This window comes from Dama dama, chromosome 12 (genome assembly GCF_033118175.1).
Source record: "Dama dama isolate Ldn47 chromosome 12, ASM3311817v1, whole genome shotgun sequence".
Classification (NCBI taxonomy): domain Eukaryota; kingdom Metazoa; phylum Chordata; class Mammalia; order Artiodactyla; family Cervidae; genus Dama; species Dama dama.
The window spans coordinates 74650617-74722705 of NC_083692.1; the positions used below are offsets into that span (position 1 = coordinate 74650617).

The following is a 72089-nucleotide window of genomic DNA, read 5'->3' on the forward strand; positions in this document are numbered from 1 at the left end:
AATTGATATTTCTCATAAGTACAAATGAACTTCCAGAATAAAGTAAATAGGTCTGCAAAATTTAACACAAATCACAATTTACAACCCTGTTTATTTATAAATATGGATATATGCATACTTAAGTATAAATATATAAGCATATTTGAGAAGATATGGAAAATAATTCTAAAGAAATATCACAAAGTATAAACTGAAGAAGCTTTTGCATTTTACTTCAGTGATACAGTCATATGAAATATGTTTTGGATCACGAATGGACCTTTATATCTAGGATATAGTTCATTTCCTATCCCGAGGTCAATGCTCTTTAGAGCTCCAAGTTCTTACTCATTAATAATTGTATAAAATATCTGTGGCATCTTTTTCATATTTTTTCTTCTGAAATATTTATGTTAAATCCCATGATAACTGAGACAAGTTTTAATGTTCTTTGCATTTCTCTATTTTTCCAATTTTCATATACATTCACAATCCAGAGGAGTGGTACATACATAGTAAATATTCAATGATGGATTTCTGAAAGTCATATATTCAGTCAGGCATAAGCCACAAAAGATATGCAGCAAAAAGTAGAATTACCTTTACTTGCTAATATGTTACTACAGCTGAAATAATTCCCTAAAACCTTTCTCTATATTTTTGCAATTTTTCTTCTTTTTGTTATCTTCTTTAGGACCCAGCTAAATCATAAGAAAAATTGTATTTTGTTTGCAAATGTTTAAAAAGACTAACTGCTTCCAAATAAGACCTTGAGAACCAGGGGAAAAAGGCACATTTGATAAATAAAAGTGAGCTGATTGAAGTTTTTTATTATCAAACAAAACTTCAGCTTTGCAGAAAAGTTGCAATAATAGTAAAGTACAAAATGTCTGTATATATGCCCTTCATTCGGATTTGAAATTATTAAAATTTTACCACAATTTCTTACAGTCTGTCTGTGTCCTTTTACATCTATTACCCTCTTTCTGTCCATATATCTGACTGTCTTTCTCTATATATATACCTATTAAGTGTAAGCTGAAAACAACTTACCTAAATGATTTAGTGTGTATTTTCTAAAAATAAAAAATATTTTCTCACATAACCTCACATAATTATCAAAGCTAAGAAATCTATACTGCTATAATACTATTATGCAATATAAAGACCTTATTCTGTAATTTCCCAAATTATACTGCTCATATCTTTCATAGCAAAAGGTGAAGATTTTTTTTGTTCTGGCCCATGATCCAATCAAGTTTAGATATTGATCATTTTTAAAATCTAACGAGTCTTTTTATGTTAGTAAATTGGTGAAAACCTCAAAGTTCTAAAACAGACTTTTAAAAGCAAAGTCAATTCTTGGAAACAAAATTTTATTCAAAATTAAATTTTCTTATTTGAAACTGTAAGTAACTGTTTTGCAGTGTAAATAAATAGAAATAAGAACTATTGAATTCTAAATGATAAATGCTTATCAGATTCAACGCAAGATTTCTAAAGATTTTTTTCTACAGAAAAAAGCCATGATGGTCTGGGGAAAAGAGTGATTGCACAGCTTCGTTACCCCCTAAAACCAGTCTTCTCTGTCTGATAGCAAGACAAGCATCTGTCTCCAGCACCCACAATTGACAACAACTTATCAGAAGACCAAAAAACAAACTCCAGCAAGATGAACACCTTGGTTTGGGTTTTGTTTGACAGAATTTCCCCTGATCATATGAGAGGTATTTTGAACAGATTTGGTGAGTGACTAATGAACATGTCAATTGAATCTCTGGCCATCTCTAAGAGACTAAAACTAAGGAAAAGATATTACTTCCTCCATCACTGGGGAAAACAAAAGCAACAATGAAGGCACACAGCTGTCTCCAGAGGAGACAGGGAGTGAACAAGGGAATAACTCGCACAGACCTGTCTCCTGGCACAATCCTCCTTCTAGCGGCAGTAAATGATGCCTCAAGGAGAACAAGACAAGCTGTGCTTATAATCCATGGATCCTAAAGCACATACATTCACTGGTCCCCATCCAACCTACTTTTTACACCTTCTCTCCCAGCTGGTTACTACAAAGACAACTGCTTCTACTCAGAAAAGTCTGCAAAAAATTGAGAAGCTTCAGTTGAGAATCCCTTTCTTATTTCAGGAAAGAAGGTAATTCAGTTCTTAGAGGAGAAAAATAGTAAAATATAGCTGGAGAATCTACATGTCTGGGGGGAAAAGTCTTCTGTTAAGTCTGCCACAGTTTTACCCAAAACATCTAATATTTACCATATGTCAGATATTGAGAAGTTGCTTCCACCTTGTCAAGTTATTATTTCATTCAATAGTTTTCATAACAACCTTCTGGGGAAGGTGTTAACATCTCCATCTGACATTTGAGGAAACTAAGAGTCAAAAAATAACTGGCTTATGGAACTTGCCACAACAATGCAAAGTTTAAGTGTTGGAATTCAAATCCTGGGCTCTTGTATCCAAATTCAGTACTATTTCTAGCATAACATAATTGCCTGCCACTTATCAGCAGTGGATAATTACACTTTGCTTTCGGGCTTTTGAAAAAGTTTAAACAATAGGAGATATATATATATATGTATATTATATATATATGTATATTGTATATGTATATGTGTATGTATATACATATATATATATACCCTATATATATTGCTAGGCATTTTAAAACTATTCTTTCTATAATCTTCAAAATGCCCTCTGTAGTTATATTCACTTCACCTAACAGAAAAGGACACCAAAGCATAGACAGGTTAATACTTGGTCTATCATCCATGACTATAATGTGGTGGAGGCAGGATTCAGGCTCAGATGGTCCACTTCTGGAAGTAGTGCTTCTGTATGGAGTAGCCTGTCCAGGCCAGCAAGGCAAAGGACTATGCTCACAGGGGAATCATCCAGGCTGGCTGCCGAGAGAAGTTAGTGAGGATACCAGGATTCCAATCCACTGTGGAAAACAAAACTCTATTGTTTTCAGGCTTGGAATATATTTCTTACAAAACATTATCTATGTATAGATATTGTTAAGTAAGCTTTTATTCTCTTCATTATAAAGCATAAATTTTTCCAAATTTCAATAATAACCAAATTTTATAATCAGAAAAATAATTTTGAAAAAGAGAACAGTTAAAAAAAGTTTATTAAAACTATTTTGTGCCACAATTTTAATAAAACAATGAACCCAACAGACAAGGTTCTTGCCCTCATTTGGCTGGCAAAGATACACAAGTAAGTAAAGAAACAAAATAATTTCAGACTTTGATAAGTATGAGAAAGAAAATAAATAGGAATTTATGAACAAAAGAATGACAGATATACTTACATAGGGTGTTCAGGAGAAGAGGATAATTAGGCTGGAAAGTGAAAAATGGGCTCCAGATACATTTCCAGGCAAAGAGAACATTTAAAGCAAAGAACCCAGTCTGTAAAGAAGTTGGCGTATTCCAGGATACAAAGAAGGCCCGTGTAAATGAAGGAGGGGGAATAGGAAAAGACAGATCAGAAAAGGGAACAGGGAAGAAAATGGTAAAATAGGTGGAAGCCAGATCTTTCAGGGGCCCATGTATCATAACAGGGAGCTTGGATTTTATTCTAGGTTGGGGAAGTTATGGAATGTTTTTGCATAAGAAAATTGCATGATCTTATTTACACTTTTAAAGGTCAGTCTGTCTGCTGTGTAGAGAATTGTTTGTAGAGAAGCAAAGGCAGGAAGCAGAGAAATCATTTGGGAGACCTTTGCAGTAATTTAGAGAAATAATGTGGGTGACTTGAACTAGGAGGGTGCAGGGGAAAGAGAGAGAAGCAGATGCATCAGGGCTCAAGGCATATTTTAGAAATAAACAGAACTGCAGCTGAACTGTGTACGAAGGATAGTAGAAAGAGAGATGTGCTATTAAAACATAATGAAAGTTTTAATTCAGCATTCACTTCAGCAAAGTGAATCAGCTGTACATATAGATATGTCCCCGTTTTTGGATTTCGTTCCCATTTAGGTCACCACAGAGCACTGAGTGGAGTTCCTTATGCTATATAGTAGGTTCTCGTTAGTTATCTAGTTTATTCATAGTAGTGTATACATGTCAAGCCTAATCTCTCAGTTCATCCCAACTCCTCCTTCCCACCCTTGGTATCCATACATTTGTTCTCTATGTCTGTATCTCTATTTCTGCAATGTAAATAAGTTCATTGGTATCGTTTTTCTAGATTCCACATAAAATTGATATAATATTTGTTTTTCTCTTTCTGATTTACTTCACTCTGCAAGTCTCTAGATCCATCCATGTGTCTGCAAATGGTACAATTTTTCCTTTTTATGGCTGAGTAATACTCCATTGTACCACATCTTCTTTATCCATTCACCCATCAATGGACATTTAGGTTGCTTCCATGTCCTGGCTATTGCAAACAGTGTGGCAATGAACACTGAGGTGCAATGTATCTTTTTGAATTATGGTTTTCTCCTGGCATTTGGCCAAGAGAGGGATTGCTGGGTCATACGGTAGCTCTAATTTTAGTTTTTTAAGGAACTTCCCTACTGTTCTTGATAGTGACTGTATCAATTTACATTCCCACCAACAGTGTATGGGGGTTCCCTTTTCTCCACACCTTCTCCAGCATTTATTGTTTGTAGATTATTTTGATGATGATCATTCTGACTAGTGTAAGGGGATACCTCATTATAGTTTTGATTTGCATTTCTGTAATAGTGAGCAATGTTGAGCATTTTTCATGTGTTGGTTGGCCATATGCATGTCCTCTTTGGATAGATTTCTGTTTAAGTCTTCTGCCCATGTTTTGATTGGGTTGTATGTTTTTTGAAATTGAGCTGCATGAGCTGACAGATAAATTTACAAGCTGAGCAAAAGCATATAGAAGATGGAACTCACAATTCAGTCATCTTCTCCCCCTCCCAATCTCACTCTACCTGAAGCCAGCAAGGCACTGTGGTAATGCACATTAAGACAGAAATGCACAGAATCATGCGAGTTCTTATTGAATACATGAGTACCCTTTGACCTGAGAATCAAGTAACATTGATTCTGACACAGAAGAACAGGTTCCAAAGTGCTGTGTTCCCCAGCACGGTACTGCATTCTTATCACAGAGAATAGACAGAACTATTTCAACATGGTCATATTATTGATATATTAATTTTTATCATTCAAGAAATGTATCCAGATGGCCTCTTTCTTGGAGCTATTTTTTCAGAAGCTTTCCCCATCAAAGTTGATTGATTTACTTATGAAATTGTCAGATAATGGTACTAGAGAGAATGAATCACCAAGTTAGGTTGGAAGATAGTCAAATGTCAATTTTTAAATGGCATCAAAAGTCACACATGTTTTCCTGCTTCAAAATCATATTATCCAACAAGGTACCTGCCTACAAGCAGCTGCATTAGGTGACAACTCAAGGAGTACATAGGAAATGCAGTTTTCCACTCATTATAAGGAAATTATAGAAACCTTTCTAAATGCAAGATCATCTACATCCCCAGTCATCACCATGACAGTACTGTTTGACATAGCAATAACTTCAGCCTACCCTTAAAAAGGTGTTTGCCAAGAAGAACAATAACTCGATATATTTAGTTCAAAAAGGAGAATTACAGATTGCATTCTCCTACTGGGATAAGCTACATGAGGTATGGGTTTTAATCTCATGTGTTCATTGCTGTATCCCCAGTATCCAAAAGTAAACACTCAATTACAATGAATTAATAGCAAGTAAATAAATCTCAGTTTCTTGTTTGGACAAAGAAAATGAAGCTCCTCTGCTGTTCCAGGGATAATCAGTAATTATGACCTTTCACAGCTCACAGACCCATGAAAATCTCCAATACCTTCAACACCTCCAGCGCCATCACTGGCTTCATCCTCCTGGGCTTCCCTTGCCCCAGGGAGGAGCAGATTCTCCTCTTTGTGCTCTTCTCTGCTGTCTACCTCCTGACCCTCGTGGGCAACGGTTCTATCATCTGTGCTGTGTGCTGGGATCAGAGACTCCACACCCCCATGTACATCCTGCTTGCCAACTTCTCCTTCCTGGAGATCTGGTATGTCACCTCCACTGTCCCCAACATGTTGGCCAACTTCCTCTCTGACAACAAGCTCATCTCCTTCTCTGGGTGCTTTCTCCAGTTCTACTTTTTCTTCTCCTTGGGTTCTACAGAATGCTTTTTCTTGGCTATTATGGCATTTGATAGATACCTTGCCATCTGCTGGCCTCTACACTACCCCACTCTCATGACTGGACGTCTCTGCACCAATCTGGTGATCAGCTGCTGGGTACTTGGTTTCCTCTGGTTCCCAGTCCCCATCATCATCATTTCCCAAATGTCCTTCTGTGGATCCAGGATTATTGACCATTTCCTGTGTGACCCAGGTCCTCTTCTAGCACTCACCTGTGCTAGAACCTCAGTAATGGAATTTTTTTGGGCAATCATAAGTTCTCTCCTCTTATTTATTCCTTTCCTCTGCATCATGGGGTCCTATGCTCTGGTCTTGAGAGCTGTATTGAAAGTCCCTTCAGCAGCTGGACAAAGGAAAGCTTTCTCCACCTGTGGGTCTCATCTGGCTGTGGTCTCACTCTTCTATGGTTCAGTGATGGTCATGTATCTGAGCCCAACATCTGAGCATGATGCTGGAATACAGAAGCTTGTGACTCTGTTTTATTCTGTGGGAACCCCACTCATTAATCCTGTGATCTACAGTCTGAGGAACAAAGATATAAAATATGCCCTGCAGAAATTTCTGGAAATACAAAAATAAGAAACTTGGTCCAAAAAAAAAGAAAGAAATCTTTGGGCAATTGGGCTATCTTTATACTTTTCCAGGTTAAAAAATCTTAAGTAAATAACTAGTACCAACTCAACGGACGTGAGTCTGAGTAAACTCTGGGAGTTGGTGATGGACAGGGAGGCCTGATGTGCTGCAGTCTATGGGGTCACAAAGAGTCAGACATGACTGAGTGACTGAACTGAACTGAACTGAACACGTCAAGAATTCTTCATCCTATTGTTGAACTTATTCATTATGGCTATTCTTACTTTGCCCAAAATCTTTAGGAGAAAGGACTCAGAGACTTTATCTAACTCCCTCATTCTGCAGATTAAGAAGCTGAAGAATGGAAAATTTGAGTGATTTGCTCTGGTAATAACTTTAAAATGCTTAGAAAAATCTTCTTTATGCTTCTCATTCTACTCATAAAGAGAGAAATGCATAATAAACTATAAGAAAGTATTGGGGGTTTGGCATTCTGGCATACAGCCGTCAAATATTCTTTCATCTAAGAGGGGAAAATATATATTACTGATAAAAGTCTAAACTGGTGCAATTTCTACTTAAGACCTTGCAAACAATTTCAGAAAGTTTAAAATTTACATATCCATTATCCCAGCAATTGTACTCACTCCTAGATACACATATAATCATACATATGTGAAAAGTGCATTTTTAGAAGCCACTTAAATGCCTATTTATTGAGACATATTTCAATATGTATGACATATTCATGCAATGGAATTTGATGTAGCATTTCTTAAATGAGAGAATTTTAGATATACAGATATGGACCTCCAACTTATATTTGTTATTAAGTGAATAAATGATGCATAGTATGTAAGTTGTCATTTATTGATGAGATTATAAATTTGTCCTCGTGGTTTAAAAAAAGGAATATCTTTCAAAGGATAAATAAGAAACCTAACCATGGTTGCATTTGGGAAGAGGATATCTTGAATTCAAGAGAAGGAAAAAAGACTTATTTTAACTCTCTGGTATCTTTGAAACAAAATTTTATAGATAATAATGATAGCTCTACTGGTAAGTTTTCTGAGAACTGGAGCCTAAGAAACAGTCCCCCACAATTCCTGGGTTTCTTGGGGAATCTATGCCAAGGCACAGGCTGTCTCCAATGCAAACAAAGGAGCCAGGATCCAAAAACCCACAAACATCATTTCATTCAGACTTCTCGGTTCTGGAGGGAAAATATGGGAAATTATTTTGTTCTCTGAAGATGTTTTCCAATTTCAAAATTGGGAAAGGAGTATGTCAAGGCTGTATATTGTCACCCTGCTTATTTAACTTACATGCAGAGTACATCATGCAAAATGCCAGGCTGGATGAAGCACAAGCTGGAATCAAGATTGCTGGGAGATTTATCAATAACCTCAGATATGCAGATGACACCACCCTTATGGCAGAAAGCAAAGAAGGACTAAAGAACCTCTTGATGAAAGTGAAAGACAAGAGTGAAAAAGATGGCTTAAAACTCAACATTCAAAAAACGAAGATCATGGCATCTGTTCCCATCACTTCATGGCAAATAGATGGGAAACAATGGAAACAGGGAAAGACTTTATTTTCTTGGGCTCCAAAATCACTGCAGCTGGTGACTGCAGCCATGAAATTAAAAGACACTTGCTCCTTGGAAGAAAAGCCATGACAAACGTAGACAGCATATTAGAAAGCAGAGACATTACTTTGCCAGTAAAGGTCCATCTAGTCAAAGCTATGGTTTTCCCAATTGTCATGTATGGAAGTGAAAGCTGGACCATAGGGAAGGCTGAGTGAAAAAGAATTGATTCTTTTGAACTGTGCTGTTGTAGAAGACTCTTGAGAGTTCCTTGGACTGCAAGGAGATCAAACCATTCAATTCGAAAGGAAATCAACCCTGAATATTCATTGGAAGGACTGATGCTGCAGCTGAAGCTCCAATACTTTGGCCACATGATGTGAAGAACTGACTCATTGGAAAAGACTCTGATGTTGAGAAAGATAGAGGGCAGGAGAAGAAGGGGACAACAGAGGACAAGATGGTTGGATGACATCACTGATTCAACGGACATGAGTCTGAGCAAGTTCCGAGAGATGGTGATGGATAGGGAAGCCGCGCATGTTGCAGTCCATGGGGTCGCAGTCGGACAAAACTGAGCAACTGAACAACAACAACAACAACTGAAGATGTGTGGGAGGAAATAGTCTGTTAAAGTGTTATTTGGGGCTTCCACCAGGTGGCACTAGTGGTAGAGAGCCGGCCTGCCAATGTAGGAGACCTTGGAGACCTGGGTTCAATCCTTGGGTCTGGAAGATCCTCTGGAGGAGGGCATGGCAACTCACTCCAGTATTCTTGCCTGGAGAATCCCATGGACAGAAGAGCCTGTCCCTGGTGGGTACAGTCTACAGGTCACAAAGAGTCTGACACAACTGAAACAACTTAGCATGCATGCAAAGTGTTAATTAGTCTAGTTTCAGGTCTATTATATTTATATTTCTTACTGTTCACTAATTCATTAAAAACATTTAGTGAATACCTGTAATATGTCAAGTATATATTTAGGAAAGGAGTCAGATAAGTCAGTAAGTCACATTTCAGTCCCTCATGAAGTTGACAGTCTAGGATGAGAAAAAATTAAACTGTGAGATGTGCTATGACCAAGAGAGAGACTAGTTGTTACAGGAGTCAACTGGGGAACAGTATATGCAAACAATGGAGAGGTAAGTGGTGAGAGAGCAAGAGAATGTTATCTGAGTATCTGAGTATTTCACACAGATAACTATAGCTCATGGACTACAGGGTCACATCAAGGTAAAGATCAGGAGTGTCCCTGATAGACATTCATAGAAAGGATCTCTCAGGCTCTTAAGAAAACCTGTCTAATGGTTTACAGTTTACTACTACTACAAGCAAAAGAAATCTGATTGTATTATATGATAAAATAATGGTTTTATATGATTTTATGATTTTATATGATTTTTATGATTTTATATGATTTATATGATTTTATCATATAAAATATGATATAATAATAGTGTATTATATGATTTCCCTGAGGGTAGGAAGAAAGAAAGCTGGAAATTGCTTCAGCTTTTTGCACAGCAGCTTACATTCAGCATTTTATCTCAAATGCATTTGTAACATAGTAATTGTTTGATAATATTTTAATTTTTCTTCCTTATTTATATAATACTTGTTCATTTTAAACATTTATCTTTTTAATTTATTTTTTATTGAAGGATAATTTCTTTACAGAATTTTGCTGTTTTCTGTCAAACCTCAACATGAATCACCATAGGTATACATATATCCCCTCCCTTTGGACCCTCCCTCCCATCTCCCTCCCCATCCCACCCCTCTAGATTGATACAGAGCCCCTGTTTGTGTTTCCTGAGCCATACAGCAAATTCCTGTTGGCTGTCTATTTTACATATGGTGTGTGAGTTTCCATGTTATACTCTTTCTATACATCTCACCCTCTCCTCCCCTCTCCCCATGTTCATAGGCCTATATTCTCTATGTCTGATTCTCCACTGCTGTCCTGTAAATAAATTCTTCAGTACCATTTTTCTAGATTCTGTATATATGTGTTAGAATACAATATTTATCTTCCTCTTTCTGACTCACTTTACTCTGTATAATAGGTTCTAGGTTCATCCACCTCATCAGAACTGACTCAAATGTGTTCCTTTTTATGGCTGAGTAATATTCCATTGTGTATATGTACCACAACTTTTTTATCCATTCATCTGTCAATGGACATCTAGGTTGTTTCCAGGTTCTAGCTATTGAAAATAGTGCTGCACTGTTTATAATAGCCAGGACATGGAAGCAACCTAGACGCCCATCAGCAGATGAATGGATAAGGAAGCTGTGGTACATATACACCATGGAATATTACTCAGCCATGAAAAAGAATTCATTTGAACCAGTCCTAATGAGATGGATGAAGCTGGAGCCCATTATACAGAGTGAAGTAAGCCAGAAAGATAAAGAACATTACAGCATACTGACACATGTATATGGAATTTAGAAAGGTGATAACGATAACCCTATATGCAGAACAGAAAAAGAGACACAGAAATACAGAACAGACTTTTGAACTTTGTGGGAGAATGTGAGGGTGGGATATTTCAAAAGAACAGCATGTATACTATCTATGGTGAAACAGATCACCAGCCCAGGTGGGATGCACGAGACAAGTGCTCCGGCCTGGTGCACTGGGAAGACCCAGAGGAATCGGGTGGAGAGGGAGGTGGGAGGGGGGATCGGGATTGGGAATACATGTAAATCCATGGCTGATTCATATCAATGTATGACAAAACCCACTGGAAAAAAATAATAATAATAATTTTAAAAAAAGGAAAAAAATAAAAATAAAAAAAAAAAGAAAATAGTGCTGCAATGAACAATGGGACATGTATCTTTTTCAATTTTGGTTTCCTTAGGGTACATGCCTAGGAGTGGGATTGCTGGGTATATGGTGGTTTTACTTCTAGTTTTTTTAAGGAATCTCCATACCGTCTTTCACAGTGGCTGTATCAATTTACATTCCCACCAACAATGCAAGAGCATTCCCTTTTCTCCACATCCTCTCCAGCATTTATTGCATTTTAAACATTTTTTAAACAGTAAAGTATAAACATATTTCAGTCACCTAAATTCCACTGTCCAGGGTTCCATATCATTAAGTTTTAGTTATTCACCTTTTCAGATGTGTTTATGTGCATATGTATATTATATAGAGAGTATATAATTTATATTAATGCATATAATTTATATACATATGATTGTATACATGCACACATATAATTTTTCATACATGGTCACAACAGACAAGCTGTCTCTCTGCAAGCTGTCTTCTTTTTTTTTTTCTTTTCCTCTTGTTACCTTTATTCTTTCCCCACTTCTCTCCACAATTACTTCACACTTTAGTTAAATAAGCAATATGAATAATCTAATGTGTATCCTTCCACATTATTCTTAATGCACATGTAATTGTATGATTATACACACATTCACATAACCCTTTGTGACCCCATGGACTGCGGCCCACCTGGCCCCTCTGTCCACGGGGTTCACCAGGCAAGAATACTGGAGTGGGTCACTGTGCCCTCCTCCAGGATATCTTCCCAATCCAGGGATCCAACCCAGGTCTGCCACGTTGCAGGCAGTTTCTTTACCATCTGAGCCACCAGGAGGCCCTTATTCTAAACTACTTATACCTTTATTTTTATAAGATAGATTTCTAGGAATCTATTGATATTTTTGGATCAAAGATCAGTACACATAATATTTGGATATTGTTAGATTGCTTTGACTCAAGGCTATACACAATCACATTTCCACTGTTAGTATAAGTACCCATTCACCCTTAGGAGCTAATAGAATTACTTTAAATTTTGCCACTTTGGTGGGTTAAAAGAGGCAATCCACTTCTACTAGTGATAGTTGAGCATTATTTTTTCCTTATGACTTTGGTTTTTTTTCCTTATGACATTGGATTTTCTCTATTTGCTTGTTAACATCCTTATCCATTTTTAATTGTTCATATTTTGCTCAAGGAAAAATTTTATTTATTTTAGATATTAACCCTTTAGCTGTCAAATGTATTGCAAATATTTTTCTCTACCATTTCATTTTATGCTTATAGTATCTTTACTAAAATTTGATTACACATGCTGAATACTTTTTCCTTGTACTAATAGCTAGAGATTTATAAAGAATAAAAATAAGTCAATTTAGATTGTCAAAAGAGATTATTCTTCCATACACCAGAAAAAGGCAGTGTTAGCTACAGGGCTATCCAAAGACAATTCATGAGCTCTGATTAATTCTCATTCCACAAAGATCTGTAAGATCCAGATTATTGTCAAGTAGGTTGGAGATTACAGGGTTTGAGATTGATTTCACTGCAGACTATACTAATATCATGGTGTGATTATTGTCTGCATTTAACTGAACTCCTAGATGTAGAATTCAAGGAATATATTTATGTAATCTATGACTGGAATGAGGGTACAGGACAGGGCATCATTGGGTCCATGTCAGAAAGAAAGTGATAAATAATGTTAGGGAGAAATGAGAATTAAGCACATAAGGACATGAGTGAGCAAACACAAATGAGCAAACACAAGAACACTGGAATACCCAGAGCCACCCATGCTGGGATAGTGCAGCAGATGTTCAGGTACCAATCATTAGCAAAGAAAGAGAGAGCCAGTACTATTCAGTTGTATGCAGGGAAATGAAGCAGAAGTGAGAAAAGAAGCCAGAGAAGGATAGGGTGTTTGACTGAATATTAATAAATACGCTGTGAACTGTGCAGGCAACACACAAGAATGCAGTCATTGCCCCAACAACTCATCGACACAGACTCAAAGAGCAATAGATCCAAACACCCATGACCTAGGTTTGAATTCTAGTTTTGTCATCTCCATGGACAGAGGAGCCTGGCGAGCTACAGCCAATGGGGTCGCAGAGTCGGACACGACTGAGCAACTGAGCACACAGCATGGAAAGTGAGAGAGAAAGTGGCTCAGTCGTGTCCGACTCTTTGCAACCTCACGGACCATACAGTCCATGGAATTCTCCAGGCCAGAGTACTGGAATGGGTAGCCTTTCCCTGCTCCAGGGGATCTTCCCAACCCAGGGATCGAACCCAGGTCTCCCGCATTGCGGGGAGATTCTTTACTGTTAGAGCCACGAGGGAAGCCCAAGAAGACTGGGGTGGGTAGCTTATCCCTTCTCCAGGGGATCTTGCCAATCCAGGAATGGAACCGGGGTTTTCTGCATTGCAGGCGGATTCTGTACCAGTTGAGCCACCAGGGAAGCCCACAGACCATGGAAGACCATGAAAAGAGGGGAGAAAGTGAGGCGGTGAGGAAAGAGAGGAAGAGGGACAGGGAGGGAGGAAGACAACAAGAGGGGGAAGGAGGGAAACAGAGAAAGGGAAAGGGGAGGAGAAGGGAGAAAAAGGAATGAAGGAAAGGAGGAAAAGATTTACTCAAACCAACCATGTGTGTGTGTGTGCTCAGTAGTGTCCAACTCTTTGCAACCCCATGGACTATAGCCCGCCAGGCTCCTCTGACCAACCATAATGGGACTTAAAACCAGAAAATGATGATGGGTAACCTGACACTGGACAGAAGTATGAAAAAAAAATAGTGGATCATTCTGTAATTGTTTATAGTATTGAATTAACCAGTGGTACAGACATTCTAGGGAAAAGGTCTGTAACAAAATGACTTGAAAGCTCTTCAGAAACCAGCTGGCTTGGCTACAGAATGAAGTGATCTCTACTGCACATGCTCTACAAGAAAATGGTTCTATACTTCAGACATCTGCCACTGAGTCACACAGCAATCTTTTGGGCTCTCTAAGAGAAGAGGCAACAGCATTTGTTCACAAGTGGTGTGTTAATCAAGCTGTGTCCTCAGTGGAATATTATCTTTTGAAATTTCTCTTATAAGAAAGCTTATTACTAATAACCAATTAAGAGAAAACTATCAGTGACCTGTCACATGAATTCATTATTCCTTTACCTGGAAAATCTTCATGCATGCTCCATCTTCCACAGTAAAAAGGCCTGACTGCAGATAGGTGGTGTTTTGATGATAGTACTCTTTTTTTTTTTTTTAGATTAAATTTAGGATTTAATTTTTTTAATTGAGGCAAAATTCATATAACATACAATCAGCCGTCTTAAAGTATACAACTTAGTGGTATTTAGTGCATTCACGGTGTGGTGCAGCCACACTGTAATTTCCAAACTTGTTCATCACCCCAGAATAACACGTCATATCCGTTACAGTAAGCCCCTCCCCCTTTCTCCCTCCCCACATTACCTGGCAGCCACTAACTTGCTCCCTGTCTCTATGGGTTTGCCTATTCCAGACAGCCCATATGAAGGAATCATACAATATGTGACTTTTTGTGACTGCCTTCTTTTACTAAGCATAAAGTTTTCAAAGTGACCTAAGTTGTAGCATATTTCAGTACATCATTCCTTTTTGTGACTGAGTTAAACATTTTTTATGTTTATAATTAATCTGTTTGATGATAGTACTCTTAAAGGAACCATTATAACGAATAGCACCCACCTGACAAAATCAATATTTAAGTTGCTAAAAAGCTTAATGGAAAAAAATTTAAACTTGTTTGAAACTGGAAACAAACTTGATTGTCTAAAAAGTGTTACAAATGGTGGCTAGACCAAATATACCAGCCCCTGTGTCTTTATTGCTCTCCCCAAAAATAAATCCTGAGACAAAGATTCCAATGCAGAGTTCATTTAGGTAATGAAGGGAATGCTGATAGAGAAAAGTCAAATAAGGACGAGAAGTCTTCCAACAAAGGGTAAGTAGTCAAACCAACTCCCATTAGAAATAATTGCAGCTAATCCCTCTGGAGGATCCCAAGGTAGGCAATTAGACATTCCAGACTTATCCCGATATTTTGCCAAAAGAGCTGGGATACTGATACTCCAATTCCAATCTGTCCATAGCTGAGGGTTTCAGGAAGTGTGGAAGTCATTAACTTCCAGCCTGGAAGAATGAAAAATAGGCAGCCAAAGCAGGTTTCCCAGTTATGAAAAAACTCTCAGGAAAACAAATGTAGAAGCTTGCAGTTGCACTGAAGTGGAAAGGAGGAGAAAATACAAAGGGATATGGACCAGCAACCAATGAGCTCTGTTACAATGTGCTAATACCACCTTCAAGAATTCTGTGAGAAAATATTTTGAGCTGGGGGAAACAATAACAGGAGAGGCTACAAAAAAAAAAAAAAGAAAAGGAAAGAAAGCAAAGAGAACACTTCATAAGTTATCTCCTTTCTGCATGATTAATTTAGTCTCCTGGGATCCTCACTCCACAGGGCTTAACTCTTCCTTTGGTAGTCATCAATTCACAGTGTTCTTGTCTGCTTTTCAGAGGGTAAAATTATTTACCCCACCGAAATATATGGTATTCCACTATGTGTCTAAGCAATTTAATCTGACTGTGACACAAGAACTTCTGCAAGAAATAGTGGGGAAAAGATAAAAATATAAAATATGGACCTACTGTTTAGTACAGGGAACTCTGCTCAATATTATGTGGTAGCCTGGATAGGAAGGGACTTTGGGGAAGAATGGATATGGGTAATGTATAGTTTGATTCCTTTGCTGCCCATCTGAAACTATCACAACATTTTTAATCGGTTATACTTCAATAAAACAAAAATTTAAAATATATATATATATATATAATTACAACAAGGGTAACAATAGTTACAGCTGAATTGCAACTGCCCTTGTTTGCCAATTTCAAATTGTAAACAGAGGGAAACATCAAAGCAGATCAAACAAGGAAGTTAAACGACCTGATAAGTCACTGACTTGAAACTCCTTCACAAATGGGACAGAGGGACAAGAAATGGGTTGTGCTAAAACACCTGTACTTCTGTCAAGATGAGGAAGCCTTAGATCCAACCCTGAGAAGAGCTAAGGAATGTTCTGCTCTGCCTTCTCTTGGACCTAAGTTAACCATCAAGACACCTGTTTGAGACTCACAGGGCTCAACCACAAATGAGAAAGGGTAGATCTATAAAACAAACAGGGAGGTCCTGGAAGGGGATTGATTCCTGGAGTAACAGCACAGCCCTCTATGGCTGAGGTCACATCATACCTCCAACCCATCTCTTCTTTCAGGAGAATCAGAGAGGGCTTTGTTCCCAAAACCCATAACTGACAGCACTCACTAGAGGCTCAGGAACATCTTCTACCTAACAGCCATCACACTGTGTTTTTTTAATAGACTTTCCCTTGAGCAGCACTCTGAGTTGGCTCATATTGGCAAAAGATTGATGAAATCTCATGCCATCACTGAGAAGTTTGGGGCTGGAAAAAATAATGTTTTCTACTCTACTGGGAGACAAAGGTAGAAGGACCACAGTCTCCTGAGAAGACAGGTCCCAGAGGAAGGGAATAACTAGTAAGAACAGTCTCCTAACACAGAGATCCTTCTGGAAGTGGTAAATAGATCCTCATGGATTCTTACTCTCTGGAGTCTTTGTTTATAATTTTTGCATCCTTCAGCAAGTGCAGAAAGATCTTCACCCAGTTTCTACTCCTTCACCGCTTGATGGTTTCTGTAGAGAAGACCAACTCTCCTCTCCAGGAAGACCAGATACTCAGAGAAACTTCCGGTCTGGATAGTCCTCTTGTTCAAGAAAGGAGATGATATAATGCTTGGAGGAAAAATAAATATAGAAGAGTGAGAAAACTACTATCCTCTGAGTAAGGCTTCCTTTTACTTTGCTTCAGCTGTATATTATACAGCTAAAAATTCCTATGCATTACAGTAGGTCAAGCCCTAGACAAGGTTCCACATGTTTTATCATTCAGAGTCCTCAGTACCTTGGTGAAAGTGCTACTGTACCCATTTTACAGTTGGAAGAACTAGAAATAGTTTACATATTGTATATTATACCCTCAACTCCTTACTCCAAATCTTTTGCTCTTCTATTATGCTTTAACTACCTACCACTTCTCAGAAATGAGTTTTTCTTGTTTTCAAAAGCATTGCAGAAATGGGACAGCTGTGACATCTCCTGACCAAACCAAATGAAACAGATGGATGTGCTGTTGTGAAACTAGGGCATGGTGCTTCTACCCCATTGTGCCTCTGTGGACTAGCCCTGGGGGAAAAGCAACATTTCAGAGAAATATCTTTCCTTCATCTTATATATTACAGCTGAGAGTCTGGCTAATCTAGATTGGGTTTAACCCAACCTTTCCAAGATAACATGGGGAGGGAGTAGTTTATCTTGCTTGGCTTTGTTAATAAACTCAGTCGAAACATCCTGCATACATAATACAACTTTGACACCACTGTATGCATATTCCCAATCCCTCTGCCACAGAACTTTCTGCAGCTAATTCAGGGGACTGCCCTGCCTCTCTGGACAGCTCCAGCTCCCCCTTGGTTCAGGTGAACACAACAGCTCTTCTGTACAAAAGAGTGAAGTAATAAAAGGTGAGTAACAAACGACATGTCTTATTCAAAATATCTTTTTTCACCCACTGACAATTTATAGTTAGGTTGAGCATGAAATGGTGGTGACACACAGAGAATCATTTTTTCACACTTTTCTTATTTTCTAGGGCAGCTTTGTCAGACTCTCAAAGTAGGAGAATTGCCCTAGAGGGAATCACCTGGATATTTTTGCCTCATGTAAATGTGAAAAACTAATGGATTTTCTCATCTGAGAGATAAATGTAAATAAAATATCACCTCTAGATCTATAAAACCTTCATATCATGTGTACTTGTAGTATACTTGGAATAGGAGTAAGCATGTTATAATGAAAGGTTATTAAAAATTATATAACCCTACTCCCTTTTCACATAAAGAAACCAAAGTTTATAGACAGTAGGAGACTCCACTAGAGCCACTAAGCAACTCTGTCACGATGCTAAACCTGGAATTTCCATCCTACCCTCCCTATCCCCTATTTTAACATCTACAGCTGGGGGCCATTATTATCTCTAGCAATACAGAGTAAGCCACCTGGGGTGGAACACGTTGTTCCAGATAGAACCTTAGCTCCCGTTACTTCCTTTAAATGGATTCCTCTCATGTCCAGGCCAATACTCTCATAGTCTCAGATCATTTGGAGCCCTTTCTTATCATTTATTTCCTAAAACTTCATCTCACAAGCTCTTTGAAGCTCAAAGAAAGTAATTGGTAGATATCTCTATATTATCTATCTATATTCTCTATGTTGGTAACAGTGAGGACAATCATTTCTTTCAAAAAAAAATCACAAATATATAGTATCTTCCTCATGTTGTGCTGAGAACTAGGAATTAAAAATGACCATGGAGGACAACAAGAACAAAGACCCTGGGTCAGAAAAGTACTTGGCTATTTCTAGAAACTGAAAGAAGGCCGGTGTTATATTACTGAAGTACTGTGGGGAAGAGGGAAGCCGTGCATGCATGAGTATTTGAGTGTGTGTGTGTGTAGAGACAGAGAGAGAAAGAGGCAAATGGCTTTGGAAGCTCATCTTTTTAATTAAGCTAAAGCTGGCCCAAAGGTGCTACCTGAGAAGACTAAACTGATTCTAGCTGCCTCTAGTGGTCTCCTCCCTTTCTATCTAATAAGATTCTTGCTGGACCAAGGAGCTTCTATTGTTCCACAGTAAAGTGATGATCATTGCTTTCCTATCCTTAAAAATGCATGGAACAGGAGTCAGCAAATTATAGCCAATGGTCCAGATCTGGCCTGCTGCCCATTTTTGTATAGACTGAGCTAAGAATTCTTACATTTTGAATTTAAATTAAAAAATCAATAGAAGACTAACTTTCTGTTAGTCAGAAACTGTGTTAATATAATACATCAGAGTTACATTGAATTCAAACTTCAGAGTCCTTTGCAAAATATAATGTGTTTTTCTATGTGTGTGTATGTGTTTGAGAGATATAGTATATATATGATTGATTAATACAGCCAAGAGATGAGGTTGGAGATGTTACAAGGGGTCATCTAATACTGTGGTTTGAAGATTTTATTTTCAGTGCATTGGGAAGCTAACTGAAGTATGTGCACAAGAAAAGGAATTGATCTGATTTTCTTTTTTAAAGAGTACTCTGGCCGTGATAGGGATAACACACTATCTAGAGGCAAGGGTGGAAACAGGAGGCCAGTGAGGACAGTATCACAGTGGAAGAAAAGATGATAGCTTAAACAAGAGAGTGTTAGACATGAGAAAAACTAACAATAATTTCTGATGGATTCAATGTGAGGGTTATATAATGGAGAAAAAACTACACTGACAAATTTCACCAAAAAAATTATTCAACATTCAATGAAAGAGGTCAATTATGTGATTGTTGAGCAGATGCTTACTTCTAAAATGAAATTCCAGGAACACCAGCAAAGCAAACCTGGTCAAAAATACTTAACAATTGTTTTTAATTGATCATAATACTTTCCTCTGAATTGGTACAAGAATTATAGACTTACGCTTTTCTTTTTTGCACAGACACAGACCTTGTTAGGACATTTCATAATAAGCATCAGCCTACAGTGTAATGTAGAGCAAAGGATTCTGGCAAAGTTAGGGTTAATCCAGGCTGGCAAATCTAGATTTATCTTTAGATTCTAAAATACTTAGAACTCATTAAGGACCTTTTCACATAGCAGAATTATTCTTTTGCATCCCTAATTTTATTCTTTATTAATCAATGGGCTCAAGCGACTAATATAGCTTTGTAAATACACTACAAAAGCCAGGGTAAGAAGCAAAAAAAGGGTAAATGATTACTGTCATTGATCATGAGTGAAACTGGTACAGAGTGACTTAAAAGTCACTCAGATGTTATACTCTTCTGCTGTCTTCCTTCAACTCTCCTTTATAAAAAAATAAATGTATGGTCTCAGAAATTTACTGGACCCCTAGAAAAATGACTTTACAAGCAGAAGAGAAAAAGACAGCAAATGGAATTGCATGGTATAGGTACCAGAAGCTACACACTCTTCCCCTCACCAAATAGAGTCCATTAAATCCTATTTCAGTCCAATTTTATACTCTAAAAGACAACCTGGCAGATCTGCAAGAATTTTATTGGCCCCAAGCATCCCTCATGCAATAGGAATCAGGGAATCCTGTTTAAAATTACCCAGAAAGGGTTTTTTTTTTTTTATTTTACATAAGTTTTTTTTTTTTTCCATTTATTTTTATTAGTTGGAGGCTAATTACTTTACAATATTGTAGTGGTTTTTGCCATACATTGACATGAATCAGCCATGGATTTACATGTCAGAAAAGGTTTTTAAAGAATATGTATTGTATTATAATCTCTCCCACAGCCTTCTTCCCCTGCCTCCACCCTACACAATTGTATTCCTCCTCCAACACATCATGTAAGCAGCCATACCTTTACATGAGAAGGGATGACACCTTGCTGCCAACACCTTTTGCTCCTCATCCTAGGGGTTTCTCAGAAATTGAATATTTCTGGTAGGAAATTACTAGACTTCCTGAGTCCCTGTGTCAAACTTCAAAAAGCAAAATATGGATTTACAATAGAACAAGGAGTAGGGAACATAGATTTTCTTTATATTGCACATTTATACATTATCTTACAGGGTTCTGATTGATTTCAAGATCAATGTGCAAGATTATTTAACAAAAATATTCTCATTTAGAACAACAGAAAAAGACATGTTGCAGATATGCAAACTTTAAAAAGCTACTCTGCCTCGAGATGCTCTAAGTATTTACCGAAGGATGAGCAAAATTTTAGTTCTGAATCCTTACAAATCCTCTGCTACTAGAATATTTAGAATTCCATGTTATCAGTAATATTCATAGTTCATATCATTGAGATAGAAATAAATCAATAACTGTAGCTTGGAAAATTTCATATCTCTGTTCCAGGTAAGTACAGACCTGTTTCACATGCTCTGTTAATAATTCTTATACACTGGTCCACCATGAATGACTAGGATTGCCTTTTTAACACAATAGAAATCAAGGCTAATTTCCTCTAGTTGATCTGATGATTGCAATCTGATGATTACAGATGATTAGAGTAAAACATTGTGAAATTAATAAGTTAAATCATTTAGTTTGAAATAAAGGCTGCTTCAAAAGTCATATAAAAGAAGTAATTCAAAAAGTTCCATTAATTTATGTTACATGGCAACGTAGGTCTATACTTACCTGGAACAGAGATATGACATTTTCCAAGCTACAGTTATTTATAAATATCTATCCCAATGATATGAGCTATGAATATTGCTGATAACATGGAATTCTAAATATTCTAGTAGCAGTGGATTTGTAAAGATTCAAAACTGAAATTTTGCTTATCCTCCAGTAACTACTTGGAGTATCTCAAGGCAGAGTAGCTTTTAAAGTTTGCATATCTGCAACATGTCTTTTTCTGTTGCTCTAAATGAGAATACTTTTGTTAAATAATCTTGCACATTGATCTTGAAATCAATCAGAACCCTGTAGGATAATGTATAAATGTGCAACATAGTTTGATTCAACTTCTGGCAAAACGCAATGATGTCACCTCTTTGAAAAGTGGAAGAAATCCATTCCATTTTTGTGACAATAGATCAGTAGGTTGGTTGGTAGATAGATAGACTCTATTAAATGTAATATTTGTATGTATGCATGCTAAGTTACTTCAGTCATGTCTGACTCTTTGTGACCCTATGAACTGTAGCCCGCCAGGCTCCTCTATCCATGGGCATTCGCTAGGCAAGAATACTGGAGTGGATTGCCATGCCCTCCACCAGGGGATCTTCCTGACCCTAGGATCGAACCCTTGTCTCTTATGTCTCCTGCATTGGCAGACAGGTTCTTTACCACTAGCGCCACGGGAAGCCCTAAAGGTAATATACTTATACGTGTATTCTCTATTATGTCAATATAATCTTCAAATACTGCTACAGCCCTTTCCTAGAAGTGCTTATCTATTCTGACCAGAAATTTTCTGGAATCCAGGATGAAAATATGAATGAGAATAAAGAGGAAACCCCGGTCAATATTTCATCTCTCAAGAAAAAATTATTGATATGCAAGTCCTTATGGGTTTCCCAAGTGGCACTACTGTTAAAGAACCTGCCTGTCAATGCAGGAGACATAAAAGATGTGGGTTCGATCCCTGGGTCAGGAAGATCCCCTGGAGGAGGGCATGGCAACCCATCCTAGTATTCTTGCCTAGAGAATCCCATGGACAGAGGCACCTGGTGGGCTACAGTCCCTAGGGTCGCAAAGAGTTGATAAAGTGACTTAGCACTCAGGCATGCAAGTCCTTATATCTTTCCCAAGAAGATTTAAGTATAAATCCGGGTCCTCATGTCGCTATACAAACTCGTTTGATATTTGCTGGTCCTTTCACAGCTCACAGACACATGAAAATCTACAACACTCCCAACACCTCCAGCGCCATCACTGGCTTCATCCTCCTGGGCTTCCCTTGCCCCAGGGAGGCGCAGATTCTCCTCTTTGTGCTCTTCTCTGCTGTCTACCTCCTGACCCTCATGGGCAACGGTTCTATCATCTGTGCTGTGTGCTGGGATCAGAGACTCCACACCCCCATGTACATCCTGCTTGCCAACTTCTCCTTCCTGGAGATCTGGTATGTCACCTCCACTGTCCCCAACATGTTGGCCAACTTCCTCTCTAACACCAAGCTCATCTCCTTCTCTGGGTGTCTCCTCCAGTTCTACTTTTTCTTCTCCTTGGGTTCTACAGAAAGCTTTTTCTTGGCTATTATGGCATTTGATCGATATCTTGCCATCTGCCAACCTCTACATTACCCCATCCTCATGACTGGACATCTCTGCACCAATCTTGTGATCAGCTGCTGGGTACTTGGTTTTCTCTGGTTTTTGATTCCTGTCATCATCATCTCCCAAATGTCCTTCTGTGGATCCAGGGTCATTGACCATTTCCTGTGTGACCCAGGTCCTCTTCTAGCACTCACCTGTGAAAAAGCTCCTGTGATGGAGCTTGTCTTCTCCACTCTCAGCCCTATTCCCCTCATCATTCTCTTTCTCTTCATCATGGGGTCCTACGCTTTGGTCATAAAAGCTGTATTGAAAGTTCCTTCGGCAGCTGGACAAAGGAAGGCTTTCTCGACCTGCGGGTCTCATCTGACTGTGGTTTCACTGTTCTATGGTTCAGTAGTGGTCATGTATGGGAGCCCAGCATCTGAGCATGGTGCCAGAATGCAGGTGACCGTGACTCTGTTTTATTCTGTGGTCACCCCACTTCTTAATCCAATAATATATAGTCTTAGGAACAAAGATATGAAAAAGGCCCTGAAGAAATTTCTGAGACTATAAAAACTATTAACCAAGAAGACTCGTTAGCAAGTAGAGCCCCCAAATTTTTATTTACTAATTTGCAAAAATTTATAAATATTCTATTTAACTTATTTTCAGGTTAAAAACAACATTATTCAGAAAATTTTTCATTCTAGTATTGACAAAAACTTCAGTATCTTGTGAGCATGTTATCTGTTGATTTTTTCCTCTCTTGGTTCTTGCCCATTTGTCCTCTTTCTTCATATGCTTCCATATTTTTAATTGAATGATGCACATTATATTTTTGACCTTGTAAAGACAATGGATACAGTAATGCAACAAAGGTTAAATTTTCCTCAAGTAGCAGATAGAGTAAAAACAGATCAATTTGATCCCATTTAAGGATTCATGTTGCAAAAATAGCCTAAACCACTTTTGCTCTTATTTCTGGGATGTGACCCTTACTCAGGAATATGACCTTTCTGAGATCTCAGCTGCAAACCTGGACTGTTTTTATGATACCTCCGCCTTAGCAATCCCTGAATTCCTATTTTTGTACTCTGAAACTACGACTCCTAAAACATCTGCTCAGCTCTTTAAACTCCTAATTTCTGCTTTCTGCTAAATTTTTTTTGAAATTTCATTTTGTGTATGAATGGCTGGCTGAGAAATCAAAAATGCCTTGAAAGGAGATTATATTACCCTTTGATCCTCCTTCTCTGTGGTTCTCCTTTTCCAGAATTTGTTTCTCAAACCCCAAGTGCCTTACTGGCCATAAGCACCAAACTTTTATCTCTTCAGTTCAGTCTGAGGAGAATCTACTGCTTTTTGCTAAGACAGTATTCTTCCTTCACCCCAGTCTTGCCCATATGCCTTCCTAGCAACATATTCCTGCCCTACTGATTGCTATTCCTCAGGAGAAAAACCCCCAAGGTGAATGTGAAACTCGTCTCCTTGTTCCTCCCTTCTTGGAATTGTATCCCCTGAAGTCTTTTCTGTGTTAACTGCTTTCTAGTGCCTTAGAATGTTTCTTTTATGTATTTTGTCAAGGTTTTATAGTTATTTTTAGTAAAATGGTTAGTTTAATGCAAGCTGTTTAGTCATGACCATAGTCAGAGATTCTTGTCTTTTATATCCAAATTCCAGACATTCTCACTACTGTTCTTGCTTTCTATTCTCATATAAGAAGATGATCTTGTATCATAAATATGCAAAAACCCACAAAGCAAAGAACAGTGAATACAGAGGCTGATATAAACGCAAATCTAGGAAGTAGATCTGCTTTTTTTCAATGCAAGAAGCTTCCGATTCCTGTAGGGGGTGGGGTGGGGAAGGGGAGTTTACTTACAGTAAAACATGAAAAAGCAGAACCACAGAGAATAGATTTAGGCCATTTTTTCATTGCTGTATAGTTGATTTGCAATCTTATATCAGTTTCAGGTATACAGCATAGTAATTCAGTATTTTTATAGACTACACTATAAAACTACTGCACATTTCACTCATTGTTAAAACTACTGCACAACTGCACTCATTTCACATGCTAGCAGAGTAATGCTCAAAATTCTTCAAGCAAGACTTCAACAGTCCATGAGTAGAGAATTTCCAGATGTTCAAGCTGGACTTAGAAAAGGCAGAGGAACTAGAGATCAAATTGACAACATCCACTGGATCATAGAAAAAGCAAGAGAAGTCCAGAAGAACACCTACTTCCGCTTCATTGACTACATCAAAGCCTTTGACTGTGTGGATCACAACAAGCTGTGGAAAATTCTTAAAGAGATGGGAATACCAGACGACCTGACCTGCCTCCTGCAAAACCTGCATGCAGGTCAAGAAGCAACAGTTAGAACTGGATATGAAATGGACTGGTTCCAAATTGGGAAAGGAGTACATCAAGGCCTATATTGTCACCCTGCTTATTTAAATTATGTGCAGAGTACATCATGTGAAATGCTGGGCTGGATGAAGCACAAGCTGGAATCAAGATTGCCAGGAGAAATATCAATAACCTCATCCTTATGGCACCACCCTTATGGCAGACAGCAAAAGGGAACTGAGGAGCCTCTTGATGAAAGTAAAACAGGAGAGTGAAAAAGATGGCTTAAAAGTCAATATTCAAAAAATGAAGATCATGGCATCTGGTCCCATCACTTCATGGCAAATAGATGGGGAAACAGGGGAAGACTTTATTTTCTTGGGCTCCAAAATCACTGCAGTTGGTGACTGCAGCCATGAAATCAAAGGATGCTTGTTCTTTGGAAGAAAAACCATGACAAACCTGGACAGCATATTAAAAAGCAGAGACATTACTTTACCAACAAAAGTCCAGATAGTCAAAGCTATGGTTTTTCCAGTAGTCTTGTATGGATGTGACAGCTGGACTATAAAGAAGGCTGAGCGCCGAAGAACTGATGTTTTTTGAACTATGCTGTTGAAGAAGACTCTTGAGAGTCCCTTGGACTGCAAGGAGATCAAACCAGTCAGTCCTAAAGGAAATTGATCCTGACTATTCATTGGAAGGAATGATGCTGAGGCTGAAACTCCAATACTTTAGCCATCTGATGCAAAGAGCTGACTTATTAGGAAAGACCTTGATGCTGGGAAAGATTGAAGACAAGAGGAGAAAGGGACGACAGAGGACGAGATAGTTGGATGACATCACTGACACAATGGACATGAGTTTTAGCAAGTTCTGGGAGATGGTGAAGGACAGGGAGGCCTGGCGTGCTGCAGTCCATGGAGTCTTAAGGAGTCAGACACAACTGAGCGACTGAACAACAACACAGATTACACTCTATTACAGGTTAATACACGATAATGGTGATAATAATACTTGTACCAAAAGCACAAGCAACAAAAGAAAAAAAATCAACAAATGGGACAACATAAAATTCAAAACTTTCTGCAAAACAAAAGAAACAATTAACAAAATGAGAAAATACCCTACTGAATGGAAGAAAATACTTCAAACCATATAACAGATATGGAGTTAATATCCAAATAAAGAACTCAGTCACCTCAACAATAAAAAATAGACAACTTGATTAAAAATGGGCAAGACATGAATAAATATTTTTCTAATTATGTCATACAGTTGGCCAATGGACATGAAAAAATGTTCAGCTTAGATAATCGTCAGAGAAATGCAAATCAAAACCACAGTGAGATGTCACCTCACACTGGTCAGAATGGCTATCATCAGAAAGATAACAAATAATCAGTGTTGGCCAGGACATGGGAACACTTGTACACTGTTGGTAGGAATATAAACTGGTGCAGCCACTATAGAAAACAGTGTGGAGGGAGTCTCAAAAACTAAAAATAGAACTACCATATGATCTTGCAGTTCTACTACTGGGTGTTTATCTGAAGAAAATGAAAACACTAATTCAAAAGATAAATTCACCCAAATGTTCTTAGCAGCAATTTATTTACATGAGCCATGATATGGTAGTAACCTAAGTGTTTATCAGCAGATGAATGAATAAAGAAGATATGGGGTGTGTGTGTGTGTATATATATATACAATGGAATACTATTTAGCTAAAAAAGAATGAAATTTTGTCATTTATAACAATATAGATGGACCTGGAGGATATTATGCTTAATAACTCAGAGAAAGACAATTACTGAGTATTATCATATATATCTGGAATCCAAAAACTAAAACAAATGAATGAATATTTTGAACGAATATAACAAAACAGAAGCACATTCATGCGTTTGGAGAACAAACTAGTGGTTACCAGTGAGGCAAGGGAAGGGGGAGGGTACTAAAAGGTACAAACTGCTATGTATAAAATAAGCCACAAGAATACATTGTACAGCACAAGGAGTATAGCCAATATTTTATAACAACTTTATATGGAGTGGATTATATTCAAAATACTCAATCATGATGATGTACACCTGAAACTGATATATTATAAATCAACAGTATATCCACTTTAAAAAATGGGATGGGAAGGGGAAAAAAAGAAAATGACTTGGTTCTCATAGCCAGAACCAGAAAAAAAATAGCTGGATCTTTTCTTAATATACAATAAATGCTTATTATTATAATTATCAAGCAAGAGAAAAAGTATAAAAATATTTAAAATTAAAAGTTATCTAAACCCATCACCCTCAGTTAAACACCATTGATATTTAAGTGAACAATCTTTCATGTGTTATTTTATATACATACACACACTCATATAAGTTGATTTTATGCAAGTGGGATATTGTACATGCTGTTTTTATGACAGACTCCTTTATTTTTTTCCTTACCACTCCCTACTACCATCATTTCACCCACAATATAGTTTCACACATCCCATCTCTACTAGATCAACAGTAATAACAACCTAGTATGTATGCTACATACTATTCTCCAAGATCCTAATTATATAAAAATATTTAATTATATATAAGGATTTTTTTATTATCTTTCAAAAATAAAATCATTATTTTATAGGTTTCTGTACAAAGTGCTTTTACATTTAGCCTTATAATATGCAATTATTTCCAAGTTTGATACCTGGGTCAGAAAGATCCCCTAGGGAAGGAAATGGCAACCCACTCCAATATTCTTACCTGGGAAATCCCAAGCAGAGAAGAGTCTGGTGAGCTACAGTCCATGGGCTCACAAAGTAGTCAGACATGACTTAGTGACTAAACAACAGCATTAAGTATACCAAATATGTTCATTTTGTATAGTAGACTGCTGCCGCTGCTGCATCGCTTCAGTCGTGTCCGACTCTGTGTGACCCCATAGATGGCATCCCACCAGGCTCCCCCATCCCTGGGATTCTCCAGGCAAGAACACTGGAGTGGGTTGCCATTTCCTTCTCCAAAGTGGAAAGTGAAAGTGAAGTCGCTCAGTCGTCTCCGACTTCGCGCCCCCATGGACTGCAGCCCACCAGGCTCCTCCATCCATGGGATTTTCCAGGCAAGAGTACTGGAGTGGGGTGCCATTGCCTTCTCCGATAGTAGACTAGAGATATGTAATTAATAAAACCAGTCTTCCACAGGACACTTCTATAGAAAGAACTATTCATGAGCTTTGGTTAATATTCATTCCATAAAAGACTTGACTGAGAACAAGTTTCATATTCTTACTGAAAAGGTTTTCATTGAGGAAATTTAAGATTAGAGTCTTTATAGAAGTATCATGATAATCAAGTAAATTATTGTCTGCATTTCTACTAAATGCAGCTAACTCGCAATGTGCCTGAAATGAACTTCCACTTCAGCCATTCAAGAATTGTACAACTTCAAGTAGACATCAGTATCTTTTTATAAATGAGGTAACCAAGCCTTGATTGAGTAAGTTGCCCAAACAGTTAAGAGTGTTGGAACCAGGTTGAATTAAAGAACTATGACTCCAGAAACCATACTGTAAACTGTTATGCTATGGTGTCTCCTGATGTTAGGTTATTATATGTAAGCTTCCAAGTTAAGCTTTTTATATACACTATCTTTTTTAGTCTTCATTATGACATTATATGAGCCATTACTATTTCACCTATTTTACAGAATAGAAAACAAAGGCCTGGAGAGGACAGATTAACAATTTGCCAGTAATGCAGTCTAATAACAACTTAGAAAGCAGGGATTCAACCAAGTCTCTCTGAGTCCAAAACTCACATTCTTCATCATTATTAATTTGTTGTAACAGAGTTTTACATATATACATATATGATACTGAGTGAAAGTGGGGAAAATTCCCCTTGTGCCTCTAAAGCTGAATAATATCCAGCTATTAGGAAGAGTTTATGGGAAAAGGCTGATAAGAACTTAGTGAATAAGTAATAGTTGTTGTTTAGTCGCTAAGCTGTGTCCAACTCTTTGCAACCCCATGGACTGTAGCCCTCCAGGCTCCATGTCCATGGGATTCCCAGGCAAGAATACTGGAGTGGGTTGCCATTTCCTTCTACAGGGAATTTTCCTGCATTGGCAGGCTGATTCTTTCCTGCTGAGCCACAATTAAGAAGTGTTTATGGGAAATGGCTGATAAGAACTTAGTGAATTAGTATAGTATAATATTGTAAATACAACACATGTGCAGAAAAGTTAAATCCAGTCTTCAGAAAACAATACAAGAAAGTATAAAAATACTTTAAATGGCAATTTTTGAGTAGTAATGTGGAGGTCTTTTTTTCTATTTTGTTTTTTTCTCCCCAATTTTATGCTTTATTGTCCAATGCTGCAATAGTAAGTGTTGAATGCCCATGACTTAATGATAGTTTGACCTGTGATTTTTCAACTTTACAACTGCATGAAAGCAATATTCATTTAGTAGAAACCACACTTTGAATTTTTAATTATGATCTTTTCCCAGGCTCGTGATACACAGTAAGATACTCTGTCATGATGCTGGGCATCAGCAGCACATCACAGCTCCCAGTCAGGCACGTAGTCACAGGGTAAATAACCATGCTGTACTGATACAACCATTCTGTTTTTTCACATTTAATACAGGAAGAAAATTCTTGAAATTTATATGGAAACACAAAAGACCCTGAGTAGCCAAAGCAATCTTGAGAAAGAATAACGGAGCTGGAGGAATCAGACTTCTTGACTTCAGACTGGAGTACAAAGCTACAGTAACCAAGATAGTATGGTGTTGGTATAAAAATAGAAATATAGGTCAATGGAACAGGATAGAAAGCTCAGAAATAAACCCACACACCTATGGTCATTAATCTATGACAAAGGACAAATGACTATATAGTGGAGGAAGACATTCTCGTCAATAAATGGTGCTGGGGAAACTGGACAGCTACATGTAAAAAAAAATGAAATTAGAACATTGTTTAACAACATACAGAAAAATAAATTCAAATGGATTAAAGATCTAAATGTAAGACCAAATACTGTAAAACTCTTACAGGAAAACATAGCAGAATACTCTGACACAAAATGCAGGATATCTTTTTCACACCATCTCCCAGAGTAGTGAGAATGAAAACAAAAATAAACTAATGGGACCCAATTAAACTCAAAAGCTTTTGCACAGCAACAGAAACCATAAACAAACTAAAAAAAAAAAAAAAAACTCACAGAATAGGAGAAAATATTTGCAAATAATGCCAAAAACAAAGGATTAGTCATCAAAATTTAAAAGCAGCTCATGCAGCTCAATATCATGAAGAAAAAAAAACAATTAAAAAAAATGGGCAGAAGACATAAATGGATAGATATCTCTACAAAAAAGACACACAAAAGGCCAAGAAGCCATGAAAAGATGCTCAACATTGCTAGTTATTAGAGAAATTTAAATCAAAACTATGATGAGATGTTACCTCATATCAGTCAGTAGGCCATCACCACCAAAAATCCAAAAACAACATATGCTGAAGGCAGTGCGGAGAAAAGGGAACCCTCCTACACTGTTGGTGGAATGTATATTGGTAGAGCCATTATGGAGAACAATATGGAGGTTCCTTAAAAACTAAAAATAGAGCTACTATATGATCCAGTAATTCCACTCCTGGACATATATCCAGAGAAAAATATGGCTCAAAAAGATAAATGTACACCAATGTTCATTACAGTGCTGCTTACAATAGCCAAGACATGGGAGCAACCTAAATGTCTATCGACAGATGAATGGATAAAGCAGACATGACACGCATATACAATGGAATATTACTCAGCCATTAAAAAGAAGGAACCAATGCCATCTGAAACAACATGGATAAATCTGAAGATTAGCATAGTAAGTGAAGTCTTACAGAGAAAGACAAATATCACATGATATTGCTTATATGTGAATTTTTTTTAATGATACAAATGAACTTATTTACAAAACAGAAACAGATTCACAGACCTGGAGAATGAACTTACGATTACCAGGGCAGAAGGGTGTCAGGCAGGGATAGACTAGGAGTTTGGGGTTGACATGTACAGATTGCTATATTTAAAATAGATAACCAACAAGGACCTACTGTATTGCACAGGAAACTCTCAATATTCTGCAATAACCTATATGGGAAAAGAATTTTTAAAAGAACAGATACTTGTAGAACTGAATCACTTTGCTGTATACTTGAACTAACACAACATCATTAACCAACTATGTTTCAATATAAAATAAAAATTAAAAAAATAATTTTGTGAGAAACTGTCTGAGCTGAGGGGCAAAATGACAGGAAAGATTTTAAAAAATAAGGCAAAGAGAACATTTAGTAAGTTAGCTCTCTACTTTTGCATGAATAAATAATCTCCTGGGATCCTCACTTCACAGGACTTAACTCTTACACTAGTAGTTCTCAATGCAGAGGGTTCTTGACTGCTTTTCAGAGGGTAAGATTATTCACCCAACAAAAATATACGGTCTTCCACTGTGTGTCTAAGCAATTTGATGTGACTGTTGACACAAGGACTTCTATAGGAAATAGTGGGGGAAAGGTAAAAATATAAAAATTTAACAACTGTGGTAACAATAGCAATAGGTTAAGGCTCCAGTGCAAGAGTTTTTATTTGGCAATTTTGAATCTCATGTTGTAGACAGAGGGAAACAACAAAGCTGTCCAAACAAGGAAGTGAAATGACCTGATAAGTCTTTGACATGAAAATTTTTCACAAATTGGAAAGGGACAAGAAGTGGATTGTGCTAAGACATCTGCACTTCCATCAAGATGAGGAAGCTTAGATCCAAATCCATGATGCGACCCCTGAGTAGAGCTAAGGAAAGTTCTGCTCTGGCCTGTCTCAGACGTGACAGGTGGACGCTCAAAACATCTGCTTGACACTCACAGGGCTCAAGCACAAATGAGAAAGGAAAGATCTATAAAACAACCAGGGAGGCCCTGGAAGGGGATGGATTCCTGGGGCAACTAGCTGCACAGCCCTCTATGGCTGAGGTCACATCGTACTTTCAGCCCATCTATCTCTTCTTTCTAGAAAACAAAGGACGCTTTGTTTCCAAAACTCATGATTGATAGCATTCACTTGAGGCCCAGGAATAGTTTCTTACATCGTAGCCACCACACTGTGTTATTTTATAGACTTTCCTTTAACACCGATAGGCAATCTTATACATTGATGAAATCTCTTGCCATCCCTGAGAATTTGGGGGCTTTAAAAAGTAACATCTTCCACTCTACTGGGAGTCAGAGGCAAAACAGAAGATCAGAGTCTCCAGAGAAGGCAGGCCCCAGAGGAAGGTAATAACTAGTAAAGAACATTCTCCTAACACAGACCTTCTTCTGGAAGTGGTAAATTGATCCTCATGGATCTTCACTCCCTGGAGTCTCTGCTTAGAATCTGTCTATCCTCCAGCAAACACAGAAAGATCGTCACCTTATTTCTACTCCTTCACTCCTTGGTGGTTTCTGTAGAGAAGACCAACCTTCCTCTTCAGAAAGACCAGACATTCAGAGAAACTTCAGGTCTGGATTGCCCTCTTTGTCCATTTGCTTAGAGGAGAAAGTAAATAATAAAAAGTTAGAAAAACTACTACCCTCTAAATAAGAGATCCGTGCTCACTCAGTTGTGTCTGACTCTTTGCGTCCCTATGGACTGTAGCCTGTCAGGCTCCTCTGCACAAGAGATTCTCCAGACAAGAATACTGGAGTGGGCTCACACTCCTTTCTCCAGGGTATCTTCCCGATCCAGGGATTAAAACTCAGATCTCCTGCATTGCATAGGACAGGTGAGCTATCTCCTGACCAAACTAAATGAAGTAGACGGATGTGCTATTGCAAGAGCAGGCCAATAATACTTCCACCCCATTGTGCCTTCTTAAACTAGCCCTGAGGAAAAAGTAAAATATCAGAGAAATGTCTTTCCTTCATTTTATATAGTATAGATGATGACCTGACTATTCAAGACTGAGTTTAACCCAACCTTTCCAAGATATAATGCAGGTGAGTACGTAGTTTTTCTTGTTTGGCTTTGTTAAGGACTCAGTCCAAACATCCTGTATACATCACACAGCTTTGACACCACTATTTGCATATTCCCACTCTTTCTGCCACACCACTTTCTGGAACTAATCCAGAGGACACTTCCTGCCTTTCTGGACAGCTCCAGCATCCCCTTTGTGCCAGGTGAAACCACAGCTACTCTGTACAGAGGAGGAAATTAATTAAGGGTAAGTAACAAACAATAAAATCTTGTTAGAAATATCTTTTTTTTTTCATCCATAGTCAATTTAGTTAGGATGAGCCTGAAATGTTGATGACACACACAGAATCGTTTTTCACATCCTTCTTATTTTCTAGGGCATATTGTCAGACTCTCAAAGTAAAACTGCCCTGAAAGGAAACTGGCCTGGATTTTTTCCCTTCTTGTAGAAGTCAAAATCTATCAACTGATTTTCTTATGTAAGAGATAGATGTAACTACAATATCACTTCTAGATCTTACAGATCTCACAGCCTTGATATCATGTGTACTTGTAGTATACTTGGAATAGGATTAAGCATGCTATAATGAAAAGTAACTAAAAATCATACAGTACTATTCCTTTCTCATATAAAGACAAGAAAGCTAAAAAGAACAGAGTTGTGGTTGCCAAGGGGGAAGAGGGAGAAAGAGGGATGGACAGGATGCTTGGGGTTAGTAGATACAAACTATTACATTTAGAATGGGTAAACAATATGGAACAAATTTTTCAAACAATGGAAAAACAGTAAGGTCCTATTGGGAACTATATCCAATCTCCTGTGATAAACCATAATGGGAAAGAATATTAAAGAGAACATATATATGTGTATAACTGAGTGACTTTGTTATACAGCAGAAATTAGCACAACACTGTAAATCAATTATACTTCAATTAAAAAGAGAATAAAAAATTTAAAAATTAAGAAAACAAAGTTTATAGACAATAGAAGACTCCACTAGAGCCAACAAGCTACTTTGCTATGAGGCTGAACCTAGCTAGAATTTCCATCCCATCTAACTCCTCTCCTACTTTAGCATCCACAACTGGGGGACCATAACTATCTCCAGAAACAGAGAGTAAGCCACCTGTGATGGGACATATTCTTCCACACAGAACATTAGCTTCCATCACTTCTTTGAATGGATTCATCTCAAGTCTGGGCCAGCACTCTCCTCACCTCGATCATTTGGAGCCTTTTCCTGTATAATTCATTTCCTAAGATTTCATCTCACAAGCTATTTGAAGCTCAAATGAAGTAATTGGTAAATATTTCTATATTATCTGTCTATTTTCTCTACATTGTTCACAATGTAGACAATCATTTCTTCAAAAAAAAAAAAAGTTTACAAAGTACATACCCTCTTCCTCATAGTGTGCTGAGCAGTAGGAATTAAGAGTGACCATGAAGGCCAACAAGAACAAAGACCCTTAGCCAGGAAAGTACTTGGTTGCTTCTAGAAACTGAAAGAAGGCCAATGTTATATTACTGAAGTAGTGTGTGGAGGAAGGAAGTGGTGCATGCGTGAGTGTGTGTGTGTGTTTAAGGAAACAAAAAGAGAAAGGCAATCCTGATGACTTTGGAAACTGAATTTTTGTAATTAAGCTGAAAACTGGTCCAAAAATGTCTGTGAGCGCAGAACAGGCTAATTCCAGCTGCCCTCTAGAGGTCTCCTCCATTTCTCTTTTTTTTTTTTCATTTATTTATATTAGTTGGAGGCTAATTACCTTACAGGTCACATGGTGGACCAAAGAGTTTCCATTGTTCTACAGTAAAATGAATGTCTTTGCTCTCCTGTCTCTATAAATGTATTGACCAGGGCTCAGCAAATTATGGCAATAGGTCAAATATGGCCTGGTTTCGTATAGCCAGTGAGCTAAGAATTTTTACTATTTAATTTAAATTTAAAAATCCATAGAAGACTAATGTTCTGTAATACATCAAAGTTACATGGAATTCAAATTTCTGTGGACATAAATAAAGTTTTATCAGAATACAGCCATGTGTATTCATTTAGGTTTTGTGTCTATGGCTACATTCATACAACAGTAGAAATGAATACTTATAATAAAGACTATATGGCCAGACTAAAATAGCTAAGAAAATATTTGCTGACCCCTGGCGCAGAGTATTACAAAGTGAGTCCCTCTCTACTGTTATGCCGCCTAGCACAGGTATTATAGTCCAAACGCAGCTTGCGGCAGGATCAGTAGAGTACAGGGTGTGGAATACATCCTGCTACCCCACTGTTGAACCCTGTTTCATATTTGCAGTGTTTATGTTAGTAGAGGGTGTGTATATCTCCCTTACACACAGAGTGTGTGCTTCTGTGTGTATGCGTGTGCATGAGAGACACAGAAAAAGTATATTTGACTAACAGAATCATGAGGAGAGTTTGGAGATATGAATAAGGGTCAATTCAAAGACCCTAGTTTGAAAATTTGTTTGATCCTAAGTGCATTAGGAAGCTATTTGAAATTTGTGTGATCTGATTTTCTTTTTTTTTTTTTTTAAGAGTCACTCTGGCCATGTTGTGGATCACAAATTGTAGAGAGACACAGATGACAAACAAGAAACCCAGTTAGGACAGTATCACAGTGGTCCGGTGAAGAAAAGATGATGATGGCTTGAATTAGAGAGAGGTGAATGGACATGAGACTCAGAGACAGACTAACAGAAATTGCTGATGAATTAGATGTGAGGGTAAAGGAAAAGGAAGAAACACTACACTGAAATGTTTCATCACAAATAAATAAATAAAAACAGTTCTTAAATATTTAATCTGAAGGGTCATTTATTAGATTAAATAGATGTTTACCCCTAAATGAAATTTCAGGAACCCCAGCAGAACAACCCTGGTCAAAAATACCTAAGCATTATAAGTAATAACTGTTTTTAATTGATCATAAAAAAGCTACCTTTCTCTGAATTAGTACTGGACTTACAATCATTTTTAGAAACCATAAAGGACCTTTATACACAGCAGAATTATTCTTTTCTGTGCCTATTTTTCTGAGAAACTAGATAGGTGGTAGGATGGTAGGTAGCTAGGTAGGTAGATAGATAGTCAGACAGATTCTCCATTAAGAACAAAGTCTAATGTTCAAATACCTCTACCACACTTCCCTTCAAGAGTTTACCAATTCTGATTAAATATTTTCTTGAATCCATGATGAAAATGTGAATGAGAATAGTTAACCCAGTTTACAAGGAAAAAAAATAGCTATTAATATATAAATCTCTATTTACTTTTCCAAGATGATTTAAATGTAAATTTGGGTCCTCATATCTCATTTGATATTTGCTGGTCCTTTCCACAGCTCCCAGACCCATGAAAATCTCCAATACCTTCAACACCTCCAGCGCCATCACTGGCTTCATCCTCCTGGGCTTCCCTTGCCCCAGGGAGGGGCAGATTCTCCTCTTTGTGCTCTTCTCTGCTGTCTACCTCCTGACCCTCATGGGCAATGGTTCTATCATCTGTGCTGTGTGCTGGGATCAGAGACTCCACACCCCCATGTACATCCTGCTCGCCAACTTCTCCTTCCTGGAGATCTGGTATGTCACCTCCACTGTCCCCAACATGTTGGCCAACTTCCTCTCTGACAACAAGCTCATCTCCTTCTCTGGGTGTCTTCTCCAGTTTTACTTTTTCTTCTCCTTGGGTTCTACAGAATGCTTTTTCTTGGCTATTATGGCATTTGATCGCTACCTTGCCATCTGCTGGCCTCTACACTACCCCACTCTCATGACTGGACGTCTCTGTGCCAATCTCATAATCAGCTGCTGGGTATTTGGTTTCCTCTGGTTCTTGATTCCCATCATCATCATCTCCCAGATGTCCTTCTGTGGATCTGGGATCATTGACCACTTCCTGTGTGACCCAGGTCCTCTTCTAGCACTGACTTGCGAAAAAGTTCCTGTGATAGAACTTGTCTTCTCCACTTTAAGTCCTTTGCCCCTCATCATTCCATTTCTCTTCATCATGGGATCTTATGCTCTGGTCCTGAGAGCTGTATTGAAAGTCCCTTCAGCAGCCGGGCGAAAAAAGGCTTTCTCCACCTGTGGGTCTCATCTGACTGTGGTTTCACTGTTTTATGGCTCAGTCCTCGTAATGTATGGGAGTCCAACATCTGAGCATGAAGCTGGAATGCAGAAGATTGTGACTCTGTTTTATTCTGTTGTGACACCACTCCTTAACCCTGTAATATATAGTCTTAGAAACAAAGATATGAAAAAGGCCCTGCAGAAATTTCTTAGACTATAAAAAGTGTTCATCAAAAGAGTTCTTGAGCAATTAGAGACCTAAATTGTGTTTACTTCATTTTCAGGTTTTTTTAAAAAAATGTGTTTTGTTTTTATCAGATGATTGTTCATCCTAATATTGACTAAAATTTTGGTCACCTGTGAACATGTATCTGTGTTTATTTATTCTTTTGCTTCTTGCTCATTTGTCCGGTTTCTTTTTTTTTTTTTTTTTTTTTTGTCCTTTTTCTTATATACCTCATCTTTTACCAAATGTTGAACATTATATTTTAAAATTTTAAAAATAATATAGCAAAGAAAGTTTTCTTTTACCAGAAGATAGAGTAAAACAGATCACTTTGATCTCATTTAAGGAGTATTTATTTTAAGGTGTAATAAAAACAGTCTAAAACAGCTTTGCTCTTATTTCTGGGATGTGATCCTTACTCAGGAACATGACCATTCTGAGATGATCTCAGTCACACACCTGAATTGTTTTCAAGACACCTCCACCTTAGAGAGCCCTGACTTTCTATTCCGATATTCTGAAACCCATGTGTCCTAAGACCTCTGCTCAGCTTTTTGAACTCCCAGTTTTTTCTTTCTGCTAGACTTCTTGAAATCTCATCTTGAACATAAATGACTGAGAAATTGAAAAATGCCTAGAAAGGAAACTACATCACATTTTGCCCCTCACTTCTCTGTGGTCCTTCTGTCTCCAGTATTTTTTCGCAAACACCAGTTTCTCTGGCAGCCACAAACACCAAATCCCTTATACCCTTAGTTCAATGAAACTACTGCTTTGGGCTGAGACTTTATTCTTCCTTCCTGCTGTTCTTTCTCAGATACCTCCCTGTCCCCATACTCCCCAACCCAGTGACTGTCATCCTAGGGGAGAAACGCTCAAGGTAAATGTGGAGCTCCTCTTCTTATTCCTCCCGTCCCTGGAATTGTAGCCCCTGAAAGTCATGTATGTGTTGACTGCTCTCTAGTACCTTCAAACGCTTGTTTTATGTAATTTCTCCAGATTTTGTAGTTACTTTTAGTAGAAGGATAAGTTTAATCCAAGCTGATTAGTCATGACTACAACCAAAAGTTGTTTTCTATTATATCTAAGTTCCATACTTTCTCACTTCTCCCCTCACTTTCAGAAGATGATCTTGTAGCATAATCATGCAAAAACCCGCAAATCAGAGACATGTGAATACGGGGACTGGTATAAACATGCAAAGGTGTGATTTTCTTTTCACTGCAAGGACCTCCAGATTTCTGAGTATTCTAACCTGCAAATGAGGTGGGCAGGGAGAAGGGGTTGATTTCAATAAAATAAGGAAAACCAGTAACCCAGAGACAAATTTAGGCCTAATTCTTTTAAGGGAGGGTGCTCAGGAATTGTTCAGTTCAGTTCAGTTCAGTTCAGTCACTCAGTCATGTCCGACACTTTGTGACCCCATGGACTGCAGCACGTCTGACCTCCCTGTCCATCACCAACTCTTGGAGTTTACTCAAACTCATGTCCATTGAGTTGGTGATGCCATCCAACCATCTCATCCTCTGTCTTCTGCTCCTCCTCCTGCCTTCAATCTTTCCCAGCATCAGGGTCTTTTCAAATGAGTCAGTTCTTTGCATCTGGTGGCCAAAGGACTTGGAGTTTCAGCTTCAGCATCAGTCATTCCAATGAATATTCAGGACTGATTTCCTTTAGGATGGACTGGTTGGATCTCCTTGCAGTCCAAGGGACTCTCAAGAGTCTTCTCCAACACCACAGTTCAAAAGCATCAATTCTTCAGCATTCAGCTTTCTTTATAGTCCAACTCTCATGTCCATACATTACTACTGGAAAAACCATAGCTTTGACTAGACAGACCGTTGTTGGCAAAGTAATGTCTCTGCTTTTTAATTATGCTATCTGAGTTGGTCATAACTTTTCTTCCAAGGAGCAAGCGTCTTTGAATTGCAAGGCTGCAGTCACCATCTGCAGTGATTTTGGGGCCCAAAAAAATAAAGTCTGTCACTGTTTCCACTGTTTCCCCATCTGTTTGCCATGAAGTGATGGGACCAGATGCCATGATGTTCATTTTTTGAATGTTCAGTTTTAAGCGAACTTTTTCATTCTTGTCTTTCACTTTCATCAAGAGGCTCTTTAGTTCTTCTCTTTTTGCCATAAGGGTGGTGTTATCTGCACATATGAGGTTATTGATATTTCTCCCAGCAATCTTGATTCCAGCTTGTGCTTCTTCCAGCCCAGTGTTTCTCATGATGTACTCTGCATATAAGTTAAATAAGCAGGGTGACAATATACAGCCTTGACGTACTCCTTTCCCTATTTGAAACCAGTCTGTTGTTCCATGTCCACTTCTAACTGTTGCTTCCTGACCTGCATACAGATTTCTCAGGAGGCAGGTCAGGAGGTCTGATATTCCCATCTCATTAAGAATTTTCCACAGTTTGTTGTGATCAACACAGTCAAAGACTTTGGCATAGTCAACAAAGCAAAAGTAGATGTTTTTCTGGAACTCTCTTGCTTTTTTGCTGACCCAACAGATGTTGGCAATTTGATCTCTGGTTCCTCTGTCTTTTCTAAAACCATCTGGAAGTTCACACTTGAACGTCTGAAAGTTCACGGTTCACGTACTGTTGAAGCCTGGCTTGGAGAATTTTGAGCATTACTCTGCTAGTAAGTGAGATGAGTGCAATTGTGTGGTAGTTTGAGAATTTTTTGGCATTGCCTTTCTTTGGGACTGGAATGAAAACTGACCTTTTCCAGTCCTGTGGCCACTGCTGAGTTTTCCAAATTTGCTGGCATATTGAGTGCAGCACTTTCACAGCATCATCTTTTAGGATTTGAAATAGCTCAACTGGAATCCCATCACCTCCTCTAGCTATGTTCTTAGTGATGCTTCCTAAGGCCCACTTGACTTCCCATTCCAGGATGTCTGGCTCTAGGTGAGTGATCACACTATCGTGATTAACTGGGTCATGAAGATCTTTTTTGTACAGTTCTTCTGTGTATTCTTACCACCTCTTCTTAATATCTTCTACTTCTGTTAGATCCGTACCATGTCTGTCCTTTATTGTGCCCATCTTTGCATGAAATGTTCCCTTGTATCTCTAATTTTATTGAAGAGATCTCTAGTCTTTCCCATTCTGTTGTTTTCCTCTATGTCTTTGCATTGATCACTGAGGAAGGCTTTCTTATCTCTCCTTGCTATTCTTTGGAACTCTACATTCAAATGGGTATATCTTTCCCTTTTCTCCTCTGCCTTTCACTTCTCTTCTTTTCACAGCTATTTGTAAGGCCTCCTCAGACAACCATTTTGCCTTCTTACATTTCTTTTTTTTAGGGATGGTCTTGATCACTGCTTCCTGTACATGTCATGAACCTCTGTCCATAGCTCATCAGGCACTCTGTCTATAAGATCTAATCCCTTGAATCTATTTGTCACTTCCACTTTATAGTCATAAGGGATTTGATTTAGGTCACACCTGAATGGTCTAGTGGTTTTCCCTACCTTCTTCAATTTCAGTCTGAATTTGGCAATAAGGAGTTCATGATCTGAGCCACAGTCAGCTTTCAGTCTTGATTTTGCTGACTGTGTAGAGCTTCTCCATCCTTGGGTGCAAAGAATATAATCGGTCTGATTTCAGTATTGACCATCTGGTGATGTCCATGTATAGAGTCTTCTCTTGTGTTGTTGGAAAGGGTGTTTGCTATGACCAGTGCATTCTCCTGACAAGACTTTATTAACATTTGCCCTGCTTCATTCTGTACTCCAAGGCCAAATTTGCCTGTTACTCCAGGTATTTCTTGATCCTACTTTTGCATTCCAGTCCCCTACAATGAAAAGGAATTATAGATCAGTAAAATTGTCTACTCAGGATTTTTATTAGTAACTTGGACTAGCTCTCCTTGAAGTACCTCCTAGATCCTGAAAGAAAAGTTATCCTATTATTGTATGTATTTATCAATTCAGCTACCTGATTCTGCAGATGAAGAAAATGAGAACTGGGTATCAGGAGTGATTTTTCTAAGGATAATATTTTAATGGTAAAAAAATAAAAATGTCTTATCCACCACCCTTTTCATTTGCCTTTTCTTTTCAGTAAACAATCCTATATTTTTAACTTGAGAACTTCTCAATTATTTCTCCTTCAATAATTCTCAATGATTTGCCAATGATATATTGACAAATATATGATATCAATGATATATTGTTTCCTTAATATATATAAAGCTCTATAAACAGTAAGAGAACAGAACAACATTGTAATAGGAAAATAAGCAAAAAGATACAAACAAATAACATATAGAAAAGATTCTTAAACATATAGAAATATCACTAGTTCACTCATAAAAAGAAAAAGAGAGAATATCATGAGATGGTATCTCATGTTTAACCTGGGGAGTGACAAAGATCAAGAAGTTTGATAACACACTATATGGTTGAGAATGTGACATGGGTTCTCTCACACTTAGTTGGTGGGAGTATAAGTTTTACACTGTATTTAGGACAGTCAAAATTTAAAAGGCCTATGTCCTGGAACCCAGCAATGCTGCTTCTAAGGTGCTTAGCCTATGGCTTTTTTCACACATATAGGAAATTATGAAAGTGTAAAAATGTTCATTGTATCATTGTTGTAATAGCAAAATGTTGAGAAAAATGTCAGTCCCCATTAATGGAAAACTAATTAAATAAGCTATAGTTTAGTCATACAGTGGAATACTATATCTTCAATTTCATAAAATATGAAGTAGCTCTATAAGTAATGTTACATAATTACTTCAAGATACATTGTTGAGTAAAAAAAAGTGAGCTGAGGGAGGGAGATTCAAGGGGGAGGAGACATATGTACACTTATGGTTAATTCATGCTGATATATGCCAGATCAAACCAATATTGTAAACCAATCATCAATCAATTAAAAATAAATAAATATTAAAAAATAGGTGAGCTGCAGGGTGTAAATACCTGTAATATAAATGTATAGACCATCTTCTGAAGGAGATCCAGACTGGTTACAGGGATTGCTTCAATAAGGAGAATTTGGTGTCTGAGGAAGAACACAGCAGTTTTCTTTAAACAAAGGATATCTTTCTAGAGGAATATTTTTTTAGCAACAGAGACATCAATGATTAATGGCTGGGGCAGCTTACATGTCTGAAGCAAGATCCAGGAGTGACACCCCATTATGTGGGCAGGATATGATGGCAGTGTTCACTCTCTAGCGGAATATTCTTTGTTGTTGTTCAGTCGATCAGTCAAGTCCAACTCTTTGTGACCCCATGTACTGCAGCATGCCAGGCTTCTCTGTCCTTCACCATCTCGCAGAGTTTGTTCAAACTAATGTCCATTGAGTCAGTGATGCCATCCAACCATCTCATCCTCTGTCGTCCCCTTCTCCTCCTGCCTTCAATCTTTCCCAGCATCAGGGTCTTTTCCAGTGAGTCTGTATTTCGCATGAGGTAGCCAAAGTATTGGAGCTTCAACTTCAGCATCAGTCCTTCCAATGTATATTCAGGATTGATTTCCTTTAGGATTGACTGGTTTGATCTCCTTGCAGTCCAAGGGACTCTCAAGAGTCTTCTCCAACACCACAGCTTGAAAGCATCAATTTGTTGGTGTTCAGCCTTCTTTATGGTCCAACTCTCACCTCCATGCATGACTACTGGAAAAACCATAGCCTCGACTAGACAGACCTTTGTCGGCACAGTAATGTCTCTGGTTTTTAATATGCTGTCTAGGTTTGTTATTGCTTTTCTTCCAAGGAGCAAGTGTCGTAATTTCATGGCTGCAGTCACCATCCACATTGATTTCAGAGCTCAAGAAAATAAAGTCTTTCACTGTTTCCATTGTTTCCCCATCTATTTGTCATGAAGTGATAGGACCAGATGCCACGATCTTCATTTTTTGAATGTTGAGTTTTAATCCAACTTTTTCAGTCTCCTCTTTCACTTTCATCAAGAGACTGTTGAGTTCTTTGCTTTCTTCCAGAAGAGTGGTGTCATCTGCATATCTGAGGTTATTGATAGTTCTTGCAATCTTGATTCCAGCTTGTACTTCATCCAGCCTGGCATTTTCCGTAATGTACTGCATATAAGTTAAATAAGCAGGGTGACAATGTACTTACTGCCTTGATGTACTCCTTCCCCAATTTGGAACCAGTCCACTGTTCCACATCTGGTTCTAACTGTTGCTCCTTGACCTGCATACAGGTTTCACAGGAGTCAGGTAAGGTGGTCTGGTATTCCCATCTCTTTAAGAATTTTCTAGTTTGTTGTGATCCACACAAAGGCTTTAGCATAGTCAATGAAGCAGAAGTAGATGTTTTTCTGGAATTCTCTTGCTTTTTATCAAATGGATGTTGGCAATTTGATCTCTGGGTTATTATCAAGCAAACAGCAAAAACTGTGAAGAATCTGGAGAAATTGGAGTACTTGTACATTGCCAGTGGGAATATTAAATGGTTCAGCCTCTGTGGAAAATAGTACAGCAGTTCCCAAAAGCCATGGATTACCAATGATTCAGCAATTCCACTTCTGGGTATATATACAAAAGAACTGAATGCAAGGAATCAAGCAGATATTTTATACTCATAGTCAACAGCAGCAATATTCACAATAGTGAAATGGTGAAAGCAACCAAAGTATTCTTCAGATATGAATAGATAAATAAAATTTTATATACACAAACAATGCAACCTTTGGAAGGAAATTCTGACATGTTCTAAAACATGAATAAACCTTGAAAACAATATGATAGGTGAAATAAGCCAATCATAAAGGACAAATTTTGTGTGATTCCACTTATATGTTTCCTAGAGTAATAAAATTCAAAGATAAAAATCTAATAGTCCGTTGCCAGGGGCTAGGGGAAAGTGAAATGAGAAGTTATTATTTAATGGGTATTGGAATTTCAGTTTGGGATAATGAAAAAGTCCTGGAGATGAATGCTGGTGATGGATGCTTAACAATATGAATGTAATTAATGTCCAGAACTGTACACTTAAAGTGGTTATATGATCATTTTTATGTTACATATATTTTACCACAATAAAAATAGTTTAAAATCATTAAAAAAATAATAAAAGTACCTGAATAATCCAAAAGAAAATAAAAAATGAGCAATAAAGGAACAAAGAACAGACAGAACAAATGGAAAAGTAATAGTCTGTTGGTAATTGAAGACTGGAAACAAAAATTTATAATTGTAAAGTATGTGAAGAAAATACACTCCCATAGAATATAAACAATATACATTGTGAATATTCTTTATATTTCAGAGAGAAATAAATGCTTCCTGAAAACAAAAAGAAATTCTCTGTAAATCTGCACAGACAACTCAGCATTGCCTTTAAGACATTATCCTTGTCTTCACTCTGGGAGCCAAATTAACCTAAACTATATGAAAACTTTGGATAAGAAAAGGATGTTACTCCAAAGAGTCTTAAGGGAGTCATAAACCAGCCCAAGAAGACTCTGAAGACTTCACAATAATCTCTAAGATGAAACTTTAATTGCACCCTGGGGAGTCTCAACAACACTTCCCCTCCCTTCATTCACCTGCACCCTCCCTTATTGAAATCTCCTCTTGAGGTTTATACCCCATTTCTTTCAATTACTCTATAGCAAAAGTAACCAAAATATAAAGCTCTGTTGAGTTGTCTCTTCTGGGTGAGAAAAGTGAAAGATCTGGCTGCCTTGGGTAGACTGAGGTCTCTTATGTAGTTCTTGATATCAGTATGTCAAATAAGGCCCACGTCTCCATGACTGATTATAGGGCTGTAGTTCTTTTCACTGGCCAACATTGCCCAACAGAAGTGCCCTGTTGCTATAACTGTCTCTTTTGAGTAATGAAGGGAGGAAAGGAAGTTCCAGCATTTAACTTTGTACATTGTAGGATGCTCAGGATCAGGCCCCTGGGTTTTGATTCCAAGTAAAGGAAAAAGCATCAGTGAGAAGACACAGACTCAGTATTTATTTCCAGCTTTGTCCATAATTGTCTTATCATGAAGGGTAAGTAACTTTTCTTCCTGTCTTGGCATCACTGTATTTTTTCTAAGACATCTACAAATTGATCCTAGCTACAGTGGAATTACATTTGAATATTAATATACTTTTGCAAACTTTTGTGGCTTTATGTTTCTGGATATGAAGTTTCAATCACTAGTAACATAATAAGCTGATGCCCAGCTACTCATCTCCCTCGGTTTAACAATCCCTGAAACTTTTTTTTTCCCTAAAACTTTTTTGCTTAGTGATTCATAAAAGAATGTTTCATTATTCAGAAATTCAGTAAACTTTAATTTGGTATGAGAAGACTGTTTAGAGTTGTACTTAGGAACTCATGGGCTTCCCAGTGGTGCAGTGGTAGAGAACCTGCCTGCAAATGCAGGAGACATAAGAGACGTGAGTTAAATTCCTGGGTCAGGAAGATCCTCTAGAGGAGGGCATGGCAACCCACTCCAGTATTCTTGCCTAGAGAACCCCATGAACAGAGAAGCCTGGCGGGGGACAATTCATGGGTTTGCAAGGAGTTGGCCATGACTGAAGGGACTCAGCACACAGTGAGTCGTCTTCTACAGTGCCCCCAGTTAAATGTAACATTCCCACTCACTCTCATGCACATCACAAGTAATGCAACACACTCCCTTTATTTATTTTCTGTCTTGAATCACAATGTTTCAACGTCTTCTTCCTTTATATCATAACAAACTGTATGTTTTTAAGTGTCAGAATATACAAGGAGATCAGTAAAATCAATCTGAGCAACCAAAGAGAGTTGCCCACAGCTTTGCTGTGTGATATGTTGGAACTGAGTAACTTTTTAATCACTAAGGTTTTTAAATAATTATGCTAAAAAGTTTATACTTTGTAATCATGTTTGTTGATAGTACTATTATTCACAGTAACGGCTATGAATTTTTTTAGGTCCAGTTATATTCCTGGAACTGTACTTAGCATATATTGAATACATTCAACAGCATTTTCACAGGAGCTCTGAAAAATAAGGTGTTAACTTGCCCAAGAACACACAGTATGTCATGCTATTTGAACACAAATCAAGGTTACATTATTTATTTTCCTTAAAGAAGGAACATTCTGACCAACCTAGGCAGCATATTAAAAAGCAGAGACATTACTTTACCAACAAATGTCTGTCTAGTCAAGACTATTGTTTTTCCAATAGTCATGTATGGATGTGAGAGTTGGACTATAAAGAAAGCTGAACGCCAAGGAATTGATGCTTTTGAACTGTGGTGTTGGAGAAGACTCTTGAGAGTCCCTTGGACTGCAAGGGACTGCATCCCTTAGGATGCAACCAGTCCATCCTAAAGGAAATCAGTCCTGAGTGTTCATTGGAAGGACTGATGTTGAAGCTGAAACTCCAGTGTTTTGGCCATCTGATGCGAAGAAATGACTCATTTGAAAAGACCCTGATGCTGGGAAAGATTGAAGGTGGGAGGAGAAAGGGATGACAGAGGATGTGGTGATTGGATGGCGTCACCAATTCAATGGACATGAGTTTGAGTAAATTCTGGAAGTTGGTGATGGACAGGGAGGCCTGGAGTGCTGCAGTTCATGGGGTCACAAAGAGTCGGACACGACTGAGAAATTGAACTGAACTGATGGTGATACAACAGGAGTACTGAGTTAAATATTATTGGATTTAGTCAATCAGTCAATCAGTTGTGAACTTGATCCAGTTGTGGAATATCACCACATAGGCTGCAGGTAAATGTTCTCTTTTTTCCTCACCATCACATGTGAGGATCCATTTTTCTCCTAAAATGTCATTCTTAGCCCTTCCTAAGGAGGCTCAGTTTTCTTTTTGGTTATGTATGTAGCTGTTCACTCTGCTCCTAGTCCATCCAAACAGATAAAGCATTTACATTGACCTCCTGTATGCCAAGAACAGATCCAAAAAACATTTGGGAGGGGAAATCAACAGGAGTTGATGATTGATTGCAAACTGGACAGGAACTGACAAAATTAGAAAGTGCTTTGAATAACTCAAGCTTCTGACTTTAGCAAATGCTAAATGGATTAGTGAATGGAGAGTAAGTAGTTCCATTCACAAGATGTGAATACTAAAGGAAAAAGGAAAAGATGGAATAAGGAGAAGTAGTGATCAACTACATACTCCAGTAAGAAAAATTAATTTAAAAAGGAGAAGTGCTGAACAGAATGTTGATAATAGGCCTGAAAATATAAAAGAAGGTAAGTAACTCAGTTCAGTTCAGTTCATTTCAGTCACTCAGTTGTGTCTGACTCTTTGAGACCCCATGGACTGCAGCACGCCAAGCCCCCCTGTCCATCACCAACTCTCAGAGTTTACTCAAACTCATGTCCATTGAGTTGGTGATGCCAACCAACCACCACATCCTCTGTCATCCTTTTCTCCTCCCACCTTCAATCTTTCCCAGCATCAGGGTCTTGTCAAATGAGTCAGTTCTTCGCATCAGGTGGCCAAAGTATTGGAGTTTCAGCTTCAGCATCAGTCCTTCCAATGAACACCCAGGACTGATCTCCTTTAGGATGGACTGGTTGGATCTCCTTGCAGTCCAAGGGGCTCTCAAGAGTCTTCTCCAACATCCAGTTCAAAAGCATCAATTCTTTGGCGCTCAGTTTTCTTTATAGTCCAACTCTCACATCCATACATGACTACTACATACTACATCCATACACATCTACATACACACTACATACATACTACATCCATACATGACAAAATGTGGTCCACTGGAAAATGGCAAACCACTTCAGTATTCTTGCTTTGAGAACCCCATGAACAGTATGAAAAGGGTAAGTAATTAAGGAGGCTTATATTTAGAATGGACACTCACAAATGACAGGGACATGAGGCAAGCGGGGATTAGATCTTAGGTTTGGTCAGTCACAAGTCTCTGCCCAATGAGTTCAGATTAGAGGCTCAGTGATGATGATGCTCATAAATTCAGTAGGTTAGCTTTTCAGTGACAGAATTGACAAGTTCAAAATTCATTGAGCAAGTGCCTACTAAGCACTAGAAACTCAGTCAACTGAGAATATAAAGATAAATTTAACATCATTTATGAATTATAAAAGTTTTCAGTCTAGAGGAAACATAACACATTATTCAGTCATTATGGCACATGCTCTAGTATGGATGTGAATGACATGCTATGGAACTATTATGCAGGAATTTTTCTTATATGTAAAAGGGTTTTGCTTTGTTGACTTCAGTAAATGATGGGCATCAAAGGATATCTAAAACTCTTCATCATCAAAAACTGGGACACAATACATTGATTAGTTTAATTATTAAGTGTCGAAGCATTATAACCTCACTTTATGGATCAAGTATACTAAGATAATATGCTCAAGAATATTAGTTAGAGTATTTATTATAATATAAAACACTAAAACTCAAAATCTATCATTAAGGAATTGATAAAATCTACAGAAAACAAGGCAGCCATTGAACTAATGTTGCAGTTATAGTTTGGACATGGAAAAAATACAAAAGGTATTAAGTTAAAAAAACAGTTTATACAAGTACCCACCAACAGATATATGCGATATGTGTGATATATGTGTGTGTGTGTTACCTATGTGTGCATGTGTGTTAGCTGCTCAGTCATGTCCAACTCTTTTGCAATCCTATGGATTGTAGCCTGCCAGACTCCTCTATGGGATTCTCTAGGCAAGAATACTGGAATGTGTAGCCATTCCCTTTTCCAGGGGATCTTCCCAACCCAGGGATTGAACCCAGGTCTCCTGCATTTCAGGCAGATTCTTTACTATCTGAGCCACCAGAGAAGCCCATATATTACCTGTATACATATATGTAATGGAATATAACTCAGCCATAAAAAAAGAATGAAATATTGCCATTTGCAGCAGTGTTAACAAACCTAGAGAATATTATGCTTAGTAAAATAAGCCAGACAGAGAAATACAAATACTATACGATATCATATGTTGGGCCCTAAAAAATAATACAAATGAATCTAATACAAATGGATAAACTTTTTCTTTTCACAGAGCGTAGTGCTTCTGAGTTTTCAAATTTTTCAGAGAGGAGTTTTTTAACCTAATCCTTTGATAAAGAAAATCCAAGTAATATAAAGATTCTATTGTTATGAACCCAATTTTATTGAAATTTGTTTGTTGGTGGCTTTTAAATAAGATAGGAGTTAATAGATGGGTTATTCCAAACTAATTGCAAAACAGTCAACACATATACCTTGCATAGTTTTCCTATAAGTTTTTCAAGAAACAAAGCAACTTATATATTGGTATTTTCTGTCTTCTATGCAGTCCTGGGATTCATGAACAATTCAGCAGCAAGCACCGTGACAGAGTTTATCCTCCTAGGCTTCCCTGGCTGTCAAGAGTTACAGTATTTCCTCTTTTCACTGTTCTTTGGAATCTATATATTTACCACGGTGGGAAATGGGACCATTGTTTGCGCTGTGAGGTGGGACCAAAGGCTCCATACGCCAATGTATATTCTCCTAGGGAATTTCGCTTTCCTTGAAATCTGGTACATTACCTCCACTGTGCCCAGTATGCTAATCAATTTCCTCTCAGAAACAAAAACCATCTCTTTTGTTGGCTGTTTCCTCCAGTTATATTTTTTTACTTCCCTGGGTACAACTGAGACATATTTGCTCTGTATCATGGCATACGATCGGTATCTTGCTATCTGCCGCCCGTTGCACTACCCAACCATCATGACCCAGCAACTCTGCTATGTTCTGTTGTCTCTTTGCTGGGTGTTTGGGTTCCTTAGTTACTCTGTCTCCACCGTGCAGCTCTCTCGGCTGCCTTTCTGTGGGCCCAACACCATCGACCACTTTGTGTGTGACATAGATCCACTGATGGCTCTGTCCTGTGTCCCAGCCCCTGTCACTGAGACTGTCTTCTATGTCCTCAGCTCCCTCATTATCATGCTAACTCTTCTGTACATCCTTGGCTCCTATACCCTTTTACTGATCACCGTGTTTAAAGTCCCTTCAGCAGCAGGCCGACAGAAGGCCTTTTCTACTTGCGGATCCCATCTGACAATGGTGTGCTTATTCTTCGGGGCTCTTTTGGCAATGTATGTGAGCCCTACAGCTGATAACCCAGCTGAAATTCAGAAGATTATAACTTTGTTCTATTCCGTGGTGACTCCCTTCTTAAACCCCCTGATTTACAGCTTAAGAAACAAGGACATGAAGGCTGCACTGAATAAAGTCCTGAAAATAGAATGAACATAAACTAATCTACATGAGAACAAGCAAACCATTGTCCAGGCATAAAAGATTAATTAAAAAAGACTTCATATACTGCTGTTAATTTTCCAATGCACACAGTAAAGAAGACTTTTTTAGTGGATTCCATCCATGTTTTATTCTTCAACTAACCTGGCAGAGCTAAACCATGGCTGATTCAGATTGCATCCTAAGTATAATAACAATATTTTCAACATGAATAACTTCTTAGATAGTAATATGAGGGCATTATATTTGTCCTATTTCACACACTGTCTTAGTTTTGATTATTAGGGGAAGGAGGTAAAGCTAGACTAAGAGAAGTTATCCTAGGTGAATCATCATCAGTGTACTGAAGGCATTTCTTAAGACAGTACAATATCCTTTAAAGTGAATAAATAATCTAATTTAAATGTCTAATGGATACATAACCAAAGGATTTAGTAATATAAAAAGTTTCTATCCTCTTAGCTCCTCTTGGTCCAGAATCTTCCAGATTAGGGACAGACTGAAAGTTTCATGCTTATATAAGTTATGTTTTAACATCATATAAAATGGCAATTTTTTAATTCAACAAAAATTTATTGAGCATCTACTTTATTCTAGATACTCTCATAGGCATTAGAGATACACTATGACCAAAATGGTCAAAACACTCTATGTGTGGAGTTTATTTTCTAGTGAGGGACAGACAATAAAAAAATAAGCAAAAATATAGTTACGTTGGAAAGTGATAAACAATATGGAGAAAGGGGAAGGGAGACAGGAAGTGAAAGAGAAAAGGTTGAAATTTTAAATAGGACCATCAGGGAAGGCTACCAGGAGAAGGTATTATTTAAACAAAAGCTTGAAGGAGATGAGGGAATGAGCTGTGTGGATATTTGAGGGAAGAACATTCCATGCAGAGGGAGGCAAGTTCTCCATAAGACCCTGAGGCAGGATTGTGTTCCAGTAACAGCAAGTGGTTTGGTTTGGTTGGAATAGAGAGATTAAGAGGGAAATATCAGAGATAAAGTCAAAGACAGCATACAGAGGGCCAAGTTGTACAGACCCTTGTGAGCCATAGTAAGAATTTTAAATTCTGAATGAGATAGAAAGCCTTTCTGAGCAGAGTTTTGAGCAGAGGAGTAATAGAATCCTATCATATTTTAAAAGGGTCATCACTGTGGTTGTTTCATTGATAACAGACTAAATAGAGGCATGGGCATTTAAAAAATTCTTTATTTCTAGTTGTCAAATAAAACTTTGTATTTCTTTTTAAAGGAATTTGTATCTGCAACCTGATCTTCGGGATATATATTTGGGGAGGAGGAAAAGTTAAAGGAACTGGTTTACACAAGAGGAAAGGAAAGTCCTCCTAGATCCTCAGAAAGGAAATTCTAATTCTGGAATGATATTTCCATGACAAACTGGAGAGATAATGGAGTTAGGAATCCACTCCTGAGGCTCTTCAATCACAATCATATTACGATTATATAGATATTTACAAAATATTTTCCTATCTTTTATTTCATTCTCATGTCAGCCCTATGGAGAGCACAAAGAAGGTATAGAATATTTGAAGAAATGAACTCAACAGGCTCTTACAGCCAGTAAGTAAAAGCGCTCAGGCCAGGACCTAGATTTTCTGTGTCCTAGTTTTCTATCTCTTAGCCCACGACCTTCTCTTTAGGTTCAGCTCTATTCAAACCCAGTACCCCTTTTTATTCCCAGGTCACTCCCTTTCACATGATGCCTGAATAATCTTTTACACCATTTCCCTGCCTATTCCAGGTCTCTTTCAAAAGTCTCCCAGATGCCTAAAATTCTAAGCCTGTTTCTCTACATACAACATTATCTAAAGCTCAGCTTCAGATGTCAATTATCCCTACAAATATCATTCTTGATCCTTTCTCCAAACCTTGCTCAACTAATTCCTGATCCTACTGAAATCCTCCCCAAACTTAGAAGCTCCATCAAACATACCCATCCTTAACCCAGTCTTTAATGATCTATACAGTGGTTGTCATACTTCAGCATGCAGCAAAATCACATAAAGGTTTGTTCAAAAAGGGGGCTTCTTGGCCCCACACTGAGTGTTTCTGACTTACTAGTAGGGGTGAGACCTGAGAATTTGTATTCTAACAGGCTCTCGAGTGATGTTAATACTGCTGGGACAGGGACATTTTTAGAAGTTGTTCTGTCCTTATACAGCCTCACTCATAAACTCAGTAGGGTTCTTTACTTGAATTCTTGCTATGATTGAATTCTTCCCCTCAGGTTCTCTGCCTCTTCTTGTTTGTTCTCCTTAACCTGATATCAATGAAAGAAATCACACCCTGTCTGTGAACCATTTACAGTGCTAAATTTTTATTCTCACTAATATTTCATTATGTCAGTCAATAGCATTGCAAATCCACTTTTACAGAAAACTCAATTCTTTCAAACAAGTGTGTTCAAATTATCCTTAAAATTTAAAAGGGAAATTCTTTCTTGTATGTCAAGTATAACAAATTTAAGTAACTTTGTATAGACAAGAATTTTTTTAACTTAAGTCCTTACAGGTTAAATACCAAGAATGAAATGGATGTACTTTGGAGAAAAGATCACAGACACCAACATACATACACACACTCTTAAATGCACACACATTCTTTCTTTCTCTTTCTCTTTTTTTTTTAATCTCCCCTCTCATTAACCTGTCCCACTCTCTACCTCCCTTCCTGCACTCAGATCAGTTCTTTAGAGGAAGGTTATCACCACAAAGAAGAAAATTTTCCTGACGTCTCTTGGATATTTATGCAGACCTCTGTATCTCACTAGTTAAACCATTGGGGAAATACAAACAAATATAGGGAAAATTAGATGGATGCACAGAGATACATGCACAGGGACCCAGGTGCCTCCCAATGAGCACACCAGGGAACTACGGGTCCTATTCAAGAGAGACTTGCAAACTTAATAATCACTGACATGAAAAATATACTTCATCTTGTTCAGAATACTAAAGGAGATGAGTCTCTGGAGCCGCAAATGTGCCTATCCATCCATGAATGAGCTTTTAGATGGGGTAATGAGGACAATCTTGTGGCTGGAAATTCTCTCACATTCTCCTCTTGGAGACAGACACATCATCAGGTATGTAAGGAAAGTCTGCCTCCATCCTCCTGTATACCCACTGCACATTATTCTTCTGTAAATCTGTTAGCTCTTTGCTCCTTTGTTCTTTGTAGGAACAATGAGTTAGGGCCTGCAGTTCTCTTCTCCCAACACACTCCCAAGGAGTTCTTGGGTGAAACATTCATATTAAGGGCTCACTCTGGTATCACGGAATTCCCACTATATAACTCACTTAAGGGAAATAGTGCTCAAATGTCTTGGATATACTAGAGGGAGAATTAACTATCCTTCGGTTAGAATGCAGCCTGAGTCTTGAATCACTTTCTTTCTAATATTGGTCAGTGAAGTTTTGATTGACAAATACCTTCAGCTAGAGCAATTAAAGCAGGTTGCTGTTATTCTTTCAGAGTTGTCAGCCAGTGACAAGTGATGAGTAGAAACTGAAAAAAAAGTAGGCCAGCAGACTCTTTTGTCTTTTGGACTTATCTGTAGGTTAACCTTAAAATATAAATATTTAAAGAAAGAAGAATCCTTGCAATTATAATTTTTAAAGTGCTCTCCTCTGGGCAAGGTAGCTTAAATCCTAAGCAAGTGGTTGGAGTTATAGAGGAGGACCTAGCTTCCTTATTAGTTCGTACAGAAAGAACTGCCAGGTTCCTTTTTCCTCCTCTTCTCTCCAACTGTTCATTTGTTGTATCACTTGAGGTGAATAGAAAGAGGTGGACTCACATTTATCATTTGAGAGACTTCCCTGACAGTCCAGTGGTTAAGACTCTGCACTTCCAGTGCAGGGAGCACAAGTTCAATCCCTAGTCAGGGGAACTAAAATCCCACATGTCACACAGGGCAGCCAAAATAAATAAATAAATTCATCATTTGAGCTTATAATAGATATACTTTGGAGGTGGAGGCAATAGAAATGGATGCAAAGATTCCAAATTATCTGTGAAGTTCATTTATACATGTTTCTTTGATCCTATATTCCATAGTAACTAAAATTTCACTGCAGCACAAACATCAAAAGGTCATAAACAAGCTGTGGTACATACACACCATGGAATATTACTCAGCCGTTAAAAAGAATTCATTTGAACCAGTCCTAATGAGATGGATGAAACTGGAGCCCCTTATACAGAGTGAAGTAAGCCAGAAAGACAAAGAACATTACAGCATACTAACACATATATATGGAATTTAGAAAGATGGTAACGACAACCCTATATGCAAAACAGAAAAAGAGACACAGAAATACAAAACAGACTTTTGAACTCTGTGGGAGAATGTGAGGGTGGGATATTTCAAAAGAACAGCATGTACACTATCTATGGTGAAACAGATCACCAGCCCAGGTGGGATGCATGTGACAAGTGCTCGGGCCTGGTGCACTGGGAAGACCCAGAGGAATCGGGTGGAGAGGGAGGTGGGAGGGGGGATCGGGATGGGGAATACATGTAAATCTATGGCTGATTCATATCAATGTATGACAAAACCCACTGAAATGTTGTGAAGTAATTAGCCTCCAACTAATAAAAAAAAGAAAAAGAAAAAGAAAAAAAAAAAGAATTAAAAAAAAAAAAGGTCATAAACATTATGAAGTCAAATGACCAAATGGGAGTTAAGATTTATGAGGCTCAGTTCCAGGTCCAAAACCATGAATTGAAATTACATTTCTCATCTTGGTACCAAGAACTTTCCAGTAGGTGAATGCAGTTAATCAATTCATGTCTCAGGTCTCTACCTTCTGTCTTAAAAAGCCAAAAATATCTCACTTATGTCAAATAAAATTTGTTATCATGCTACTGCATTCACTACATAGATTTATCTAAGTTTAGTTCTAACTGGAATATATGTCTTTTTTAGGTGCACAGTACATAGTTGGGTATATGGTGAAACACACAGTTGGAGGAAGCTCCAGTCACATACAGTGTGACTATACAAATGTAAATGACAATATGGATAGTTTTTATAAACCATAAATTCCAAAAAGGGATGAATTTTATTTCCTATGTTTACCATCATCCCAGAATTTGCACACTGCTAGAAATATAATAAAAAGTAAATAAACATTTATGAAACACACAAATGAATAAGTAAAATGGATAACATGCTACAAGTTAAATTCATTATTCAACATTTTTTGCTGAAAGCCTAGTAACTATATTTTCCAAGAAAAATGACAACATGTGGCCTGGCAAATATAGGTATAGTTATAGAAAGCATATTTGACCTTGTAACTCTCCTATAAGTTTTAATACATATGGTCATTACAATTGTAGTCCATTGAACTAAACTGCTTGGACAAAATTTAAATTTTCTTGTTTATGAGTCACACTTATAGAGGCAACCTTTGTCATCATTCTAAAAATACTGTTAATCAATACAAATATCCAAAGCTACCTTGGCAATAAAACATTTGTCCTCTGAGTTTGCTCCAGGTTTGCTGAACTACTGAGAGTCAAGCCTTTTGCACTCTGAAGATTGTATAGACTGCAAAAGGATGAAACTTTGTGAGTATCTTAACAATGACATTAGTAATATAGCCAGTTATCTTATTTTGTAGTTAATATATTATGGATTTTAAAATATTGCTGGTGGCTTACCCAGTCAAATATTTTGATCTTTAACCAGGAAACTCTAGGACATAGAAATGAATCTATACAAATAGTTTTAGGAAGGTTTTTAGCAAATTATCCAAGTTTATAGTCCTGTCCCAAATGCTAAATCAGCCAGTATGAGAAACATCTTTCTGGTCTTAACACAACCTAAAGTGACCTCTCTATTCATTATTAAATTAAATTAGGTAAAAGCAAGATAATGAGCAGACAAGTTATGGTATTTAGGGCTTAATTCCTAGCAAAAATGAAGTCCTGTGGTTTTACATTCTAGAGAAATTGGCATGTCCAGCTGCAAGTTACCTCAAGAGCTCAGTTATGATGTGAAACAGTGCACTTTGGGGGACACATACCAGGAAAATGATGGCTTCCAAAAGAAATCATGTATAGAGGACATAATAGCTTCCATCAGTTATTTAAGTCCCCACCATCATCATAATGGAAGAGGAATTAGACATATTTTGTGTAGCTTCAACAAGGGGAGTCCCAAGTAATAAAGGAGATTTTTTTTTTTTCTCAACAAAAAGTAGTGCTTTGGGAGAACTAGCTCCTTAGGAGGGGATTGGGCTGAACTGTTCAACAAATCCAGAAGCCACATAGCAGAATGTGACCTAGGAAAAAACGGATAGATGGTTTTCAAACCATTTTATAGAATCCTGGGGATCTGCAGCACCTCTCTGAGAGCAGCAAAAGCAAGCAGGCTTAAGACTCCCACCCTGCATTTCCACTCTTACATGTTTTTTAATTGGACTTCTACAGCTATTTGCTTCAGATCTATACTCAACTTTATTTCAAAGCAAAAAAGATGTGTCTAAAGTTTATATTTGTATGTAGATTATCCAAGGGATAATGATTTAAACATAAAAGATGAAACATTACTAAGACTCAGGGTTATAGCAATATTTGAAATGAAGTAGGATTTGTTTCAAACCAGTGGGATTTGTTTCAAACCAAATAAGCCAGTGTATCTAGAAGTTTTGCACATTCAAGTAAACTCATTAAATCTGATATTCCATTTTCTTATCTATTAAAAAAAAAAAAAAGGATAAAGCAGTCTTCTCCATACTGCTCAAAGGGGCATTGAAAGTGAAAGTGAAAAATGAAAGTGTTAGTTGCTCAGTTGTGTCCAACTCTTTGCAACCCCAACCTTTGTACCTTTCCAAGCTATTTGTTAGCAAAACCTAAAAATGTTCACGATTATTCATTGCTCTGTTAACTTCAGTTTCTCTAACAGCTTTGGGATCCCAGAACAAAACAATGCATTTTGTGACTGAGTTTGTCCTTCTGGGTTTCCCTGGTGAAAGGGAGATGCAGATGTTCTTCTTCTCATTAATCCTGGTGGTCTATCTCCTGACACTGCTGGGGAATGGGGCTATTGTCTGTGCAGTGAAATGGGACAGGAGGCTTCACACACCCATGTACATCTTCTTGGGAAACTTTGCCTTCCTAGAGATCTGGTATGTTTCCTCCACTGTCCCAAACATGCTGGTCAACATCCTCTCTGATACCAAGACCATCTCCTTCACTGGCTGCTTCATCCAATTCTATTTCTTTTTTTCACTTGGTACAACAGAGTGTTTCTTCCTATCAGTTATGGCCTATGATCGGTACCTGGCCATCTGTTGCCCAGTGCATTACCCCTCCATCATGACTGGGAAGTTCTGTGTGATCCTAGTCTGTGTTTGTTGGGTGAGTGGATTTCTCTGCTATCCAGTCCCCATTGTCCTTATCTCCCAACTTCCCTTCTGTGAACCCAACATCATCAACCACTTTGTGTGTGACCCAGGCCCATTATTTGCACTGGCCTGCATCCCTGCTCCTTCCACTGAGCTTATTTGCTACACCTTCAACTCAGTGATTATTTTTGGCCCCTTCCTTTCCATCTTGGGATCTTATACACTGGTACTCAGAGCTGTACTTCGTTTTCCCTCTCATGCTGGCAGAACGAAAGCTTTCTCCACATGCGGGTCCCACCTAATGGTGGTGTCTTTGTTCTATGGAACCCTTATGGTGATGTATGTGAGCCCAACATCAGGAAACCCAGCAGGAATGCAAAAAGTCATCACTTTGGTATACTCAGCAGTGACTCCGCTCTTAAATCCACTTATCTACAGTCTCCGAAACAAAGACATGAAAGATGCCCTAAAGAAAGTCCTGGGATTAAGAATTAATCAAAACTGAGACATCTTTAAAAGAGAAGCAGAATTTGTCATTTCTGACCTTAACTATTTATAGTAACAATGATAGAGAATGGCTACAATAAGTCATATTTTGACTCACAATAAAGGGAAAGCCTTGTTTTTCACAGTTCCTTAGCAGTTCAAGTTCAACTCTTCAATGATAAATGTTGAATAAACATTTTAAACATGCACAACATCACCGAGTAATTATATGGTGTTATTATATATAGAGAGATAGATAGATATTTTTTATGTAAGTGTGATGTATCTTTTCTGGTTTAATCTTATCTGGTGAAAGAATCAAATGAATGTGTACTGGGAGCCTTTCAAGAATGGGTGCAATCCTCTAAATTCAGAAAATAAGTATTCTTAAAAAAAATGGGTCAACAGGCCACCAAATAAAATACATAGTCATGGATATTATCCATTGTTTGAGGTTGTCTTCACATCAAAAACAGAGTATACTTCATACCTCTATCACTTACAGATAAAGTACAAACTCTTCTTCCTGCCTTCCAAATGCTCACTCAATAGATATTCCATTCAGTCTTCTCTCCTGCTTATCCACTAAGGCCCTGCACTTCACCCGGATCAATCTTCTTATTTTACCTTGAATAATCTTTTTCCTAAATGTGCATTTTTACTCATACTGCTTCCTCCTAAATCAATTGTGACAACCCCATTACCACTGGTAGTATGGAGTAACAATGCCTTAAACATATTTTTGTGCTTCTCAGAAGGCTATCAGACAAAGTCTAAGAAAAATGTTTAGAGGGAATTATACCAATAACAAATTCCATTTTTGTGCCCAAACCCCATGCTGTGACAGGAAAATCAGAAACTAAGAGGCCAATCTACTTAAAATGAGAGAACACCTCATTAGTTATGGCCATACTGGGAATGATATTAGGTGTTCATAGGGAGAACAGGGAGATAGGCCCATTGGTGCTAGGTGATGAAGTGCTCTAGTACACTGTTTCTCAGACCTTTCCACCATCAGAGCATGTTTGGCACCAGTGGTCAGAAAACATAGGACATGTAGAGACAATATTTCTTTTAAATTAAAATTTTTATCTTAAAAATTATACTTTTTGTTTCATGGCATATACACATATTTGGTGTAATACAAAATTATCTCCTCTGATTAAAACTGTTCCTTCCTCAGAAGATATTAATTAGGCACTTTTTGTAACCCCACAGCACAAAATCACATATACTTGCTTGAAAAACACAGACTTAAGAAGACCACAGTGTCCCCCCAGGGTCAATGTAGCATGTTATTTATACTAATCCCTATGAGCCAACCTACCAGAAATATTAATGAAACCTCCAGGCAAGAAGTAAGTAGGTCCTTAGGGGAAGCATGAAAAGTTATAGGATCACATTTAAGAAAGAAATAACAATTCCCATCAGTGGCCAAAATGATGCATACATGAAGACCAGCACATAATTACAACATAGTCTGTAGGAAGCAGACCACCAGAATCTTATGGTGCAAGAGAAGTGAAATAAGATATGCATGAAGTTCTCACCCAGGGCTTCCACATTAAGACCAGTGAACGAGAATCTATGGACTCCCCAGGATGATCTAGGAAAGCATCCTTCTATTTAGGAGACATCTTCCCTGCTGGGTACTGATGCTATTATACACCACAGGTAGGCCTGTTTTCCTATACACCTGTACGTATGATATACTCAAGAGACTGAGTATCAAAGAATATTGGTTTCTCTTTCAACTTAAGAACAACAACAAAAAAAATTCAGAGAATTTAGATCACCATGGAACTCACATTCTCCAAAATTAGCACACTAAAAGGTACCAGTCATCCACATGTGGCTGGATGTGGAAGTGGCTGGGTCATCAGCAATGTTATGACTTTACTAGATACTTTGAACAAAATAGTATGGAACTAGCTCCATCCACTGGAGTTGAACCCAAGAGAAAATAGAAGTGGAGGGGTTTTCTTGGTATCCTCTCTTAGCTAGCTTCTCCACCTTTGTCCACCCATCTGCAACTTCAGGAAAAGTAGCATTAGAAATTCTTCTAATAATAAAATCAAATCAGTGTACATGAAGACTGAGATTCACACACAGTTTAATGGTTACTATATTAAGTACTGCTTCTCATAATTATGTTGGAAATGATCTGTGAAATTAATTTACAATGTTTTCACTACAGTTGAGTGAGTTTTTTTGTGAGGTTTTCTTTCTTTTTTTTTTTAATGTCAAAAAAAAAAGGTCTGTAGCTCAAATACTTGAAGTTTTGAGTCATAGTCTGTGACTCAGACTGTGAATTCAAGTCATCTGTTGCTGCTGTTCCAGAGGTAAGTGGCTACTCTCTGTTTCACCACTTTCTTGTGTTGTTAAGAAGAGTGGACACTAGCTTAAAAAACACCAGGTTCCAATAGTGGGGAGCTCTCCTTTCAAATGTCTCACCAAAATGGGCATCAATGCAAGTTAGTTTAGCTCCCAGTTTAAAAAATTAAAAAGAATTTATCTCCATCTTTCAATTTCCTTCTCCTCCTGGTTTCTTGTTCACAGGACTACAAACTGCTCTGACACAACCAGCTCAATGGGAAGCTTACGTTTGCTTTTAGATGAGGATTATAGCTCATTTTATGCATTACTAATTTATGAGCCTGCAACATCTATATCATTATAAATATGCTTATCTTTAAATAAGACATATATATTAAATATATAGCCTCATTGAATAGAAGGAATTTTTTTTCTATTTGATTATGTTAAATGAATACTATAAATATTCTGTATATATGACTCACTTTTACTTTCATATACCACTTTACCAAAATTATTTTTAAGGAAAATTTCCTCTTATTAGTCAAAAAAACTAAAGATATCTTGTTAAAAGATGTCTAGAGATTTCATTATGTTAAAGCCATCATTATGATCTTTATTCTGAGTTGTTTTTGATTCTTAAAAAGATATCTTCTTTGATGATGATATTCTAAAGGAAATAAGGGCAAATTTTGGAATGTTGGTAAATAATTATTTTTAAAACATCTTCGATTCAATTGTTTTCTGCTATTTTGAAAACTGAGAGATATTGTTTAAATAAAGTGGGACTTCCTTGATGGCCCAGGGGCTGAGATTCTGAGCTACCAATCCAGGGGGCCTGGGTTCAACCCCTGGTCAGGGAACTAGACCCCCACATGCCACAACTAAGAGTTCTCATGCTGCAACTAAAGCCCCTGCATGCTACAACTAACACCCAAATAAATAAATATCTTTACATAAATAAATAAACAGACTGAAATACAATCTTTCAAATAGTGAATTTTAAGGGAACTTGTGACAGCAATAAGAGCTTTAGAAGAAAGTCTCTTGGTTATTTTAATTTTTTTTATTTTTTGCAATACATCTCATATGTTATATTCATCCTTCAGTTCAGTCGTTCAGTATGTCTGACTCTTTGTGACCCCATGGACTGCAGCACACAAAGCCTCCCTGTCCATCACCATCTCCTGGAATTTACTCAAACTCATGTCCATTGAGTCAGTGATGCCATCCAACCACCTCATCCTCTGTCATCCACTTCTCCTCCTGCCTTCAATCTTTCCCAGCATCAGGGTCTTTTCAAATGAGTCAGTTCTTCACATCAGGTGGCCAGAGTATTGGAGTTCCAGCTTCAGTATCAGTCCTTCCAAAGAATATTCATCCTTAATGACATACATTTTAACTGTATATGAAACCAAAATTAAGGGTTGGTCACTCAGTCACGTCCAACTCTTTGCAACGCCATAGACTGTGGCCCACCCAAGCTCCTTCGTCCATGGGATTTTCCAGGCAAGAATACTGAAATGGGTTGCCATACCTTTCTCCAGGGGATCTTCCCAACCCAGGAAATGAACCTGGGTCTCCTGTATTGCAGGCAGACTTTTTACCATCTGAGCCACCAGGGAAGCCTTGTAATAAATTATCATGTGAAATTAACCATAACGGGGTGAATAATAATGACTTTCACTGTGAAAAATAAAGGATTAAATACTGAGTTGTAAATAAGCCATGGTACAATTTAAATGTCTTAAATAGGAGATTGCAAAATATATAAATAATTTATAACCTGAGTATTCTTTTTTATTTTCTTCTGGTATCATAGGGGGAAAGTGATAGAAAATCTCCTAATGGAAATAGTTCAAGAAAAAGAGAGAGAGAATCTGAAATAATAATGCCAGAGCTAAAATCACTGAAATCTGTAAGAAGTGTCAGATTCAATCTATTTTTAAATGATAGCATATATGTCCTTTCATTTTGAACTGAATGGCATTAATTGCCCTTATATATATGAAGCTTTTACTGAAAAAAAGATATAGACAAATAATTTTTATCTCTATTTCAAGATTTCTTTATTTGAAAAGAAGATGAAATTTACCGGATTTGGTCCACTGGCAAAGAAAGTTCAAGCAGCCTAGAATTATACATTTACAAAGAGTCAGGGCCAGAGGGCTTATTCAGAATAGGACAAGATTTACACAAGACATGTTTTAGAATATTTGATACATTTTCCTGAATGAATCAAACTGCCTGTCCTAAGAAAAGTTTCAAATGCCTTAGAGATAAAGCAAGTTGTCTATCTGTCTTCTTTCCACAGACTGGGGACCATGAATAAGTCAGGAATATCTACTGTGACACAGTTTGTCTTGTTGGGCTTTCCTGGTCCCTGGAAAATGCAGATCATCTTCTTCTCAATGATTCTGTTGGTCTACATCTTGACTCTAACTGGGAACATAGCCATCATGTGTGCTGTGATGTGGGACCACCGACTCCATACCCCTATGTACGTGTTCCTGGCCAACTTCTCCTTCTTAGAGGTCTGGTATGTGACCTGCACAGTCCCCAATATGCTGGTCAATTTTCTTTCCAAAACCAAAACCATATCCTTCTCTGGTTGCTTCACTCAGTTCTACTTCTTCTTTTCCCTGGGCACAACTGAATGCTTCTTCCTCTGTGTCATGGCTTATGATCGTTACCTTGCCATCTGTCGTCCACTGCACTATCCCACCATCATGACTGGGAAGCTCTGTGCCATTCTAGTGTCTCTTTGTTGGCTCACTGGTTTCTTAGGATATTCAGTTCCTATTCTTTTCATTTCTCAACTACCCTATTGTGGTCCCAACATCATTGATCACTTTCTGTGTGATGTGGACCCACTGATTGCATTGTCCTGTGCCAGTTCACCCATAATAGAGCATGTATTCCATTCTGTGAGCTCTCTTATCATCACTCTGACCATTTTGTACATCCTTGGATCCTATACCTTGGTGGTCAGAGCTGTGCTTCGGGTTCCTTCTTCATCTGGGCGGCAAAAGGCCTTCTCTACTTGTGGATCCCACTTAGTCGTTGTATCTCTGTTCTATGGAACCATTATGGTGATGTATGTGAGGCCCACATCTGGCAACTCAGTTGCTATGCATAAAATCATCACACTGATATACTCTGTAGTGACACCAGTCTTAAATCCCTTCATCTACAGCCTACGCAACAGGGACATGAAATTTGCCCTCCATCAGGTCCTCTGTGGAATGAGAATTATGCAAACTTCATGAAAAGGTTTTGTGAAACTCAATGACTCTCTTCCTGCAAGTGGTAAAATAATCTTCTTCTTCCAATCCAAACAGATTTGGTTCTATTCATAATCATCATGGTACTTTTGTGAACAGCAAGATTTATCACATATTTGATTATTTTCTGATGCACTTTTAGTTTCATAAATGTGGTTCCATAGGAAGAGACTGCCACCTGACCACATGGTAAAAATAACTCTTAAAAATTCTTAATAATTGCTTCCAGGAAGATTTCAACTTTTTCAATGTGAAATCTCTGGCCACACAACTTCAAGAGATACAAATCAAATTGGTTATTTGCTTACACGGATGTCTAACACTTTGTTTAAAGGACACATAACATAGGGATTTCCCTGGTGGTCCAGTGGTTAAGACTCTGTGCTCCCAATGCAAGGGGTCCAGGTTAGATTCCTGGTCAGGGAACTAGATCCTGCATACCGCAACTGAAGATCCAGCACAGGGCAACAAAGATCCCAAGTGCCACAGCTAAGAGCTGGCACAGCCATATAAATTTTTTAAAAGACACATAACTCATAAGATGTCCATTGTCCTGAATTTTTGGCAAAACTCCACACATCACTGTTGGATACACTAAGAGATTATTAAGTCAGTGTTACAATTTTTAGTTCATCATCTTCATCAATAGTGTACAAGGGGAGGGCTAGAAGTTTGTTTGAAACTAGGAGTAAGAATATTGTTGGTGAGTTGTCAATATGCAATCCTCATAAGGAAAATTAAAATTACATCAAGAGATCCACTCAGAGGGCTTGCCCTTGTCCCCTAGAGTTTAAGAGACACATGTTCTCTCCCTAGTTTGCACCTAGGGAAAAAAAAAAAGTAAAGACTATAGAAGAGCTAGCTATGAGAGCAGAGTAGAAAGAACTGGGCTATAACTGGAGGAAACTGAATTCTCACCAATAATATCACAAATACAGAATTTTTTGGCCTAGTTGAAACTTATAGAAGGTAACAAATTTGAAACATCTTGAAAGAGATCCCTCCCAAAAGTACTACTTGGAGAAGTAAGGCAATCCCTAAAGTTAGTCTATATGGAATGGGTCACTAGAATCCAGAAATGAAAGAAATCATAAGTAGCCAGTCAATGAAGTATTGCCCACATCGGGGAACTGAAGTTTAGGGTGCTCCCCTCCTCACCAAAAAAATAAACAAATCCATGAAATGAAAATTAACATACAAACTTTTGTCAAGCCTGTAATACAACAATACCGGTAAAGGAGAAGTCTTTCTACCATTACTTCTCTCCCCTCTCAAACTAAAGTAACCAGAGGCAGTATAGACGCATGGGAAGGGAGAAATGAAAGAACAGAGGGGAAAAAAGCAGATCAAAAGAAGGAGAAGCCTGAGTCAGACTGTCTTGAGGAATAAATTTTAATTTGTACAAAAAAAAAAATTTGTACTTAAATTATTTATTTTACTTTACAACATTGTATTCATTTTGCCATACATTGACTTGAATCTGCCCTGGGTGTATATGTGTTCCCCATCCTGAACCCTGCTCCCAACTCCCTCCCCATCCCATCCCTCTGGGTCATCCCAGTGCACCAGCCCCGAGAATCCTGTATCATGCATCAAACCTAGACTGGTGCTTCGTATCACATATGATAACTTACATGTTTCAATGCCATTCTCCCATATCATCCCACCCTTGCCCTCTCCCACAGAGTCCAAAAGACTGTTCAATACATCTGTGTCTCTCTTGCTGTCTTGCATATAGGGTTATCGTTACCATCTTTCTAAATTCCATATATATGCATTGGTATGTATAAAAAATTAAAATTTGGTTTCAGATTGTACCTGGATTTTAAAAATCTATGTATTAATACTAAAAGTAATCTGAAAAACTATCATATTTGTCCAAGATAATACCCACAAGTGGAAACAAACAGAACATCCCAAAGTATTTGCAGCAGACATGGTCAGAAAAACTAAAGTTTCTTTATGTTTATACCTCCCAATGTCCAAATCATCCCATTAAATAGTTACAAGTACAAATGTTTAAACATTGCTGTAGTTTAAAAATGGAATAAAACTCTCACCTGAAGACCAAAAGGTATCTCTTTGAAAGTCCTCCTGGGCAACTGGACAGTACTATGCTTCAAAGATGGGTAGAGGGATCTAAAAAAAGGTAGGAAAAGGAATCAGAGAAGGTGCTTGGAAAGCTACTAAAGATAGCTTGAAATATCCATCACAGTTCTGCCTTAATTGAGCCCCAATATTTTAATGACTCAGCTGAACTCATTAGCTGAAAAAGGAACAGAAATATTTTGTATAAAACTCAACAGGTCAGCTTAGTGAAATAAGTCAAGACAAAGATAAATACTATGTGTTATCATTTATATGTGAAGCCTAAAAATAAAAGAAAAATGAATGAACACAACAGAAACGGACTCTAAATACATAGAACAAACTACAGTAGTGGTTATCAGTGGGGAGAGGGAAAAGGGGAGGGGTAAGATAGTGGTAGGGTACAAACTTCTTTGTATAAGATAAATAAACTACAAGGATATATTGTACAGCACAAGGAATTATAGCCAACATTTTATAATAACTTTAAGGATAATCTCTTTTACGCCTGAAACATATAATTTTGTGAAGAATTTCTATACTTCAATTTTTAAAATTCTTTATTTTATATTGGAGTTTTTTGGAGAAGGAAATGGCAACCCACTCCAGGATTCTTGCCTGGAAAATCTCATGGACAGAGGAGCTTGGTGGGCTGCAGTCCATGGGGTCGCAAAGAGTCGGGCATGACTGAGCGACTAACACTTAACAACACTTACATAGTTGCTTTACAATGCTGCATTAGTTTCAGGTGTACACCAAAGTGATTCAGTTATACATATACATATATCCATTCTTTTTCAGATTTGTTTCCCTGTAGGTTATTATAGAATATTGAGTAGAGTCCCTTGTGCTATACAGTAGGTCCTTGTTGATTACCTGTATTATATATAGTAGTGTGTACACACTAACCCAACATTCCTAATTTATCTCTTCCCCCCCACCATGTTTCTCCTTTGGTAACCATAAGTTTTCAAAGTCTGTAAGTCTGTTACTGTTTTGTAAATAAGTTCATTTGTACCATTTTTTAGATTCCATATATAAGTGGTATCATATGATATGCCTCTGCCTGACTTCACTTAGTTTAATAATCTCTACATCTATCCATGTTTCTGTAAATGGCAATATTTTGTTCTTATTTATGGCTGAGTAACATTCCATTGTGTTTATGTACCACATCTTCTTTATCCACTCCTCTCTCGATGGACATGTATGCTACTTCCATGTCTTGATTATTGTAAATAGTGCTGCACTGAGCATTGGTTACATGTATCTTTCTGATTTATGGTTTTCTCTGGATATATTCCCAGGAGTGAGACTGCTGAATCCTATGGCGGTGGTGGTAGTAGTTTAGTCTCTAAGTTGTGTTTGACTCTTGCAACCCCACAGACTGTAGCCTACCAGGCTCCTCTCTCCATGGGATTTCCCAGGCAAGAAAACTGGAGTGAGTTGCCATTTCCTTCTCCAAGGGATCTTCCCAATCCAAGGATCAAATTCAGATCTCCTGCATTGCAGGCAGTCTCCTACATTTGCAAGCGGATTCTTTACTGACTGAGCCACCAAGGAAGCTGAATCATATAGTAGTACTATTTTTAGTTTTTTAAAGGAACCTCCATACTGTTCTCCATAGTGGTTGTACCAATTTACATTCCCACCAACAGTGTAGGAGGGCTCCATTTTCTCCACACCAATACTGGTTTCCAACCCATGAACAAGTTATATTTTTACATTTATTTACCTTTCATGTCCCACAGCTATGTTTTTGGTTTCCATTCTATAGGTCTTTCATATCTTTTATCAGGTTTACCTTTGTCAATGGAATTTTCCAGGTAAGAATACTCGGGTGGGTTGCAATTTCCTACTCCAAAATTCTTAATTTCTCATAGCTATTATTTTTTCATATCTTTTATCAAGGTTATCTCTATTTAATATTTTTGAAGCTACTGTAAATAGCATTTTAATACCAATTTCTGCCTGTCACTAGTACCTGTATATAGAATACAAGATATTTTTGTATAAGATTCTTTGATCTTAAAATCCTGCAAAATTCATGTTGACTTGAAACAAATAGACTGCCATATATTTCTCCAGGAAAAAAAAAAAGGAGTTTATTCAGAATCAGCCTAGAATTGCAATTCAGTGTCTGCAATCATGATGACCCACATCAGCTCCCTACATGGTCAAGGGAAGGAGAAGGCTACAGAAAATAGAGTCCATGGTTTTTCATGGGCTGAGTGGTTGCCAGGATAGAAGAGGAGCTTATCTTGTTGCTGGGCTCTACTACCGTGGCAGAGCAAGAAAGTTTCCTTTCTGATTGCCTAACTCTGTTTCATTGAAGTTTATGTTTATTAATAGTTTACACTCACTTATTAATTCTAGTAGCCTTTTTTGTAGATTTCATTGAATTTTCTATATAGATTATCATTTCATAATCAATGAAAAACAATATACTTCTATCAATGTAGATGCCATTTATTTCTTTTCTTTGTGTGATTGCACTAACACTTCCAATACAATATTGAATAGAAGTGGTAAGAACACACATTTTTGCCTTGTTTCTGAGTTTATGGGACAAGTTTTCAATTTCACCATCAAGTATTAATATAATGCTAGCTACTACGTTTTTGAAAATGCTCTTTGCAGGTCAAAGAAGTTTCTGTCTATCCAAGTGTGCTTATTAAGCTTTAATCGCTTATTATCTGTCTCTCTGACAAGAATGTAAGCTTCTCAAACGCAGGGACTTGATCTTCTACACTGATACAAACCCAGTGCACATAAGGAGGTCAATAATTGTCTTTAAATGAATGAATGAAATGTATCAACCCCAGATGCCAAGTGATTTTTTTTTAACATTTTCAGTCAGATTTTGTTAAAAAGAAAAAAAAAAAAAAACAGCAGATCAACATTTTTCAAGAACCTAATCTAAATATGCACTTGACAATGAAGCACGTCTGAACATGAAGTGAAAAAAGTTTTCAAAAAAACCATCAAACATACCATCTCCAAATACCCAAATTATAAATCACTTCTGCAGGCCTTTTGTTGACTGGAATCATAAACAAAGAACAGATTTATTGCTGTGAAAACAAATCTGTATTGCAGTAGTATGAATCTTGGGTCTAAAGCATAATCAGTTGAATCAAGTTAAGAAGTTGAAACTCGAATTAGAAATTTGTGTTTGTGTGAGGAAAGCCTGTAAGCCAGTTGACCCACGAACAGCTGAGCTATCTAACTTTTTCAGTAAGACCAGACACCATTTTAAATCGCCATTTTTTGAAGGCAATTAAAAATTACAATTCCAACAGCCCACAAACCAAAAAAAAAAAAAAAAAACTGTAGAAAGCAATTAAAACTACATTCAAAGAGCCACTTTTTTCAGCTCAATTTCAGCACTCCAAGGGAAAAAAAAAATCCATGACTATCATAGACGAAAACAGAATGAATGTTGTTGGAATCAGTTATTTTTCCCCACTGAGGTATAAAATCTATATAGAAATTTGATACTATACTCTAACTAATTGTACTTCTCATAGTTCTGTTTTAATTTCCTTTAAATCTTGTTTAATATAGTTTGTTTTTTAAATTGTGAAAATGTTTTCATGCTTCTGAATCTGGTTCCAGTTCTTTTTCATTTATTTTTATTTCAGTACTTAATATACCGTCTACCAGTTCTCATCAGAAAAAAATTCTTAGACATCTCTTCATTATGACAGCACATTCAGCAGAAATCTCTGATGTGCAAGCAAACCATAAAAGGTACAGCTCTCTGGAAAGCACAGTTCATAGATAGTTTCAGTCTGAGTATTCTTTATGATGACTCTTGATGAACAACTCTTTCAATCTTGTAAACATCAACCTGCACAGTCTCGCTACTATGTAGCTGCATGTCCTTGGACAGGAAGGCTGGTTCACAGTTAGTGAAAGTGGGAGCAGTCTAAAGTTTTAATGGTTGATAAACCTTATATCCTGCAGGAGGAAAGAACTTTTCCTTTTTTTGCTACTTAAGAATGCTGAGGTAGCCCAGTCAATCCTTATGCTTTTCTATTTTTTTCGCAAATTTGGTCTCAGAATATTTCTGGAAGGGTGACATTTCGAAGAAGCCACTGCTGGAACCGGCTTGCATTGCAGTCTCTGATGCTGGGCACATGGCTGTCCTTGTCTGTGGCTTTATCCAGGCACTGATGACTATTCACATGCTACCGGGTCAGTTTCACTGGGTCATACTCCCTAAGCTGGTTGCCTTTTAGGTGGTGTCATTTGAGCATCGTGACTGGGTCATTAAGTTTGGAGACATCCAAGCAAAGGTCATCTGTTCTAATTTCTTTCTTGGCAGTGTAAGAGAAAACCTAATTACCTCCCATACCATGACAGTTAAATTCCAGCTTCTTCAATCTCATTTCTAGCCGTGTTATCTAGACACTGATTTGTTTCCACATTTCGTATCTCTCCTAAACAGAAATACTGATGTGAAATCTGAGAATCAGGATAAATATTCTCTAGGCACAAAGAGAATGGTCGGCATTCGAGTTTGTGCCTTAGACCAAGTCTTGATGATATATTTCCATAATCTACCTTTGTAACACCTGGAGAAATTATATAGAAGAAAATCTTGAATTCATCCATCCACACTTCTGCAAGTCGTCTGTTATTTTTATTGATACTCTGCCTCCTGGAAACGTGCAGGGTGTAGATTTCCAAAACACATCTCCAACAGGTGAGCCGGTAACAGTCACCAAAGTTCTTCCACACTGCCAAATCCTAAAGGAAATTTCTAGGTTTTCTCCTCCCCAAATATCCATTCCAGCATCATATGTTCCAATTTCCTGAAACTAATCTCTGTCTGTAGAAGAAAGGCCTCCTGCCATTGTACGTGTTCTCACAGGAAGTCTGATCACCTTTCCTTCTGTCCATTTCTCTTTGGGGAAAGTGATACCAGCGAAAGTGGAGCTTCCAGTTGAATCCACCATAGGTCATGTCAGGACCTGCCATGCACTCAAAAGTATCATCACTGATCACATCTATGATAGGACAGACCACTGTCCTCCTGTCATGTTTGATCCTGGCTAAGAGAGGCTCCAGCCGCCCCACTGTGCACTCACAGTGCACATCTAAAAAGGTGATCACTTCGCCTTGAGACACAGCAGCGCCTCTTAACCTAGCTCTGATCAATCCAGAACGTTGCTCCATTTGAATGATGTGAACAGGTACTTTTAATTTTTTCACGTAACTCTCTAGAGGTCTTTTCAAAAAGTCTCTTTCACTGACATCATCTACTAGAACAATTTCTTCTAGCATGTGTCTTGGTAAGCGATTAATGATGCTATGGACAGTTCGCAGAAGTGTGCTCCAAGCCTCATTTGTGGAAAACAATCACCACACTGGTTGTAAGAAGGTTATCTGGATACACCTTTTTTTTACACCCTTCTAACCTAACATCCTTTAGTCCATCCTAAAGGAGATCAGTCCTAGGTGTTCATTGGAAGGACTGATGCTGAAGCTGAAACTCCAGTACTTTGGCCACCTCATGCGAAGAGTGACTCATTGGAAAAGACCCTGATGCTGGGAGGGATTGGGGGCAGGAGGAGAAGGGG

The 72089-nt window shown here is 37.8% G+C and overlaps 5 protein-coding genes, 1 non-coding gene and 2 pseudogenes across 7 annotated transcripts; 7 read left to right on the forward strand and 1 right to left on the reverse strand.

Moving 5' to 3' along the window:
• Positions 1–5807: 5807 nt before the first annotated feature.
• On the forward strand, positions 5808–6845 carry LOC133066895 (olfactory receptor 11G2-like; annotated as a pseudogene).
• Positions 6846–21490: 14645 nt separating this feature from the next.
• On the forward strand, positions 21491–23618 carry LOC133067311 (olfactory receptor 11G2-like). Of its 2 annotated transcripts, XM_061158462.1 has the most exons (2): positions 21491–21510; positions 22679–23618. In XM_061158462.1, exons 1-2 carry the CDS (start codon positions 21491–21493, stop codon positions 23616–23618), a joined length of 960 nt encoding a protein of 319 aa, XP_061014445.1. The 2 variants fall into 2 exon arrangements, with proteins under 2 accessions (XP_061014445.1, XP_061014446.1); XM_061158463.1 differs by lacking the exon at positions 21491–21510 and having other exon boundaries at positions 22593–23618.
• A 13169-nt stretch (positions 23619–36787) lies between these two features.
• LOC133067313 (olfactory receptor 11G2-like) lies at positions 36788–37723 on the forward strand. Its single transcript, XM_061158464.1, has one exon. It carries the CDS (start codon positions 36788–36790, stop codon positions 37721–37723), a length of 936 nt encoding a protein of 311 aa, XP_061014447.1.
• A 12272-nt stretch (positions 37724–49995) lies between these two features.
• On the forward strand, positions 49996–50940 carry LOC133066896 (olfactory receptor 11H7-like). The gene has a single exon (XM_061158284.1). The coding sequence runs from the start codon at positions 50014–50016 to the stop codon at positions 50938–50940; it is 927 nt and encodes a 308-aa protein (XP_061014267.1). The 5' UTR covers positions 49996–50013.
• A 6902-nt stretch (positions 50941–57842) lies between these two features.
• On the forward strand, positions 57843–58832 carry LOC133066897 (olfactory receptor 11H6; the record flags this gene model as incomplete). Its single annotated transcript, XM_061158285.1, has 1 exon — positions 57843–58832. A coding segment is annotated over one exon (990 nt), but the record flags the coding sequence as incomplete, so codon positions are not given.
• Positions 58833–63426: 4594 nt separating this feature from the next.
• Positions 63427–64398, forward strand: LOC133067314 (olfactory receptor 11H7). The gene has a single exon (XM_061158465.1). The coding sequence runs from the start codon at positions 63454–63456 to the stop codon at positions 64396–64398; it is 945 nt and encodes a 314-aa protein (XP_061014448.1). The 5' UTR covers positions 63427–63453.
• Positions 64399–64766: 368 nt separating this feature from the next.
• TRNAG-CCC (transfer RNA glycine (anticodon CCC)) lies at positions 64767–64839 on the forward strand. Its single transcript has one exon. It is a non-coding gene; the product is annotated as a tRNA-Gly (tRNA).
• A 5723-nt stretch (positions 64840–70562) lies between these two features.
• The window catches only part of LOC133067315 (polypeptide N-acetylgalactosaminyltransferase 1-like), a 1985-nt pseudogene continuing 458 nt past the window's right edge, over positions 70563–72089 (reverse strand).

Excerpts from the sequence above, each read along its gene's own strand:
- LOC133067311 (XM_061158462.1), top strand. The coding sequence starts at position 21,491 with ATGACATTTTCCAAGCTACA. Across the intron at positions 21,511-22,678 it reads ATGACATTTTCCAAGCTACA|ACACATGAAAATCTACAACA; the intron begins GTTATTTATAAA and ends CACAGCTCACAG.
- LOC133067313 (XM_061158464.1), top strand. The coding sequence starts at position 36,788 with ATGAAAATCTCCAATACCTTCAACACCTCCAGCGCCATCACTGGCTTC.
- LOC133066896 (XM_061158284.1), top strand. The coding sequence starts at position 50,014 with ATGAACAATTCAGCAGCAAGCACCGTGACAGAGTTTATCCTCCTAGGC.
- LOC133067314 (XM_061158465.1), top strand. The coding sequence starts at position 63,454 with ATGAATAAGTCAGGAATATCTACTGTGACACAGTTTGTCTTGTTGGGC.